The sequence below is a fragment of the Lactuca virosa genome, chromosome 1 (genome assembly GCF_052849685.1).
Source record: "Lactuca virosa cultivar CGN04683 chromosome 1, Lactuca_virosa_CGN04683_v6, whole genome shotgun sequence".
NCBI lineage: Eukaryota > Viridiplantae > Streptophyta > Magnoliopsida > Asterales > Asteraceae > Lactuca > Lactuca virosa.
This window is the reverse complement of record NC_136426.1, coordinates 32395777-32467865: the sequence shown is the minus strand read 5'-3', so window position 1 is coordinate 32467865 and position 72089 is coordinate 32395777. Positions and strand designations below refer to the sequence as shown.

At 38.3% G+C, this 72089-nt stretch overlaps 3 protein-coding genes and 1 pseudogene across 5 annotated transcripts; all 4 read right to left on the bottom strand.

Moving 5' to 3' along the window:
• Positions 1-25599: 25599 nt before the first annotated feature.
• On the bottom strand, positions 25600-26654 carry LOC145164553 (uncharacterized). The gene is made up of 2 exons (XM_079083286.1): positions 26369-26654; positions 25600-26272 (listed from the first exon to the last, which is right to left on the bottom strand). Exons 1-2 carry the CDS (start codon positions 26549-26551, stop codon positions 25706-25708), a joined length of 750 nt encoding a protein of 249 aa, XP_078939412.1. The 5' UTR covers positions 26552-26654; the 3' UTR covers positions 25600-25705.
• Positions 26655-27395: 741 nt separating this feature from the next.
• Positions 27396-30662, bottom strand: LOC145112645 (phosphatidylinositol/phosphatidylcholine transfer protein SFH6-like). Its single transcript, XM_079048786.1, has 11 exons — positions 30549-30662; positions 29571-29868; positions 29132-29498; positions 28974-29051; positions 28772-28873; positions 28643-28692; positions 28419-28518; positions 28185-28340; positions 27712-28110; positions 27545-27619; positions 27396-27434 (listed from the first exon to the last, which is right to left on the bottom strand). The coding sequence occupies exons 1-11, from the start codon at positions 30583-30585 to the stop codon at positions 27396-27398; spliced, it is 1701 nt and encodes a 566-aa protein (XP_078904912.1). The 5' UTR covers positions 30586-30662.
• A 5145-nt stretch (positions 30663-35807) lies between these two features.
• LOC145112636 (phosphatidylinositol/phosphatidylcholine transfer protein SFH1 pseudogene) lies at positions 35808-36353 on the bottom strand (annotated as a pseudogene).
• Positions 36354-42338: 5985 nt separating this feature from the next.
• Positions 42339-45772, bottom strand: LOC145164421 (bifunctional nuclease 1-like). Of its 3 annotated transcripts, none has more exons than XM_079083227.1 (11): positions 45424-45772; positions 44344-44640; positions 44088-44258; positions 43911-43960; positions 43769-43825; positions 43597-43662; positions 43411-43491; positions 43131-43237; positions 42896-42987; positions 42711-42766; positions 42339-42587 (listed from the first exon to the last, which is right to left on the bottom strand). In XM_079083227.1, the coding sequence occupies exons 2-10, from the start codon at positions 44636-44638 to the stop codon at positions 42714-42716; spliced, it is 972 nt and encodes a 323-aa protein (XP_078939353.1). In that variant the 5' UTR covers positions 44639-44640; positions 45424-45772; the 3' UTR covers positions 42339-42587; positions 42711-42713. The 3 variants fall into 3 exon arrangements, with proteins under 3 accessions (XP_078939353.1, XP_078939284.1, XP_078939313.1); XM_079083158.1 differs by having other exon boundaries at positions 43131-43249; positions 45424-45771; XM_079083187.1 differs by having other exon boundaries at positions 43131-43249; positions 45456-45771.
• Positions 45773-72089: the final 26317 nt, after the last annotated feature.

Genomic DNA, 72089 nt, shown 5'->3' with positions numbered 1-72089 from the left:
TCATATGATGAAGATAAACTCAACGAGTTCAGGAGGAACTCGGTGAGTCAGATGAAGATTGTCCCGATGATATGATTGAAGGAGAACTCGTCGAGTTCTTGCTAAACTCGACGAGTAGAGTAGGGTTGGGGGCGGATAAAAGAATAGGGACTCGGCGAGTTTTCGGGACAACTCGGCGAGTCAGGGCAACTGGAATGTTGACATTGACCAGAATATTGATGTTGACCAAGGGTGAGATGGTCATTTCACCCTGAGTTTAGTTATCAGTTTTTTACTATGTGTCATTGTGGGAATTATAGCCGGAGAGTCGCCGGAGCAGCAGCCAGATAATTCTCACTCAGCGTTTCAGCAGCCAGACACACGAGGTGAGTGGATCTTCAGTCGGAACGGGTCTAAGGCACCAAGGCCGACCCGCAGTATGAGTTTATTATTAGTCGAGTGTGGGTGGGGCTCGTATCTCCTAGTTAGTTGAGTGTGGGCGGGGCCCGTATCTCCTAGTAGTTTGGTTGTAATATGATTCATGATTAAAAGATAGATTCAGTATGCTTGTTTCTGTGTGATACTTGTATGTCAGTATAGTAGCTGAGTGTGGGCGGTGCCCGTATCTCATAATAGCTGAGTGTGGGCGGGGTCCGTATCTCAAAGATGACAAGTGTGGGCGGGGGCCGTATCTCGAGTAGCTGAGTGTGGGCGGGGCCCGTATCTCAAAGATAGCAGAGTGTGGGGGGCTGTATCTCTTAGTTAGCGGAGTGTGGGCGGGGCCCGTATCTCCATTAGTGTGGGCGGGGCCCGTATCTCCTAGTTGCATGTTATATGTGTATGGTATGTGGTAGTTTGGGGGAGCTCACTAAGCTTCGTGCTTACGGTTTTCAGTTTTGGTTTCAGGTACTTCCACTAGCAAAGAGAAGGGCTCGGGATGATCGCATGGCACATACCACAGTCTTCAGCCTGGGAGTTTCACTCTGTTATTTTGTTATGAGATTTATATACCAGACAAATTTTTATGATATGTTATGATACATGACCCATGATTTTACTTATGATATTGGATGGTTTATGATTTTTAGAATGATTGAAAAATGAAATTTTTGGGCCGTATTTTGGGGATGTTACAGCTCGTCACTTATAACCTGTAAAATTAAGCAGATTTAGGAACCCAAAGTTGCTTCGGTCCACGTGAGCCTTTTACAGAACAGGGAATAGTAATAGAAAGATCAACCATATAAGTTCTTTTTATTAGAGTGCTTTCATCTTTCCTTTTGATGGTAAAAACCTTGATTTTATTTAAGTCTGATTTAGGATTTTTGTTTTGTATCTTATCGGACTTATTTTTGTAATTCTTAGGGTTAGTTGACGTCTTCTTTGTTTGTGTGTTGTCTTCAGAGACAAGTTTCCCTTTTCCTTTGATGTCCTTAACATCCTTGTTAGGATTCAGCTTTGATTGAGAAGGATGGGATTTAGGACCGAAACTTGCCTTTCGGTTCTTATCGACGTTAGTCTTGGGACCAGAACTAGTCTTTCGGTTCTTGTCGCTGCAAGGATTGGGACCGAAACTAGGCTTTCGGTTCGCTTGTCTGCGGGATTGGCAGAGAGTGCATGGATCAGAATTATCCCTTGATCCAGCTTTCGCCTTGAGATTTGACGCCTTTTCTGTGCGAACATAATTGGAGTTTTGGGAGTTCCAAAATTGCTTCCTTTCATTGAGATTCTTTTGATACCTTTTATTTTGCTGGCGTTTTTGTTCAGCAAGCTGCTTTTGAGACTTGTGTATGTTTGCTCTTGGTTTTGGTCTCTCAGTACAAGTTTCGCTCTTCGATGAAGAGGTTTCGCTTGTAGCCGTCATGGGTTCGCTTGGGACTTCTTTGGTACCACTTGTGCTTGGTACATCAAAGCTTGTAGGCTTGTTGAGTGGTTCTGCCACGTATCTGCCTTTAACCCTCCATGAGGTTCTCTCTGACAAACCGACAGTCTCATCCGTATTGTCGATTGGAGCCGACCAGAAATAATTATCACAGTCGCCTGCATTATCTTCGTTCACTATGGTTGTCAGTTTGGTTGTGTGTTTCTGAGTAACCCCTGTCGTGGTGTATACTTGATTTGGCACTGTTTGTACCTTTTGATAAACCACTTCTTTCGGTTTCAGAATTTTGGATTTATCTTGGGATACACGAGCGAACTCAACCGAATTTTCAGATATAAGGCCTTTGGTAGGTTCGGTTTCACTCTTAACAAATTCTGAACAGTCAACCACATCCTCTACAGAAATTTCACTCATATCACTTTCCTCGTCAAATTTAGAAGAGTTTGCAACATTTATTTTGTTTTCTTAACTTAACTTGGCATTCAATGAGTCAAATTTTTGTATGGTTTCGGTCTTGATTTTCAATTTATCATTTTCATCCAAAAGATTTTTGAGCATGTCCTTATGGTATTTGGACTTGATAAATGACTCGATTTTGTCCAGACCAACCCTGTAAGCGTCAGAGATATTATCTGAGGATACAATAGATTCACAGTTATAACCATCAATATCAACTTCGTCCTCCTTTAACTCTAGGAAGGGCAAAATCATTTTGTGAATCTTTTTGCCAATTTCACAATCTAAATGCAATTGAGTGATATTTGTATATAAACGTTTGGCAATTAAGCAAAAAATGTTTCTTTGTTTCATCAGTTTCAAATTATCACGTTGCAAACAAATAACTTCATCTCTCGTCCTAACTAAATCTAACTCCGTCTTCTCTATCCACAACCTTCGCTCCTCATTCTTGGATGTTACCCTGCTAATTTGATCGGTTAGGTTGGCATTTGTGAGGCGTGTTTGCAATAAACTTCCACTTAAATTAAAAAATTTGAAGTTCAATTCGTTTAATTCCTTTTCATAGTGTGTTACCGGTATTTTAAGTGATTCGAGAATGGATTGTACCTTCTTGATCAACTGATCGTAGTCATTGATCCTCTCGCTCACAGGTTTGGCAGCAAAACACTTATCTTCCTTCAGATTCGCTTCATCATACTCGCCTTCGGTTGAGTAGCCCCTCATATTTGACACTCCAGCGGTCACCATCAGGCATCTCCCAGTGAACTCAGCACTCTTTTCTTTCGCCACAAACGCCTTGCCATGGGTGGGTTTATGTACTTCTTTATCTTCAGATTCTATAGACCAGACCTCTATGCCACCGAACTCGTCTTCCACAACGTTCTCCTGCACAATCAAAGCACTCATTGAACTATTAGAGGCTTTCTTCTTCTTTATCTCCTCCAACTTGCGCATATAGTACGCTTCATCGTCTTCACCCTCTTTCTTCTCTGATAGCTTTCTCAACATGCAATCTTTGGCAAAGTGGTTTTTGCCATGGCAGAAGTTGCATCCATATCCGGAGTCTCCCACCAATTTGCTCTCCTTCTTCTTTTCTTCTTTCTGAGGAGTATTTTTAATCTCCTCTTTGGCCTTTTCTGAGCTATAGCTTCCCTGCCAGTTTCGGTTCTTGGCAATAGGAAACTTTTTGCGAGCAAACCTTTTCGGGTTGGAAACCATCATTGCATATTCTTCGCTTGTCAGATCACATTCTGACAGCTCTGACTCTTCTTCATCTTCTGCCACATTTTTCGCTTTAGAGAGAAGGGCCAAGGATCCCATACCATACACCACTTTCGCTTCCTTTTTTCACAACACTTTCATGAGACTTGAGAATACCTACCATCTTCGCCAGTGAATAGTTTTTAAATTGCTCGTGAGCCTTCACCGTTGATACCACAGCCATCCATTCGGGTCTTAAACCATATATAAATGTGACCGTCTGTTCGATAACTTCTCTTCCAATGCCGTGCTTGATCATCTTGCTCAAAAGATGGTTGAAGCGATCGAAAGTCTAAACGAGTTTTTCATCAGGCTTTTGTTGGAAAGCACCGAACTCAAAGAGCAATAGAGTTTGAGTAGAATGCTCTAGGTCTTCATCAGTGGAATACAGCTCTTTAAGTCTAACCCATATCTCTTTTGTCATCGTGCATGAGCTTACTAAACGAAAAGTATCAGACTGTAAAGCAAATCGAATCATTCTCATGGCTTTAACATTACACAGGAACTTATCTTTTTCATCTTGAGGAATCTTCTCCACATCAGTTACGAGCTTGTTGAACTCCTTTTGAGTCTTAACAGTTGTATTTGTACCAGAATGAACAAAAGGACCCAATGTTATGGCTTCCCAGATAAGATAACCATTGTCTTCGGAACCAACGATGTAGTCCTCAAAGTGATGCGTCCAAACTTCATAATCTTGAGTGTAAAGAATCAGGATTATGGTTGTAGATCCAATGCTGTTGGAGATATTGATCGGATTGGTTTGTGAATCTTCGTGAGACATGATAACCTTCTTCAGATATCTGCTTAGAATCAGACTTGTAAAGATTGAATAGGATAATATCAAGATCTATGAACAACGTCAATAAAGGAATGACGGCTTAACGGATCCAATAAAAGCGGAAACCCTAAGAAAATTCTTCAAACAGAAGAGATGCGTATGATTTACGCAGCCTCCTGATCTGATACCAATTGAAGAGAATAAAGTTCTCTTAGATCGATAGATTCAAACAGATATTAATAAGACAATAACAAGCAATAAGAAACAATGAACACCAACGTGAATCAAACGAATGTCGAATGATTAAAACAACAACCCTTAGAAAAGCTCGATGAAGAACTTCAACTTTAGAGGATGCTAGGGTTACAGTACTTATCAAAAGAAATATTCAAAAACGTAACAAAATGTGATGCATGCATGCACCATAAATACTAAACCCTAATAACAAACACACAGTTGGACAGGCCCAAACCGTGAATGCTAATGGATCGAACTATCTAAGCCCAAAGGTGCAACCCATATACTCAACAGTTAAAAACAACAAAGTTTAGCTTGGGTTTTTGGGACGTTACAAGTTGGTATCAGAGCCCTGGTTTGAGGGATTTGGATGAACATTTGTGGGATTCCACACTCAAATATGGAACTGAGAGTTTTAATAAGAATTTTTGGAAAAGATTCATTTCAATATATGAAAAGAGAAGATGTGATGTGTATAGTCAGCCAGAGCTCGTAAAGTGATTTCCCAAAATATACATATTTGCTTTATATGTTGTGATTGAATTGTTATTATATGTGTTATAGTATGATGTGTATGTTATAAGATAGGCTAAGGATCTAACCAGGGTTGCATACTAGAGTGCTTGCGAGGAGAGATGCATTTATGTGTGTTCTATGTGAGTTGTTGGTGATGCATGTGTAGGCCAAGGATCCTCTGGAATTGTGTGTTAGAATTGCCTAATCTTTATGATGCTCGAATGATATTTGCTTTGTGCTATGTAAAACTTATATTGATGTTAGTTAGATATTAAGCGAATACAATAAGATACATGCCATAAAAATTAAATAGTTTTAGAATGTTTGATTTGGCCTATTGCGCAACTCTTGTTTGATTACAATTGTTGTAGTGCAGGATCTTTCAGTGAAAGGTCTGTTTAATCCTTATTGCATGTAATTGAATTCGTAAGATAGTAGGTTGACATTGCTAGAAGTATCTTTCACAGTTATAGAAGGTTGGGGGTGAGTATTCCTAGTGATCTCGGGGGAGTGCTAGAGTATGCGAGCACTTGTGAATGAGGAAGTCTAACTTGGGAATCTAGGCAGTTTTTTAATTGCTTTCTAAGCTTTTGGGTTGCTTATACACCTGGAAGTGGTAGGGTTTCTAGAAAGCATTCTAGTTCATGCTCATACGTGAGAAGAATCCTAGAGGGAGAGAGTCTAGGATGAGCAGTAGTGCATGTCTATGGTGGCACATGAATATGAGATTGATAGTGGTATGGTGTAGCGACTTAGGGACTTGGAGACACTTCTTGGGACACATACGGATAGATGTGGAAGGTAGTAGGGGCCCATACTACTGAAAGCACAAGATCCGTACGGGGATCAAAAAGGTCGAAAAGGTTTCTATGAAGCTGGTGGAGGGTAGATAGTGTAGTATCGGTTATCATTGTACAGAATGAGACTGATAATTGTTTAGGCTTGAGTGTCTGTGGCAGTTTGGGTCTGGTTGGTGCAAACCTGTGAGGTTTAGATGATTAAGAGACATCGAGGACTTTGCTCGAAGTAGTGCTAGTCTGAGTCGCGAGACTCAAGAAGGAAGTTGTTGTGATGATCAACTCGAGGATTACATACTAAAGCTGAGTGGTCAGCCGATGGAAAGGGATGTTACTTGCTGCATCAGGGTTGTGTTCTCCTACATCCTATGCTCAAGGGACAAGAGAGCGATTATTGGTTCGTCGATGATTAAGATAGGAGATGGTGATCTCCTCATCAGTTCTGCTGAAGGAAGGTCAATTTTGGTTTGCAGTAAATCATCTTTGTGTTGCACCAAAAGGATATTTAAGACTAGGCTGTTCTTGTGGTTCAATGGACATGGTGAAGTCCATGTCGCTGGTGGAATATGTAACGCATATTCTAGGAGAATTGGTGTATTCGGGGAGACATCTATTTGATCATGTTCTGGGCAGAAGAGTTGTGTGGAAGTGTTTAATTTGTCAGAGCTGTGTTTTGAGCATCTGTAAGAGGATTCTTGATGTTTCAAGGGGAGGATGAGGTTGTGGATTAACTCTCCAAGTGTAAGGTTTCATGTGCATAAGTTCAATTCGGAAGGTGCTAAGTCTATCTAATGGTGTTCTGGTCAATTTCGCTAAGTTTAAAGGGAGATGCTGGGAGAAAGGTCTCTGAAGTCTACATCTGAGATTCGGAGATTTCTTGTTCTTAGGATCATCTTGTATTGTGATATGCATCCCAATGGGTCAATTCAGGTATGTTCATGGTTAATCCGGTTTGAGGCTTTAGGGTTGTAGACATGTCGATGATGGTTTGAACCCTCGGTGGGGGAGAACTGGGTATTCTGCTTGGAGAATCATCGGATGGTCCGATTTTTATGGTTTCATCGTGATGGCTCAGAGTAATCTATAGTCCAGGGATGTTAGATTCTCGTTCAGGGTTTATGACTGCATTGGGGAAAGAAGTGGGCTATCATCGAAGTGTTCTTGATCTGGAAGTTTCTCGTTGTGTTCCTCAAGGGTCCACCGGAGTCCTTCATGGACATGGAGAATTTAAGGTTTGGTCAGATCGTGGGTACAGAGTTGAAGTTTTGTATCGATCGGATGCACTCAAGTATGAGAAACAACAAACAAACAAACAAAGTAAAGATTAAACAGAAAACGAAGAACACAAGTAATCATAAAGTTTTCTTTCACCAAGAAAGGGTTGGTTTTCACCAAGAAAATGGGTTGTCACAAAGACGGTCACCAAGACATGACGACACCAAGCCGTTAATATTAGGGTTTCACCCTAATGTTGTATATATACTAATCTAATGTAAAGAATCCCTTGATTAAATGGATTATATCTAATCTACATGTAAACATATCCTTATCACCAAGATATCAGATCTGTTATTTGTTCTATATTTACAGAGTATAACTACCTAATATACAAATATATCTTCCTAATATATAAAATGATATCTTCTTAAGATACAAAGATCACTAAGATCATGGGATCACTCTGATGTTGGCGTTGATGTTGACACTGACGCTGGTGGTCAGCGTGTCATTATAGTTGACTCGTCATATCATAATGTGTGACCTGGCAATCTCCCCCTATCTAATGATGTCAAAACTAATCTTCAATAAATTCTTCATCTTGTGCTCCCCCTGAGAGTAAGAACTTTCTTTCCTCTCCCATTTTGATTATCAGCAGTAGAGGCAGTAAGAGCGGTGGAAATAATTAGTGTATCATGAGTTGCAGTGGAATGATAGATGATAAGGAGATGATAGAATGTTGATATCAGCTCCCCCTTAGATTTATCTTCCCCTCAGATAAGCAACATTTGAGTTTTGCCCCCCTTAGATGTGTAATCTTCTTTCAAAAGTGTAATCTTCTTTCAAGAGTGTCTGTTATGGATGATCAACTAACAATGTAGCTGAACTAGACATTTCTCCCTATTTTTTACAACATCAATAGGTATTGTCTTCTTTTTGATTTTTTGTAAAAAGACAACAAGTAACCTCAAATAAAAAGAACACATCAAATAAAGTCAGAGGATAAGATAGGTGTATCATAGTATTGTGTTTTTGCAATCGTAGATCATTTATACAGAATTGTGAAGTCTCATCAGCATATGGTTTTAAACGCTGAATCATTAACTTCTTTTATTAGAAGAATAAATGGTGAGAGTGGATACGTGTGTGTAATATATCATGGTACATTATATACCCATCGGCACAGAGTTTTCAAGTTCTCATCAATGTCTGGTATTTAACACTGAATCATAAAACTTTTAAGAATAATGATAAGGGCAAGAATGGGTTGGTGCGTGTGATACCCTACGGTACATAGACTAATCATCGACACAAAATTTATAACTTTTATCAGTGTGTGGTATCTCACAGTGAATCATCAAGTTCTTATAAAGAAGACTTGTGGAAAAGAAGTAGGATATCTCAATCACGCTGAGGTGAAATCAGCGTGAATACTTGACAATGATAACCCATCAGCAAGAATTGGTTTAATCTTTGCATCATAGAGTTAGTTGCAGTCTAGAATTAAAGATCCACCATCAATTCGTAATGATACCAGGTCATACCTCAGTCTAGGATGTCAAGGACATGCATAACCCTAGTCATTTTAAGGACCATACAAGTAACTCTTGTGTTGATGACTATGCAATCAGTTTAAGCCATTGGGTTATGCTCGATGTTTCAGCAGAACATGAGACTTGATTCATACGGCAAGCATGCTTCCAGAGACGGAGTCAGGTAAGATAGTTAACTAGTTTACCCAAGCCTTTTGATAATTTTTTTATTTAGACCAGGAAATCTCACTTAGAGAGTTTAGACAATGTTAGACAATCAGCGTGGGGGTGACTCAATGTTATCTCAGCAGATGGTCTTGATGATGAGATACTTAGAGAGATTTAGTTACATACAACAGCATGCTTCTAGGGATGATTATTTGTCAAAAGTTACATACTTGGATCAAGATATGCCACCGTCAAATCATGATAGGTACAATGATCTTTGGAAGGAATGACCATACCTGATGGAGCTTGTAAGAGACAACTCCAGAAATCAACCAGCTCCAGATAACTTCATGACCAACTAGTCAATTTTTCAGCTCAGTTGCCTTTGTCAAACTTGATTGCTCCCCCTAGGCTTGTGATTCATTTATTTGAGACACTTTGTAAGCACATTATATGATTATAAATCATGACATTTCTCGTCATTTTCATTAAAATGGTACAATGAATTTGCAAATCTTGAACCAAATGTGTATTGACATATTAGGTAGACTGTCACCAAGACCCATTTGAAACTATCTAAAAATATCACATGATCAAACATTCATGTTATCTCTCGTTTAACTTCAAATCAGTGTCTGAGACCAAAAAAACTTTGAACACACAAAAAGATACAACTCTTAGGAACTTTAGCAGGGAAATAAGTTCTAATGTTTATAGATAATTTGAACATCATACACAACGTTAAATTTTTCCCCTGGATACAGGAGGGGTAAGGTAATGTCTTAGTGAATCACGGTGACAGTGAAACACATCAGTGACATGAGGGATTAGATATGTATCCTTGATTAGTATAAATAAAGAGACATTTATGATCATGCTAGATTGATTCAAGTTTTAGTCTTGAAAATTTACGCTCACCATCAATCACTTAGTATATCATCAGCACATGAATTCTCCAGATGGTACATGTCAGCTCGTCTTAGGGTTCACCATGAGAATTGGAGTTTCACACATGTCCCTGAAATTAATAGCAAGATAATACGTTGTCTTTGTTGCTCCCCCTCCGTTCATGATCCGTATCTATGCATTCTCTCCCTTATATTTCTATCAAACTGATAGAAAATATACACCAAAAAAAACTTTCCTAGGAAGACCTGCACAACACTTGTTTTTGAATTTTTGGATTTAAAGAGAAACAAAATAAATACAAGAGACAAAATTTAAATAAACTAAATAAAAACAATTAAAAAATAGAAATTAACAAAATTAATAATTAAAAATAGTTTAACTTAAACAAAAACTAACCAGTGGTTTTGAAAAATATGATTATATATATATATATATATATATATATATATATATTGTTTTTAATTTTTTATATTTTTTTATTATTTAAACTATAACTAAAAAAGTAAATATCCGAGATAAAGGTTAAACGAATGAAATAAATTTATGAACTACAAAATATACAAAAGAAAATTTATTTTAAAAGAAAAATAAATAAAACTTTTGAAAAATGATAATAATAATTTTTTTTAAATTACGAAAGTAATTTAAAACACATACCTGCTTTCTTTTATGATCGAGACATTAAGTCCTTATGTGGGAGATTAATATCCAACAAAGCTCATGTAACTTCCTCTTGATCAAGACCAGGGCCGGCCTTATGGGAGTTCAAGAAGTTCCACTGAACAGGGCCCACTCTCAAATTGGGGCCCATAATTTTGTCCTCTACCGTAGGTTCGTTGTTTATGTCCCAAATATTTAGGTTATTGAGTCGCTCAATCTTATGCAGCAAATAGAGCGGCCGTATGAAATATAGAGCGCAAATTTGAGTTGAATTTCATCGTAAAGAGTGAAGACATTTGGTTTCTCTTTGCAATCGTTGTCTGTCTTTTGATTTCTCGATGTGGGCCCTTACATAATCTTCCGACTTAAATCCTCAACTCCAGAACTACTCAAGGTAAAATGATTCATGAAATCTCAGCAAAAAAGTATACATGTTCTACTGTTCGAGCTTCATTTTTCCAGATTTTGCTGAAGCGACAATATCAAGTCGGATTTTATTTTTGATTCTTCAACTTTCCAAGGTTATTGTCTTCTACTTTTACTTTTTTTTCATCCTGATTTTGTTCCGCAGTATTAGAGGTTTTATATTTTAAGTTTGCATTCGAGTTTTCCTCTTACAATGATGTTGGAGAGTTTAGTGATGCTCAAGATTTTCCTTTATGTTCACTTTTAGATTCTTCCTAGTTGTTGCTGAAGAGATTTTAAAGAGGTATATAAATAAATATTATTTAACAAGTTGAACCTGAAGGGTTATATTCATCAATTATGTATTAAGGGTACATCTGTCTTTTGCATTTATCAGTTGCAAGATTGTAAGAGGTAGATAGTTAACTCACCCCCAAACTCCATTTCTTCCCCATTCTTCTCCAACCCTACCCCATTTTCACCTCCATTTTTAAAGATATGAATAGTATTCCCCCATATAGGGCAATACTATTCATATCTCCAAAAATGGAGGTGAAGTTTGGTTGCCAATTTTAGTCCCTCTCATTTTTATTTTATATATTTCTAGTTTATTTTATCTACTAATTATAATTTAAATGCAATATTTAATATTTATAATATCATATTATATACTAATTTATATTAATTAATCATAAATATAGAGTTTAATTAGTAGAGGGGTGTATTTGACAATATATATAAGTTATAAAAATAGAATATTCTAGGAATATACTTTTTGGGGTAAAAAATGGGGTAGAAAATGGAGTAGGGTTGGAGATAAAACACTATTTACTCCATTTTTTATTCTATTTATGGGGGAAAAATGGAGATGAGTTGGAAATGGTCTTAGCTGGTTGCCTCCATATATAATGTAATAGTTTGTACTCTGTTTTTGGTTAATCAAAGCAATTCATTCCAAGTCTATAGATGTAATACAACTTTTAGATTTTTATATCTGTCATTTATTTATTTTAAATTTTGATTTACATTTCATTAATTTCAGATTTTTTATATACTTTTTTCTTTTTTATTCAGATTCTGGTTTATCAAATTTTGCCTTGGTTATCAAGAGAACTAGAGAAGCACGTATATTCTTATGAAGACTTCATTGAAAGGTATGTCTCAAAAGGATGATATTTTTAAGAAGCAAATATATATTGTGTATTTTTTAATGAAAATTTGGTTTTGAAGTATATTTAGACATTAAATGAAAAATAAAATTTTACTTTTTATATTTTTAGAATTTATAAGTTTAAGACCTATTTTTACTAAATTGTACAGGGCCTCCGAAATCCCAGAGCCGACCCTGATAAGACCATGCATTAATTGCATCATCTTAATTTGCAATCCCATGTAACGGTAGAAGACTTTGCAAAGTCCCTATTTTGAACACTTTTTAGAATAGTCGGTTGTACATACATTGAGTGGTCACCATCAGGTAGATCGACACATCAATGAAAGTTCAAACTACTCCCATGTGATCACTCTTTTACACCTATTTCCATGTATACAATACTTTTCCTTTCCCTTTAGACAGGAGACACACATAGCTTGTACCACCATATAGGACTTGAGAAAACTTAAACATGCACTGGCAGCTAGCAATAAATAAAACAATACAATTAAGAACTCCATCTTTTTAAAGAAAACCATGCCAAGTGAGCTTTGTTTGAAATGCATTTCTGCTTAGCTTTCGACGAAAGAGAGAGCCTACACACCATAGCTTTTTCTGTCACCATGGCTGCCTTTTTGGAGCTTGACAGAATTCATAAAGGGTTCAGACTGTCTAACAACATCACGAAGATCATCATCATTAGGAAGAGAGACTGCATTTCCATCTTCATCAGCAAATATGAGAGTAAAGTTAACACCGGCTATTGAAGTTGAAGAGGCTACATATATTTGCCCTTAGAGCAACAGTGTCAAGAGCAAGATTCTTGTCATTTATGGATGCACTGAAGTGCCTAAGAGTTTTATCAAACTTAGCCTCGATCACGATTGACGAAGAAGCCATGTGAGAGACTGAAGTGATAACAACCCTTGAAGGAAGCAGAAACAATGCTTGTGAAGACGAAGATAAAATAGCTTCGATTGATTATTAACAATAAGAAAGAAAACCCAGTTAGACAAAATAGCTTAAATTGATTATTAACAATAAGCCATGTGATTGAAATGTGTAGCCGTGAGCCACAAAGTGAGAAGCGATTTCGATTGCTATGAGGTATTTTGACCATGTGGCTCACAACTTCAATGGATTAGAGGTGATATGTTGAGCAATTCGGTCTCAGATGACATTGAAATTCCAAGTGATGGGTTGGGAGTGGAGAAGGAGCTTAACATTGCAGTTAACTTTAATGCCCCTGAATTTCCTGGTCGATATATTTCCTATTGGAGTATAGCATCACCATCTAGACAGCATATTTGGATCCTAATCCAGGTTGATTCCTCCATAAAACACATGGGTGAAACCCAAATCAATCTCAACCTGCCACCTGTCATGATAAATTAAAACACTTTACATGTTTTCATGGTGTTGTACCATCTATGACCATGTTTGATGACGGTGACCACACACAAATCATTTGACCGTTCCACACTCTCCAACTTCCTCCAAACACGTGATTCTTGTAGAGCAAAATGTTGACCCCAGAACTTGTAGCGAATTTACCAAACTACCCTTCTTTTCACTATGAGACATAAAACTAGTAGAAGTAGCAATACCCACTTGTTAGGACTCATTAGCGTGATTCCAATCAGTGAGAGAGTTCAATCAGCGTAGAAGGTTTTGGCTTTGTGACATAATGTGGGACCCGGTTGAAGAGGTGTAACAAACTGATATTGGCGTGTCTGGCATTCTTCAAGACAAAAGTTCTTTCTATGAAGTACCTATAATGACCTATTTACAAATTACTTTTTCACACAAACGAATCTCATTTCAATTGCACAGATGTTGTACTTTGCTCGCAGATTTTGTTGTGATAGGTCACAAACAACATACTTTGTTACACAACTGTTGATTCTTTGAGAAAAACCACAACATATTAGCAGCGTTTAGACTTTCTATCTATTGAGCGAATCATCTTCACATTCTACCTTTTATCCATCAGATAACACAACCAATTTATCCAATGGACCAAAAAATAAACGTTGACACTTGTACCTATATCGGCTAGACAACCATGCTTCTCGACAATTTAGCATTTAATAATAACAATTTAGAGAAGCCAACGAGTGAGGTGGCCATCAGCGTGAGAGATGTGATCACGGATAAACTTTGACAAATCTTTTGGTGAGACTAAATTGCCCTTGTGAACCTTTTCTTTTGAATCTAACTCATGAGAATATGTACTACAATATCCTCAAAAAAAATCCACCTTGTATCTTTTTGTGCCAAAGTCACGAGAAGGCCCTTGACGGTTAATGGCAGCTGGGACTTGAGACAACAATGCTATTTATGTGACATTGCAGCTTTTATAAGGCATATCCTTTATTTTTTAATCCATGTATGCTTTTGTGTCCTACTTTTTGAAATCTATGAACAAAACAAGGACCAAGGCAAGACATCCTTTCTAACATTCACCAAGATCTGCAATCCTTTGATTTTTCTTGAGAAATACGGACGAGAATGCCCTTGCCTTTCATTCTTTTCACCATTTCCATGCTTTCTCCTTCCTTTTACTATCTCCAACTGGACGTAAGTACCCTTTGCTTGCAGCTTTATGAATTTCTAAATGACCAACTGCAAGGTGACATTGCTGGAGAAAGAGACTAGGACTGAAGTCTTAATCCGAGTAGGACTTTCATGAAGCTGAAGATATCAAGTAAATTTATGGATGAAGAAAGCTTGGAAGATGATGTTGAAAGCATAGGCTTGTGGAAGACGCTGGGAATTTTTAACGCAAAAAGTATGATCTAGCATGAAAGTCCAAACAGAGTATCATCAATAAGAGCCTTAAATTAGCGTGCAAACAATCTACTACACATTCCTTATGCATCAAGAGTCATAGTTCCCAAGAAATTGCAGCGTCAAATTCTTCAGCAGCAGGTCCATTCAGAGAGGGTCTCCAATCTTGTTTTAGAAAAGGACCCACTTGACTTGCCATACAACGTCTTTTTGCAGAATATCATTTCAGGATGCGTCAACATCCCATGCTTGCTTGAGAAGCGTCCAAGAAAGTGACAGAATTGCCCTTGCAACAACTTTTTCTTTTCTGTGATTCCTTCGTTCTAGACATGAAGCTATACTATGCATCAACGTGAAGGCGAAATATGACTCTTCCAGCAAAACAAAAACTCAGCGAGTCCAAAATGCCCTTGTCACTTGTACCATTTATGCATCAGCGTTGTTCAGACCTCCTGCAGCCTTATGAACAAACTAAAAAGCACCATTTTTTTATATATACAAACAAGAAGTGACCTTTTAATTCTCCAAAATCATAAGAATCAGTTAAACCTCTACCACTTTATTTTATTCAAACTGAAATACACAAAGAAATATTAAATAGAAACTCTTTACAAAACTTTTGAACACAAACATCTAGATCATGGACCTTTTTTTGTGTTTGACTCTATAAAAGATTTATTTAAACAAGAATATACATCAGAAAACTTACCTGATTGAGCTCTTCTTCTTCTCCTTTTGATTTTCGAGGTTCTAAGAGAAAGGTTAGAACTTCTGAATCTTTAACAGATCTCAAAACAAAAGTTCTAAGCTTACTTTCGAAAAATTCTGATCTGATTAGCTTCATATGTCTGAACTCTTTTCTTCTTCTTCTGATTTTTCAAATTTATGAAGAAAGCTTGAAGTTCTGAATCTTGAATGTATCAGAAAACCTACTCTGCTACCAATTGAAGGTTTGTATCGATCAGATACACTCAAGTATGAGAAACAACGAACAATCAAACAAAGTAAAGATTAAACAGAAAACGAAGAACACGTAAAATCACAAAGTTTTCTTTCACCAAGAAAATGTTTGTTTTCACCAAGAAAACGAGTTGTCACAAACACGGTAACTAAGACATGACGACACCCTAATGTTGTATATATGGTAATATAATCTAGAGAATCTCTTTATTAAAGGGATTGTATCTAATCTACATATAAACAGATCCTTATCACCAAGATATCGGATCTGTTATCTATTCTATATTTACAGAGTATAACTACCTAATATGAAAAGATATCTTCATAATATACAAAAATGATATCTTCCTAAATTATATCTTCTTAATATACAAAGATCACTAAGATCATGGGATCATGCTGACGCTGGTGATGATGTTGACACTGGCGTTGGCGTTGATGGTCAGCGTGTAATTGTGTTTGACTCATCACATCATAAGTTGTGACCTTACAAGAGTAAGTTGTCGTTAGGTTTGTGTGCTGTCCTCGTAGCAGGAAGCTAGTGGGTAGGGAATTTGTTATAGTCAGTAGTTCCTTTGTGGTAGCTCTATTGACAAGGTTGAAGGATTTTAAACCACTCTAATTGTGTATCGGGTATGGGAAGCCTTGTTAGCCCACGATATGAGTTTGCTATTTTTGGTTGAGTTGGGTAATGGTTGATCGGTCTCAGGGTTCGTTGAAGTTATTCGAAAGTTTCAAGCGGTATAAGTTGACGGTGCATTTGATGCATCAACCCTTAGTCAAATTCGGTAAAGTTTGTATCTTGGCCTCTATGTAGGTGTTCTGTTGGCTTTTTGGTTATGGAATTGCAGTACCTAGTGGGATTGAGATGGCAGCTGGCCTTAGTTATTGGAAGATTGGATATCGGAGCAACGATGTTCAGTTTTTTTCAGGTTTCATTGTGGTTACGTAAAGTTCGGTTTGGCAGGTCGAGTCGGTTGGGTTGGTTTTTGGATTGATTCGACCAGGATTTTTGGCAGCATTTCTGGATATATTTTTTTTAGAGTTCTTCTTTGAGATTGGAAGTTTTATTGGTCTTTTTCTCATTGATGGAATCTGTTCAGCTTATTCAAGGTGTGGGATCTTGTGGTGGTTGTAAGAAGAATGTGTCTAATAGCAGTTGAGCTTCGTCGCATTGTCCGATTCGCTAGTACGTCACCTTTTGGGTAAGGTTACGATTAAGAAGGAACACATTCATCAAGGGAACACTGTGTTTCCTCTGAGAGGGTGTAAAAAATTATGCTTGTAAGTTGGAACAAGAGTTCAATTTGCTATCTAGTGTTGGTTGTGATGGTCATGATTCATTTGGCGATTTGACGGTGGCAGTGGATTGCAGAAGAGTGTGTGTTTCAGGATGGTATGGCTCTTGTATTTCTGGAAAGTGAAGAGTGGGATGTTGACTGGGTTCCTACCGGTCACTTGAATGATGGAAGTATGTCTTTAGACCCGTTGGATGTGGTTAGGAGTCTTCATGCTTGTGTTCGGATGATGTAAAGAAGGGTGAGGAGTCGTGAGCTTCTCATCTCAATGGTTGGATGGCGTCACGATGTTCCGTGAGCCACCGTGGATCACTTTCATGAGTAGGGTCGGCAACTGTGTAGTCGAGACCTGTGTGTTTGTTTGTTATTCCTATGGGCATTTGTGTAGTATAGTGTTGTCACTAGTGCTCAGAAACCGGTAGGTTGAGTCGGGCAGTTGTAGGGTGTTGACTTGCTGGAAAAGTCATGGTGGTATGTTAGCAGCTCATTATTGGGATTCTTATTAGTGGAATCATGTTCGTTTTATGATGAGGTTTCATGTGAGCTCTCTCCCTATATTACCTATGTCATAGTGGTGTGCACGCTAGACTAGCTGAGTCTTAGTAGCTGATGGATGTTGTGAGTATTTTCAGAATTACTGATAACTCCAGGACTGCTGATAGTCCTTGGGTCGCTGATAACCCATAGTTGTTTGGATTGACATAGGGGTAATGGTATGATGGTTAGAGTACCAGGAGACCAGTAATGTGGAAAGTTATAAGTCTCTTGGGAAGTTTTGGTAGATGGTTAGTAGATATAGTTATGGAAGTTCCCGTTTAAGTGCCTTCGCTCTGAGTTGGGTCTTAGCATTTGGAGAGAGAGAGAGGTAGTTATTAGAGTGAGTGTTCCAATGATTGGGTGGGTTGTTGGCATCAGTTGGGTTCTGTATGGTCTATCGAGTTCGATATGGATGCGTTGATTATATGAAATGGTTGGAGTTAGCATATGGATTGTGTTAGTGCATCTAAAATTCAAGTCAGATTTCGAGGACGAAATCCAGTTTAAGTCAGGGAGAATTGTAACACCTAGTTTTTAGATGTCTCTATTATAGGGATAGTGGGTCGTAAATGGATAGAGTAAAGGTCTTGGGATTCAAGAAATAGAGTTTAGACCCTATCGGATGTTGATAATGTTGGGTTAAGTGATTAAAGCCATCGAATTGCACTTCAAAGAAAAAGGGTAAAATGGGAAAAGTTATATATTGGGCTTCTTGCATGGATTATGGTTTTAGTTCGACATGTATTAAGCAAAAAGTAGTCTGGAGCCCCACATGCCCAAAACTCTCTGAAGGTCAAAGAACGCGCCCCAATCAAGGCCACCATCTCAGAACGAAAAGCGCTCAAACGCTCATCCAGAATCTCCAGAATACCCTCCTTGACCGTCCCAAAGATCATAGGAGTCTGCTCAAGAATACCGTAGGTAAGCTCATACGAAATGAACTCTCGCATTTGATCATCCAACTGCCCAGCTCCAGAACCTGAGCCCGAGCCCTCACCAGCACTAGGACTGCCAATCAGTCTGCCTCGTAGAGTCTCCATACTGAAAATAGACCATAAAACCATCATAATACGCATCAAAATATATATTAAGGGATCTCATACTCTACAAGCTTCCTAGTTTCATCGCAGCTCTTCTTGACTCGAGTACGGATCCTCTGCTTCCAGTAGTATGGGCTCATACTACCTTCCACATCTATTCGTACTTTCGTCAAGAATTGCCTTGAATACGCCAAGTCACTTCTTATCCATACAATTAACCTTCATCAAGATAAGGCTCCAGCACTAAATATCTTCCTAGGTTTTCCTAGGGAAAACTCCACACCACACTCAGCCATCAGCTGCAGAAGGAACTCCTGCTAACCTCCTCTAACTAGCTCACGAATACAATTGCATATCACCAAAACTAGATAATTCTTCGAATGAGAGGTCTCATACTACAACGGTTAGACTCAAACAAGAGCTGCGCAATAGACTTAAAACCTAACCTTCTAAAATTATCTAGTCTCAGTAATATGTAACCTAACATATTCGCTTACTAGTTAGCTGAAACTAGTAAGAACTCCTAAAAGCCCAAAGCAAGCAGCATTCGAGCATCAAGTAATCAGAACCAAGCATAACCTAATCAGGCCATCCTATCACTGACTGATTAGTACTAGCATGCAAGTCTACAAGATCATATAATAGGCATACAAAGGCATCTCTCCTAGTATCTATCATGCAAAATACTGAGCAGATCCTTATCCCTAACTAGCATGCGATTCACAGATTCACAGATTAAATCATATCATATAACATGTATGCGTATTTTGGGAAAACTTACTTGAGATCGGTCGATTGCATGCACCACACCCTTTCTTGTATTAGAAAACCCCTTTTTTTAGAAAAAAAAACATTTTCTTTGATAATTTTTACCAAATCCTCAGTTTGAGTTCAGACACGCCCAGGAGTATGTCTGAATCCCTCAAACCAATGCTTTGATACCAACTTGTAACGTCCCAAAAATAAGACCCAAAATTTTCATTTTTAATTTAAATAAAACGGTACTTCAAAATATCGTCATACAACCCAAATAGACCAAAGTATGTCACTACATCATACCATATCAAAGTAAATCTCAAAATGCAGAAAAAGCTGGTGTCTGCTCTGCATTCATCCCGGGCTCTTCCTTTTCGATCCTGAAGTACCTGAAACATAAATTGAAAACCGTAAGCACAAAGCTTAGTGAGTTCCTCAAAATACCACACACCATACATAATAACGCATACTGGGCCCCCGCCCTACATCGGGCCCCGCCCGGCCTCAGGCCCTGCCCGACATCGGGCTCACCAGACATCAAGCCCCGCTCGGTATACAGATCTGTCAGTTACATGCGATGGGCCACGCCCAGCACACTCATCAGGCCCCGCCTGGCTTCGGGCCAAGCCCGGTATACATATAAGCATATAACACATAAACACATGCAATAATCACAAGACAATAGCATAGAATACAGTCATTGGGCCTCGCCCGCCATCGAGCCCCGCTCAGTATACATACCAGCACATACCACATGCAAGTGTCACGCAGACATCTTGCATCTTAACCTAATAATCATGGGTTGGCATAGGTGCCTTCGGCCCGCTAAAACCCAGTGAGGAAACTCACCTCAGACTGCTGAATTTCACAGATAAGTCTTTGGCTGCTTGCCTGCTAAAATCCCCGCCCTATCAACAGAAAATAACATCCAATTAATAGTTGGATCCTGACTCATAGCAAGAGTCCCAGCTAGGGTAAAAGACCATTTTACCCTTTACCTAACTTTAAACCAAGTATGCAAAAGGCCCAAATTCCAAAATGATCACCCAAAGCCCAATTATGGCCCAATCTTCTAAATTGGGCCTAAATCCATTTGTGGGCCTCCACCCAACAGTCCAATAAAATAACATTAGTCCAAACTAGAATTATGATGGCCCAACAAATCCCTAGACTCCTAAAGTCCAACATGGGCCCAATACCGAAAGGCCCAAAAGCTCCGAAGCCCACTGCTGAGTAGGCGGGGCGTACTCAGCTCGTACGCGCAGCGTACCAGCTTGTACGTCCAGCGTACTCCCCAGTTGGCCAGCATTCACCATTAAGCTCTTAATCGGTTAAGACTTCAACCCAACTATCATATCTGACTTCCCTAAGGTGACTTATCACGTAAAGTTGGCAACTTTACGTGCATGCATGGCTTAATGGGGCTCTAGAGCTCAAAAGAGCTTAACAAAGGGTCTTAACACATGCATGAGTCCATAAACACCTCAAAGCTTGCATTTTTATGGACAATGGGACCAAAAGAACCCTAGATCTACCATCCATCTCTTCTGTAGTGGAAAAAGAAGCTCAACAATCATTCCAAGGACCCAAAAAGCATAAAAAGAGCACATAACTAGATCTAGCATCATACATTAGCAATATGGGAGCTTTTACCTCAAAAAGCTAGCAAATGGTGAGATAATCTCGGATCCTCAAGCTCCAAGCACAACTCCAAGTGGCTATGTTCTTCTTCTCCTTCATAAAAGACCTACAAACACACTTTATGGCTCATCCCTTCAACAGATGGCGCAACAAGGTCCCCTTGTTGCTCCATATCACTCCCAAGTGCTCCAAACCTCTTCCAGGTGCTCCAAACCCCCTTTTATATGATTCGTTCTTTTGGCACTTTATCCGTTCCTTTGTCAGATGATTCATTCCTTTCTCAGATGATCCGTTCCTTTGTCACATGCTCCATGAACCCCAAGTGCTCCATTTAGTTCCAAGTGATCTAAATGCTCCATGAGAATGATCCACATGCTCCATGAGAATGCTCCAAATGCTCGAGTCACATTTAACAATATTCAATTTGCTTGGAAAATGAATCCATCATTTATGTCATATTATGCATAAGACTTGATATATGATCATGCTATGAGCATATCATAATATACCAACTGAATACATGGTTAAATCACCGGATGACTATAGAAACATTCTAAGAGTACTTTGGAAGAAATAAGAGAATGTATATGAGACATATAATTTAGAATAAAAATATTCATGTAAAGAGCTACATAAGATTCTGATTCTAAACAATTGTATATAATTATGAATTATAGTTGGATTATGACTTCATTGAGGGATGAAGAGTAAATTTTGTTGGAATGACATCCATCCAAAACAAAATGATACAATATACTACAAAATAAGAGTACACTACTTTAGAAGTTTAGATCTAATATGATTGGATGAATGAGTTCACTGAAATGCTATGTTGATCTCTGCCATTCAAGGATCACATAGAAATCTTTGTGACTTTAAGAGTATACTTAATCGAGCTAAGAGACTCTATGTCATGAAATAACACCAATCATATAGTCCAAGATATTTAACTATACCTAGATTACAGTCAAATATGGAGATGATAGTATTCGCAGAATTCACACAAATTAAGTTTAGTCGAACCCATTAATAAAGTCCTGCTTTTGAGCTAAGTATGAATGGTCACATTTCAGCCATAAGACTTTATTATTCTAGAAATGGGATTTTGATTTAGATTTAGTATTTGGGTATTGGAACATTGTGACAACAATTATTATATAATGTTTTGATATACCGGGATATGATCATAACATCAATACTTGTTATGTTCTATATTAACATGTTTAATCCATGAATAATCTTATTATTCTAAAAGTTCATAGTCGGTTATAATTGTGGGAGCAATTATGAAGTAAGACTAATATGAATTGTAATGTTGACTTTCGTCGGATGAAGGTAGGCAATGAGTTGTAACCAAGTTTCATAGGTACTTGTTAGAGAACTAGTATTGAACTGACCCGCATCAAGATCATCTTATGGATCGTTATCATGAATGATACTTGATTAAAAGGTGCAATCTCTGTATCCTTAACACCTGAGATACATAGTGGGACTTAAGTGTAGGGAGTGTTGTGCTTAGATATGGCCTAACGTTGGTCCTTAACCGGGTAGTTATAAAATCCATTTTCAGGTATGGTATGAACTATGCAAGAGGCTTATGTAGTCAATATAGGAATTGTTCCTATTATGTGTTGAGAGTTAGACATCTAAGGCGCCTTACCAAAAGTTGAACACCATATGAGATTGATTGTGATCCGTATCTCATGTTTAACATGATGTCTGTGACAAAGGGATAACTGATAAACTTACCTTATACAACAATTGTAGCTTAGAGCTTTTTGGGAATTAGGCGTTGATAGAATGGCACAAAGTCGTATGTTGATGGGGGCAGTGAAATGTTGTTAGACGTTCACCACTGTCTATATCAGTCTAATATGAATCTTGCGCAAGTGGGAGATTGAAAGATCGGGTATGCTCAAAAATCATATTAAAGTGATATTGTTATTTAACATATGATACTAATGAGTCACTCCAACAAATATGGAATATATAACAAACCTGCAGCAGTCTTCACATTAGAGAAGAGAGCAGCCACTAGAAAGGCCAGAGAAATTTGTAAGTTTATGTATATGAAATAGAACACAAACTGGATGTTGTAGTCATTCAATGTGAAGAACTTTAACCCTGCAATGAATTGAAGGGCATTAGCTAAGTAAACTAAAATAATTAAAATAAAAAATGCAGTTCAATGTTAACTGATTTGTACCTATAACTGAGCCAAAGACCACGAAACATAACATGTAAACCAAAGATATGGCAAGGAAGTATGTATAAGAAATCATCCAATAAGGACCATCCCCAAGCCCATGCATTTTCATCATGATCCTTAAGTTTTGTTGCTTCTCATACACCAGAGCTGTTAGTACAATCTGCAACAAGAATAGTAATTTATTCTTAAAACCCTATTTACTTGCATTGGACTGAGACTCAGACTAATGTGAATTTGAAATTTGAAATATTAAAAATTTACTTACAGTGAATAGTTGCAAAATGACCCATGTAAAGAATAATGGTCACTTGATATAATTGATTATTTATTAGAGATTGATTTTAATAAATATTCAATAAACTCTTATAATTAAATTGGAAATTATTTATTTCTACGAAATAATAATTTTCATTAGCAAGTAGCATGTTATTTCGTATGGTATGAATTAATAAGTCGTGTACAACATTTTGGACCATAAGAACATTTTGTCTTTTATCAAAAGGTTAAGGTTTATATTTTATAAACTTAGTTTATAAAATATAAAGCTTTTGTCTTCTTTTGGTGAAGTATGACCGAAAATGAGAGAGAAGTGAAGAGAGATGGTCTTTTGATTAGTTTAATCAAAAGTAAAGTCTTTCTTTCAATCATGGGGGACACCATGTCTTAGGGACATGGGTTGTCTTAAAAGCTTAAGACCCTTTATGTAATATATACACTTTATGAGGCTTGCTTTTGGCTAGCTTTTCCATATGTCTAAAACCGTAACATGCTTATGCATGGGTTTCTCTCTTACTTTTGATCATCTTATGAAGATATTACTTTCTTTTATACTCTCTTGAAGTTCATACTTTGGTTATGAACTTCAAGCTTAAGAGTTAAGAGTTTTTGGACTAGCAGGCTTCTTGTTAGTGTCTCTTAAGTTCATCATTCTTCATCAACTTTCAAGCCTCCTAAGAGGATCCAAAGAGCTACAAAGGTTGTCATTTGTTCTTTTTCTTCTTTGTTTGTGTTTGTTTTCTTTCCAAACTTTGCAAGAAGATCTTTGGTGGGTTATAAACTTGTTTTATATTATTCAAATAATCAAGTCTTTTGTTGCCAAATATCATGTTTTGAAACTAGTTTTTGAATAAAAGCCCAACACAATATGGATCCAAAAGCTTGAGTACAACACCACATCTTCATGGATCTGGCTTCACCACTGAGAAGACTAAAATAACACTCAAGAGCTTCAAAACTTGCACACAAGGATTATGGTTTTGAGATGAGGGTTAAGAGGGATGGAGGCTGGAGGTAAGGAAAGGTTTGAGGCCATAAAGTCATTTAAATACGGTCCAAACCCTAAAGATTAGGGTTTGTCCTCTACTTGTGTACGCCCAGCGTACGTGTGGGGTATCGCGACCATCTTTTAAGGGCCTACGTTCGGCGTACCTATCTCATACGCCGTAGGGACCAATTTTACAAACTTTTTAAGGAATCAAATGCTGAAATGAAAATTACCTAGAACACTGGCATTACACCTTTGACTTTGCACATATTGACCCACCCAATAAGTTTACGTGTTGAATCCTACAATTTCATAAAAAGCTTTTAGGTTAGAAATAACTATCGTAATAAAACCTATTTGATATTTAGGAATACACTTTAACATTTTAGGACATGAGTGAAAACGACGACCTGGATTTCTCGATGTCCATGACATTGGGGTAGTACTATCGCGACCATCTTTTAAGGGCCTACGTTCGGCGTACCTATCTCATACGCCATAGGGACCAATTTTACAAACTTTTTAAGGAATCAAATGCTAAAATGAAAATTATCTAGAACACTGTCATTACACCTTTGACTTTGCACATATTGACCCACCCAATAAGTTTACGTGTTGAATCCTACAATTTCATAAAAAGCTTTTAGGTTAGAAATAACTATCGTAATAAAACCTATTTGATATTTAGGAATACACTTTAACATTTTAGGACATGAGAAAACGACGACCTCGATTTCTCGATGTCCATGACATTGGGGTAGTACTATGCATTCATTCAAATAAAATGTTTAAAACCACAAGGACCAAAATCAAATGACGTTTTTACCCATGATGGTGTTAACACATGGATACCAACATTGTTTAACCTCAAAGACCAATTCCACATTAGAAAGTGGGCAAATAGACCATAACCACAAAAATAAAAGTTAATGAACCAGAACCACATCAATCTGCAAACGACAACTAAATTTGCAGTTTAGTCTATAACATATTATGCAAAATGTTCGACTTTTGAAATTTAAATTACATATAATTTGTATTTGTGATTAACAACATCACCTTCCTGACTTTATCTATTGGTAGAGAATAACTTACAAAATTAACTGTCTGTCTAAATTCATGAATTTCGACATAAACACAAACCCAGATTATGTAATTTAGTCTGATTTTTTATTCAATAGGTTTGGAAAAATACCATACACACCCTCAACTACACATTTTTCACAGGCATACACCCTACATAATAACTCAGATCTACTTCTTCGCCTTCCTCGTCGCCGTCGCTGCCTTCCTCGGAGCTGCAACAGGTTTCTTTCCCGGAGTGGATTTCTTCGACGTTTTTGCCACCTTCGCAGACTTTGTAGGCGTTTTTGTTTTAGCCTTAACTGCTTTAGGTTTTGCAGCTGGCTTCGCTGCAACTTTAGTAGCCGGCTTAGGCTTAGCGGCTGTTTTTGCTTTTGATGCCGGCTTAGGCTTTGCAGCTGCTTTCGGCTTTGCTATGGTTTTAGCCTTGACAACCGGCTTAGGCTTGGCGGCGACCTTTTTTTTAGCTGGTGATTTTTTAACAGCTGGCTTAGTTTTGGCGGCTGCCTTGGGCTTAGTAGCAGGCGTCTTCTTCGCCGTAGCAGCTTTAGCCGGTAGCTTGTATGAAGCTTTGACCTTAACGAGCTTACCAGCGGCGACGAATTTCTTCAATTGAGTTAACAAGCTTTTCTTAAAATTCGCTGGAAGATTCTTTTGCTTCCCTTCGATAAACTTTGTGATCGCTTGCTGGCTCGAACCTGTCTTCTCCTTCAATGTAACGATCGCATCCTTGATCATCTGAATCAAGATCGATTAACATTAACATTTAACAATCAGATCGATAAGTTCATATCGTAATCAATAAATTAACCACGAAAACAGATCAATTAATACCTCAAAGTAAGGAGGATGCAGAGAAGGATTTCTAGGTTTACGCTTGGCCAATGCTTTCTTTGGTTTTACTTCAGCTGCTTCACCGGAAGGTTTGTCTTCCGCTGCGACAGTCTCAGCCGCATCGATCACCTCTGTCGCCACAATTGGCTCTTCCGTTGCCACGATTGGTTCTTCTGTCGCCATTGGTCTAGGACTACGATCTGAAAGTTGAGAAATGAATCGAGATCTGTATAGGCAAAAACTAACAGAAGTTAATAGCACTGATGATGACGACGATGAATAAATACATGGTGATTTAAATAACATGGAGCATGGACATATTTTGGTATCTGTGATTTGATTGGTTGAGAGAGATATCACACGGATCGTAATCTTCACATATCGACCGTCGGATCATTTCTAGTCAACGACTGAGAAGTTCCTTGTAACGTTTAGACAAAACAGTGCCAATTTGATGTGTTTCTATGCTCGATTCAATTAGGCACAACTTGGGTTATACTTATCGGATTTTAATGAAACTTTGTTCATTTCGTTAGGAGATTAAGTTAGCTTTCTAGAGAATATCTTTATAAATGTTAAAGTTAAATGGTTCAACATATATTTTGTTTAAAAGCTATAGTGGTTCAAAAAATAATCCGATTTGAACTATTGAGAGGTTTAAGTAATCATAAGTCAATGTCATGACCCATGGTGTGAGCTTAATATCGGATTGCGTTCTATACTCATTAAAGAGTCTATAGAATCAAGAATCGTCAAAATCTGATAAGTTTTGAGTACCCATTTATCAATTTAAATGACAGTAAAGATGAACACATGAAACTTACTTTACAATTAGTAACATAATCAATACTTTTTCTTTCATTGCATGAATCATATATTTACGTTAACAAATACATATATACACAATACACAAATGAATGATGCCTATAAAAACTTCAAAAAGCATCTGGTTCCAAAATCCAAACCTTTACACATACATCAAATCTTTACATATGGAAAATGTGATTGAGATCCATGAGGTGGATTGTTATTTGAAACATGCCATCTTACAAGCAAAGTTTCTTCCCTACATCAAAGACACGTTCATCACTAAATCTTTTAAGAATATAAATGCTCATTTATCAGTATAAAATCATCATGCCCTGTGTAACAAACAAGGGCTGATAGTGAACATACCCGAGACTCAACTCTTTTTTGTCCATTAACATAAGCAAGAAGTTCATCTTGTTTCATTAGAGCTTCATGTAACGCCTATAAAGAATGGAAAACAGTTAGGGGATATATAATCTTACAAAAAACGTGTGGATTTTGGTATTTCAGCTCGTTTTTATAAAAATAGTAACCTGTTTTGTAGAAATTAACTCAATTTCTAAAACATCTACACGACAAACAGCTGCATTGAGTAGTTCCTCTTTATCATTAGGCAACTCCTCTGATTTCAACTGCAAATTGTTAAATTTTCCCTCAAGCTCACAAACTTTTTGCACAAGATATGATAATTCTGCCTCAATATTTGGTCTTCTTAATAAAAGAATAGCGTTCATGGCTAAATTAGATACTGAAACTCCAACTGATCGAACGAAAGTAAAAATGGGTAGAAAGAACATGAGTGAAATCCATATATGAGCATGAAATCTTGATGTAGCCATTTGTGGACCTTGAATTACATCTGGCTCTGGATGAGAAGCTTCTTTTTTTAATCTTTTGTCCACAACTTTATCCACTAGAATATCCTTTTGGTACTGGAATAAAGCATTTATACTAACTTATTAAGATAAATATAGACGAAATAAATTATTATAAAGGTTAGACTTACTTCTTCAGAAACAGGAGCCAATATTGGATCTTCATTGTGTTTTGTACCTTTATGAGCAATCTCTTCAATTTCAGAAGCCGATTCTGCTGTAGATGCTTCGCTACTTAATGTTGAGATTTCTTGGACACAATATTTTGCTTTGCCACTAGTAACCAGCTTCATGCACGTACCATGTTCAAGACATCAGTCTCAGTATCAATATCAGTATCAATAACAACAGTATCAATAAAGCACCTGTAATATGTTGTGGTCTTGCCATGGCCCTTTATCAGACTGTAGACAACCCCCTTGATCTTTACAGTTACAACTTCCACCCAAAAACTCTGGCAACTCACTACAAAACAGTAACAGTAACAGTAACAATAACAATAACAATAACAATAACAATAACAATAACAATAACAATAACAGTAGTAACAGTAACAACTACGTGCACCATTTGCAATATGATAACTCACCTTGCATCAATTACTTCAAGCAAGGTGTTTTTATATTTATGGCCAAGAACCTGAGCATAAAAGAATTACCAAAAATGTAAAAAATGAATACATCCGCATATAGAGATATTTTAAATTATTTGAACTTACATGAATTTTGGATCTAGTTTTGGGATCAAGAAAGTTTTGGATTGCTTTCCATATCATTTTAAATCCAGAACCGGCATTTACAATATACATGCGACCAAGTGTCTGCAAATTTCATTTCCATGAGACAAAATACTAAATCTCAAAAACAACATTTCACATTAAATTAAAAAACATATAAAGAACAAAAAAAAGTAAAACATACCTCAGGGTAGTAGTCATTGTCGATTTGCTGCAACTTCCTGATAACATCTAAAGCAGACCTAGTTAGGTTCTTCAAACCCTGAAACATTATAAAAAATCACAAAATTTAAAAATTTGATAATAAAATAATATTTGAACATGGAGAATTAACGAGCATACCACGCCTTGAACATCTAAAATTGTTGTCCCAGAAGTGATACGTTTATGTGCAGCTAAAGAGCAAGCAGGAAACCTGATGGAAGTAGTCTTCTCAAACCCCTGCACGTGATACTTTACATATCTCTCCAATGTGGTCACTAACATAACCTTATCTGGATCAGCTTTTCCTAATAACTCTATATAAATAGGCCTTCCTTCTTTATCTACACCATGATAGCCTTGAGGATAGTGTTCCAGAACTTCTTTCAGCTCATTGAACTCAAAATCCTCAAAGATATTGTCAATACCAAATGTTTTCCTCCATTGAAGCATGTTAACCCACATATGTTTTGATTTTTCAATATCAAAGTTCCTGGCTTTTAAGAACCTGTAATACATGAGTATATATACAATAAGTCCATAATCGATAGAGATTTGGATTTAGTAATTATTAGTTTACCTCAACATTGTGAAATAATCATCAAATTGTGGAGGAAGCAACTCTTCTGCTACCAGGATTTGTCGAAAATTATTTACTAAATTTACCTCTTCGGGATCACGCACATCTTCAATAGAAATGGAAACTTGGTTATTGTTTTTCTTCCTACTTTTCTTCTTAAGAGAGTGTCGAATTCTACTTGATGCATTCTTTGCTGCCTTCTTTAGTGTTCCCATTTTACTTCTTTTTTCTTCTCCGGAGATTTCAAAGTCTGAGTTTTGTTCATTATATTCATAATAACTAGAGGTTCCTTCCCAGCCTACAACATAAATATTATTGCACTCAAGATCATACTTAATACAAATGCATAACATATTTAGATCTACAATCAAATTTAACATCAAACTTGGCATGATTTCCCTTTGTAGAATAATCATACGTTCATTAGAAAAGGAAATAATTATATGTTTGGTGCAGGGTTTCCATTTATGTAATCATTTCTTGATAGAAGAAAAATCCTCGTATTCAGTAATTGTTTCGAATGAAAAATACTTCATATAGATCCAGGAATCTTGGGAGTTAAAATGTGTAACCAAAGTCTAGTTACTCAATCAGTTTCATATTTCAAAACTACAAATTCAAACCTAGTACTTTTTTCAGATGCAAAATTCGCAGAAAATCAACATCAATAGATTTTATATTTGCATCACTTGTTATAAGATTAACACGATTACTGTTTTTTTTTTTTTCTGAAAAGTGTGATATCCAACCTATAATATGTTGTGGAAAATAATTGGCTACAACTAAAAAGCACAAACCATCTGAATTCTCAGCCAAGCAGTTAAAAATTATTGGCTGAAACACAAATCCATCTGAAGATTAACTGAAATTCAAACCAATAATCTTAACATAACACAGTCAACATGGTATGTATCCATATATGCGTCAGAAATTAACTAGGAACATTTACAAAATCAGAAGATGAAGAGATACACTCACGATGATGAGGAACAAATATTTCGTCTCCGTCAGACATGCCGATAATTTCTCCTGTAACGTCGGTGGAAAAACACACAACGTCGCCGGTGAGAGTGTGAGTTTGGTCCTTGGAGTCTGGACGTTACGTATTCATTAATTTATTTATTGTTTTTTTTTCTACTTTGCGTTTCAAGTTGGCGGGAATTTTCATTAAATAACGTTTTTTACCTTAGATTATTGGAAATAATTATTAACACGAATTAAATAAGTAATAAGGTATAATATATTTGTCTATAACAATTATCTCTAGTCTACATAAAAACCACCAAAATTAATGAATCCACTCTTTACATGGATTTAAGATTATATTTTGATATAAACATATTGGAACACAATCGGGAGAAGACAGAATTATATGGAAGGGGCATATTTAATTCCTTTTAAACACATATGGTTTGTTGGCTACTATTAAAATTACTAATTTTAAGTACTGATGATTTATGACAGAAAATAATAAACTTGAATTATAATTTACGTGCAATTTATAACTATAAGCAACTAAAAATGGCTTGCGTGTTTAATGCATATTAAGTTTCGTGGTCGTGGGGAATGAAATTGCGACTCGTTGGATGATCTTATTGGAATATGCGCATGCGAACAAGCATCTTTAGATTGTCATGATTTGAATCAAAAAGATATTATATATTTAATGTATTAAAGACACTATTGTCATGATTTGTATTAAATCCATTATTATTAGAATTTAGACATACAAATAAAATATGCACTTTGAGGATTGAATTACTCTCGAGATGATAGTTATCGGAGATATTGTATTTATTGTATATTTATCTTATATAGATCTATAGTTATTAAAGATTAGCTTTCAATAATTATCAATTGTATTCTTCTAGTATATATGTATGTTTTATTCGGTATCAATGAAAATTACGGTTTACGCTAGATCATTTGTACTATAGAGTTTCTTATTATCAAAACTTAAAAACTGTTTGTGCCCACATCACCTCTCATCATTATGGCACCAAACGGATGCACTGATACCAAAACCATCATCTCTTCATAGGCCTACACGGTCACGAACATCCTAAACAAAGTACAGGCACAAACAACACAAAGGTAACCTACTAATCGTGGGTAGAGCTCTTCAACCTCCATGCACGAGGATACAAGATTCCCTAACCACATCGATGGTACCCATCCACCCGCCAAGATCGATGACGCATACAAGTCTTGGCACTAGATCAATGTGATGATTCTGCATTGGATCTATGGGTCGACTGTCAGACGAACTACTAGCACACGTTCTTGACACGGATACCACCGTCTATGACACTTGGAAACAAGTCAATGAAATATTTTTAAACAACAAAGGTTCTATAGCAACGACCTTAACCTTGACCTTGTACACATGAAGACTATTGTCAAAATCTAAAATATTTAGCGAACCAACTCATATATATAGATTTTTTTAACCAACAATTTTTATTCAGAAGCTACAAAGAATGAAAGAAAAACAAACAAGGGATTAGAGGAAATTGAAAGAGCAAATTGCCTATGTATTTAATCCAACCAAACACCAAAGAAATTATGTTGTCTGTTTTTTTTGCTAGATTATACGAGATTTTGTTGAACACCTTGTCGTTTATGTCAACATGTTCTTTCTAGCCCTGTTATTCCTGATAACCTTCCAAACATACCCTCGGAGGCATGCATATTTTTTTCATTAGTTTGATCTTAAACTTTTGTTTACCATGTCGATCCAAGTTTAGTTTACTCCAACTCATCGACCTTGCTTTCAAAACCGCCTTTGTTGCTACCAGATACTACATATTGCAAGTTAGTGTATAAAGGTTGTGTGACAAATGGTGGTGACATTGAGCCATCAGCACCTTCGGCCCCAGAAATGGTACTCCTGGAGGAGCATTGACATTCGACATGAGTCCAACTTAAAACCATCACACCAAATTGACCAGTCAACTTTATTCAAGATCTATGTTCTCGATATTGTGATCAGGTTGAATGCGAAACTCGAGCTCACTAACTTCTCAAGTAAAAAAGGGTTCGTTCATATTAAGAATTTCAGCTAAATAACAACACCATCTTCATGTTTATGAACTTCATAATAACATGGTTAGTATCGTGTTGAAGGTATGGTCACGTGATACTAAGTATGTCTCCAAGAAGGGCTTGCGATTATATAAACAAATGATCTAGGGGACCATATAAACATACATTTGTTCCTTTTATCCATCCTTGTCATTCCATGGCCTTCATACAAAGGCGAGGGTCTTCGTCTACAATGATGAGGTTTTTTATCTAGTTTTTATTTATACGTGAACAAGGGTAAAACCGACATCCACCTCTTCCTCTCCTTAACCATTTAAAAAAATCCTTAATTGACCAATAAGAAAGTACTTCAAATAAATGTTATAATAGAAGCTACACACCCACCCTATGTCACCAAATATGTAGCAGTCATTGTTGTTGATATGAAAACAAGTTTGGTTCTCTTGTACACCATAACAGCAAACGCGATCTCCATGTGGTTCTGCTCTAGAATCCGATTAACAAACACATCATCTACTCATTTTCATGTCAAAAAACACAAGCATCATTATTCCTTCATTGCATCAGAAACGAGAAACCCCCATACTAGGTTATATGACACTCTACTTTGAAAAGATATTCAATATTCTCTATATTTACTCATCACCAAATATGGATCCTTCTTCTTCCAAGAAGGGTATCAATCTGGATGCAAAGAATGATCCAAAAATTCTTAACAGAGATCCAACTGATTATCAGTGATGAACCCATCGTGCTACATGATTCCGACTATTGGGAAAATTAGTGGCATGGTTTTGTGAAAGAAAAAAAACTGTAATAATAAAGAACATCTAAATATGGGGTTTTGATGGATGTTGCTATCGTAAAAGCTTTTTTAGTGATAAAATGAACAACAAACATATAAAAAGAATAGGGAGATGACAGGTTGTGATAGGGGGATAGGGCGAGATAGGAGGATAAGGAATGATATACAAGTTGCTTAGCCAACCATCATTTTTTTATAAATGTTGAAGGATAAAGGATTGATGGATGAATTAAAAGTGGTAGAATAAGGGTCTATTTATAGGTTGATATGAGGGTATGAGTTTCATTTTGTGGCAATGTGGGATGAGATAATATGAGGTTTTCGTTTATTTAGGGAACAAGTAAAATGATTTTGGGTTTGGAAAATAACAAAAGTGGCGTGGGATTTATTTGAACTTTGGATAAGGTTAGGAAAGGTGGCGTACGGAACATGTTTTGAGTTTAACTTGGTTGTATAGGAATTAGGATGTTGGTATAGAAATGTGGTGTTTTTGTGTGTGTATGTAATTATTTGGGTGCATGTTTGGTAATTAAAATGGTTACATGGAGGCTTCAAGAAAATAAGATAGTCATTGTTACATATAATTTTTTAGGATTTTACATGGGACAAATTGAGCATCAAAAGGTGACATGGCAATGTGTGTGAGGTTAGGGTTCACATACATGGGTAATTGGTAGTTCATGAACGTGTATGAAATTTCTATGGGGTTTCTCATATATAATCCATGTAGTATTTGCATGGGTTTTTGTAACATTTGGTTTGCGAGTATTCTTTTTGATAAGTTAATCGTTCAAAATTTTGGAAATTTGTGTATGGCCACGACGTAGCGTTGGGTAAGCCACGATGTGGCATCAGCTGAGAAGAACGCGCTTTTGGTGAGATCGTAACATCCCAAAAATACCGACTAAAAAATTCATTTTTAAATAAGTCAAAACCGTTCATTAATTCTTCAAAAAGACGATCAGAGTCAAAGTATTCTCAAAACATTAGAGTAATTCATAAACATTAAGTGCGGAACAAATCTTCAGGGGATGCAGTGCGATCAAGTCGGCCCTTCCTTTTGAAACTAGAAGTACCTGAAACATTTAACATAAATCGTAAGCACAAACCTTAATGAGTTCCCCAAAATACCACATGTCACATACATATAAACGGGCCCCGCCTAAACTGCATAACAGACCCCGCCCACTGCATAACGGGCCCCGCCCAAATAATCAGGCCCCACCCATATAACCATACATATTCGGGAAGAAAACGACGTAACCAAGTAAATACTCGGGCCCCGCCCCTCACTTAGAAGAAATCTAATAACCATAAAAGTTCCATAACAATGTTTGGAGTTCCTCAAACTCCAAGAGCATCCATAAAAAAGGGACCAAAACGACATAACCAAGTAAATAACAAAGAGAGAAGCATAAAGGTAGGGACTTTATGGCTCACCCAAATCCATAAACACGGGATGAGGCTGGATCTAACCTGAAGCAATCACTCCTTGCACTAAGAACCACCTTCTCTATCTTCAAGAGTGCATTAAAAGCTTCAAACCTGGAAGGGAACATAGAGGGGGAAACATAGAGGCTAGGGTTTGCTCCCAAGGAGCTCTCTGGTGAAACAAAGGCTACAAATGACCTAAAACATGGAGGTAGTGCCCTTAAATATGGAGGAAAACCTAATTTTTATGGGCTTGGGTTGCAACGCTCACCATGTCGTGGTGAACTATCCACCACGCCCTGACGGGCCTGAACCAGCAAGCCCAAAATCAAATTAAGCCCAACTTCATATTTAGCCTAAAATCTCAACTCATAGACCAGCAACCTTATTCCTTTAAGATCCAATCTTAGGCCTTTGAGTCCCAAGACCTTTGCTTGACAAAACTACGGTCCAACCACCTACATAAGAATTATCTCGAAATGGAATGTTAAAATTCAAAACCTCATTAAGCACCAAATTAAGACACATGTTAAGATGTCTCTTGGGTGAACTTTAGACATAAATTGCATGACATACAAGGATCCGCGCAGATAATCCAACATACAGCGACACGAAACGGACCCTTAGGTTACTAGACCATATCAAATGTTTGGATCGTGTTTTGAACCCCAAGGCCTTCATCAAACAAGAACAGACAGAGAGGCCCTCAATACAACCCTCGACCTGAGCGTAATAACTAACGCTATCCTTCGTCGTCATCGATGCTTCTAATCTTCCGGCCGGGATAAAAATGTAAAAAATGAGTAGATCCGCATATAGAGATATTATAAAATATTTTAACTTACATGAATTTTGGATCTAGTTTTGGGATCAAGAAAGTTTTGGATTGATTTCCATATCATTTTAAATCCAGAACCGATATTTACTATATACATGCGACCAAGTGTCTGCAAATTTCATTTCCATGAGACAAAATACTAAATCTCAAAGTAACATTTCATAATAAATTAAAAAATATGGAAAGAAAAAAAAGTAAAACATACCTCAGGGTAGTAGTCATTGTCGATTTGGTGCAACTTCCTGATAACATCTAAAGCAGCCCTAGTTAGGTTCTTCAAACCCTGAAACATTACAAAAAGATCACAAAATCAAAAAATATATATATAAATATGATAATAAAAGACTATTTTCACATGAAGAATTAACGAGCATACCACGCCTTGAACATCTAAAATTGTTGTCCCATAAGTGATAAACAGAAACCTGATGGAAGTAGTCCTCTCAAACTCCTGCACGTGATACTTTACATATCTCTCCAATGTTGTCACTAACATAACCTTATCTGGATCAGCTTTTCCTAATAACTCTATATAAATATGCCTTCCTTCTTTATCTACACCATGATAACCTTGAGAATAGTGTTCCAGAACTTCTTTCAGCTCATTGAACTCAAAATCCTCACAGATATTGGCAATACCAAATGCTTTCCTACACTGAAGCATGTTAACCCACATATGTTTTGATTTTTCAATATCAAAGTTCCTGGCTTTTAAGTATTGATGATTTATAAATTTACATGAAGAAATGTTATAACTATAAATGGCTTGCGTGTTTAATGCATAATAAGTTTCGTGTGGGATAAAATTGCGGCTCCTTTGATGATCTTATTGGAATATGCGCATGCGAACAAGCATCTTTAGATTGTCATGATCTGAATCAAAAATATATTATGTATTAATATTAAATTATTAATATATTAAAATTGTACGGTCTCATATTTATTGTCCATTTTGATTTTTTCAAGTTTCTATTATTCAATTTTGACCATAAATATTTTTGTTTATAATATATAATAATTGATGCAAATTATATATAAATATATTGTGTTTTAAATGCCTTTTCATTATTATAAGTTTCATAAAATAATTTATAACACAAATAAAAATATTTTCGATAAAAGTTGATGAATAAAGACGTCAAAAATCAAAAGTAAACGATAAATTTGGGATGGAAAAGTAATTATTACAATTTAGACATTACAAATTATAAGATGCATTTTTGAGGTTTGAATTACTCTTGAGATGATACTTATTAGAGAGTGTATTTATTCTATACTTATCATGTATATTTAGATAGGATTAACTTTCCACAATTATAGAATTTGTGAGTTGTTTTCTCATTTTATATATGTTGTATTCGGTATCAATGAAAGTTGCGATTTTTGCTAAAAAAATTATGGTATCGCTATTAAACCCTATAACCTAGAATGGCATCACTATTAAACCCTATAAACTATACTTTATAACATGTTGGCTTGAAAGCTTGAGTCATGATTGAAGAAACTATTTTCTTTCTGGTTTTTATTTCCATAGCCTCCATATACGTTTATATGCTTGACAACACCGCATGCAAAGTTTTAAAAAGTTCGTCATGACGCGTCATGGCTCGGATGCTTGTACTTGTCGTCACGCTTTAACTAAATGTCGTCTTGAGTCATATATTTATATAAAAATGAGTTATATATATATATATATATATATATATATATATATATATATATATATATATATATATATATATATACAAAATTGTCGCCTTAAGTTACGCCTTATAAACAACAAAGTTCGCCACGACTCTTAAAAGCTTGAGGCTTGACATTGCTGCTGGGGTTGTAAACGAACTGCACGTTCAACGAACTGTTCGTGAACCGTTCGGAGGGAAGTTCGTTTATTTTCGTTTATTTAATAAATGAACGAACATGAACACAAATTCTCGTTCGTTTAGTTAAACGAACGAACATTAACAATGGTCTCGTTCGTTCAATTATGTTCTTGAACGTTCGTTTACGTTATTCGTTTATGTTTGTTTATGTTCGTTCATATAAGTTCCTTTTATCTTCATATATGTTTAATTGTGTTTGATTACATTACTATATTATATGTTCATTTATGTTCATATATTTTTGTTTATCTTTGTTCGTTTATGTTCGTTTGTTTATGTTCGTTTAGCATGTTCACGAACATAAACGAACGAACATGAACAATGTAATTTGTTAAAAGAACGAACATGAACAAGAAAACTCGTTCGTTTAACCGTTCGTGTTCGTTCATTTGTTCGGTTAACTTAAACGAACGAACATGAACAAGCCCCGTTCGTGTTCGTTCGGTTCGTTTACAGCCCTAATTGCTGCCAAAGTCATGCCTTACGTTATTTAGAACATTCACCGCATGTCAGCACGATGTGGCAACACTGCATGACAATACCACTCAACAATATTGCCTGGTAGCACAGCCAAGACCCAATACCCGATTCATTGTCACATCAATGGGTCTTATTAGGAGTGTTCATCGATTGAAATCCAATGGATTTTGATGGAATCGATACCATCCAATTATCCATTGGATGTTGGATTTTGTCAATCAATTCAATTCAATTCGTTAACAACGAACAGATCCAATTAGATATTTGATTGAATCGGTTTTATCAATTAGAATATTTGATTGGTTATCCATTATCCATCAGATCTAATCCATTTATATCCAATAACAATCAAATATAATTATGATAAACAAAACTAAAACCACACACGATTACACTAAATAAGACTAATAAATGACACTTCAACTTCAATGACCAAGTCTCAAAGTTCGACCGTAATACGTCTGAAAAAATAACGTTTAAACTTTAAATTTAATTGGATGGTAATTGGATATTTATTGGATAATATTAAAGTGACATAACATTTAATGGTAATTAGATATTCATTGGACGATAATAGTATATCAAAATGGATGAGCGTTGGATTGGTTTGGTTCAGTTAACCATTGAATTTTCTGAGTGATCCAATAACCGATCCAATCTAATTGGATTTTAATTTTCTAAAACTGATCCAATCTAATTGGATATCCAATATAGTCAATCTGTTTGTAATCAGAGCAGTCAGTTCGAATTAAATCAGTTAATTTCTACACAGCCTTAGGTCTTTTGACTACTTGCACTTAGCATAAAGAACTCAATATTACCAATACATGTAATAAACTTTGGTTTTTGTCCATATTTAGGTAATCATGTGTTTACTTTTTTGACTTGTTCATAATAGGGTAATATCATCGGTAATTACCAGTAATATTATCTTATTTTGAACAGATCAAACAAATTTACTGGTCAAATGTATACCTGTTTAGAAATTTATAATTAGACTTTGTGGCCTGAATCAATGCATTACCTGTTTTTAAACATGGCCTGGTCTCCCCTTTTCAATTCATTGCCTTTTCAATTCATTGCCTCTATCTTGTTCAAACACACAATTAATGTCCTTAATTAAAAGGGTATGTCTTAACGTATACATAAAAAAATATGATTATCTAAATATGGAAAAACCAAAGTTCCTAACATTATGAGTTACATTAAACCAATTTTATATTGTTGGTATAAATGGCTCGTTTTGTGCACAACTATGAATTATTGAAAAGTTCGGTACAAACCATATAAACTTAGGCCCATGTAAAGCGATCTCTTAAATCGAACTTTAGCTAAGTTCCTTTAAAACATATTCAAGACAGAGAAAGAATAAATTAATTCAATTTTCGTGAAGTAGAGAAGGAAAAATTGATACAAGAAGAATCAAGAGAGAAAGCAAATAAAAAAATCTGAGTTATTAATTGAGCACACTGTCAAAGCTAATGGACCAGAGCTAATATACAACTTAAGACAATGTTTAATAGTAATTTGTGTACTCAGTGTTGAAGATCAAAGCTCATACAAAGTACATATATTTTAGGGAAATTGTTAGAAAAGTCCAAATATTTTCGAAAAAGTTATACTTTAGTCCCAAAAAAAATTTGAACATAAAAGTCCCGATTATTTGTAAAAACACGATAATATGTCATTTCCTGTTAAAATAAAAAAAGAACTTTTTTGTTAATTTGAGCAAAAATAAAATAATCGGGACTTTTATGTTAAAAAAAAAAACTTGGGACTAAAGTGTAACTTTTCCAAAAATATTGAGACTTTCCTGACAATTTCCCTATATTTTATTGGTATTAAACATAGGGCATGTTTGGGATTGTTTCTCAAACTCCTTAGGATTTGGGGAGTGGGTGTGGTAGAGAGTGCACTTCCTTGCCACCTCAGCTGGAATACCGTCCCCCCACTGCGGTTTTGGTGCGGTAGAGACCGCAGTGCGGCTTTCCATGGTCGCACCTCTCTCTCTCTCTCTCTCTCTCTCTCTCTCTCTCTCTCTCTCTCCTTGGGTGTGGCACCGCTCTTTGGGTGTGGCAATGAACCACACTTTTGTGGTAAAAAGTGACATGGCGCCTATGTGGCAGTGAAGGGAGTGCGGTTTCTGTGGCACTACTCCCTTGAGTCTTAGGCTGCAGGGAGTGGGCGCGGTTCCAAGCCGCGATTTTGCCACCTCGACCGCGAACACCGCCCTTTGGGTGCGGTTTTGGCCGCAGTGTGGCGAGTTTTGGCCGCGTCTTTTGATTGGATGATGTCTTTTTGACCGTTGAAGGGTCCACTGTGAAGTTTTTTCTTTTTTTTTTCTTTTTTTTTAACTTACCCTATATATACTTACCATTTCTTATAAAATTTTCACAATAATTCCTTATCTTTTTACTATCCTTTCCTCAAAATTTTTTCAAAATGTCTTCTTACAAAATCTTCACATTAATTTTTTTTTTAGGTTTTTTAAAGTTAAGCAGTGTATGACATTTTTATTTTTAATTAATGAAATATTATCTTTTTTTTTAAATAAAGATTTTATCCATTAAAAAAATAATAAAATAAACCCAAGTAATGCAATGTAATGTTTTTTTTAATGAAGTTTTATTTGATTAAATTATTTTTGTAAAAAAAAAAGCAAAAAAACAAAAAGTGTACCACCACTCATTAGGTGTGCCAAAAACCACACTTATGTGGTAAAAAATGATGTGGCGTACATGTGACATTGAAGGGAGTGCGGTTTCGGTGGCACCACTCCCTCCAGCCTTATTAGCTTTTTGAAAAGTAAGGAATTTTTGGTTTTTTGAAAATTCATTTTTTTCGCTTAAAAGTTAGTGTTTCCAAACACCATTTTAATTTATTGGCTTTTTGAAAAGCTAATAAATCTAGTCATTTTAAAAGGCACTCCCAAACCCCCATTATTAGGATATCATGTCTACCACCATGACTAGTAAGTAGGATATCATGGGTCGGTTTTGGACCCAAACCCAACCCAACCCATAAATGGTCGGTTTCTGGTTTTCAGAACTCAATAGGATCGGTTTCTGGTTGGTTTGGTTTCTCGGGTTCTGAGGTCGGTTTGGATGGTTTTTCAGTTTCTTGGGTTCAACCCATACACTCACGGGTTCTGGGTTTAAACCCATGGGTTTTGGATTTTAACCCATGTTCCATAAATGAAACAACAAGTTAAATACTTCAAAAAACACCAAATTTAAGGTAAATACTTCAAAAAACATGAGTCTTACAACAAATAGTTATTACAAATTAAACCAAAGCCCAAAATAGTCTATTACAACAAAAACACAATCAAGTATGGGTCGGTTTCTCGGGTTTGATGGGTTGGTTTTTTGGGGCGGTTTGTCGGTTTTAAGTGTGGGTCGGTCTCTCGGGTTGGATGGGTCGGTTTCTGTGTAAAAACCGAAACCGAACCCGATTTTTTGGTTTTTAAAAAATTCAAACCCTAACCGTCGGTTTTGCTTCGGTTTCGGTTTCGGTTTCGTCAGTTTTAGTCGGTTTCTCGGTTTCTTGGTTTGGGTTTGCTCACCCCTAGTAGTAAGAGACTAGGCTAGTTGGACATAAGGACTCAAAAAAGGTACTCATTTTCATTTCGTTTTGGTATTCTATACCTTAGAAAACACAATACAATTATGAATGTCCACTAACCAAATAAGGGAGTCTTTATTAAGCATTTTAATGGTTTCATTTATGGTGTTACGGTGTTTGTGATTGCTTTTTAATACAACTTTTTAGTTTATTGGCTTTTTAAACAACCAATAAATCAAAAAGAAATATTTAGCAAATTCAAAAACACTTTTCAAGATAGCTTAAAAAACAGATTTAAAAAAAAAAACAAATAAAACTTAAGCTTTTGAAACTGTTTTTGGCTTTTTAACTAAAATTGTTTCAAATAGAAGATTTTAAGCCAAACAATTTTTAAGTCAAATTGACTTATTAGCTTTTCAACCGTAATAGCTTAATCCAAACGTTTTTCTAAAAGCTAACATGTTTTCATTCACAACCAAATTGACTTATTAGCATTTCAACCGTAAAAACACTTTTAATATTCAGAAAACAATCCCAAGACATTTTTGGTGTTTTTTTTAATGGTTTGTTGGTATTTTTCGCAACACAGATATCTACTCAACAGCTTTACCGAACATGTTTTCATTCACAACCAAATTCAACCAGAGCTTCTGAATTATTCAGACCTCTAAATAGCTTATTGTTAAATAATTCAGAGAATGGCTAAAAAAATCCTAAAAAACTAACCGACTAAATTGGTTGGTGTATATTTCATTTCTTAAAATGACATGTCGAAACCATGCAAATATGCATAAATTTGCATCATCAACAAAACATGAACCATAAACGTCCATAAAAGTACATAGCCCTACGACATAACCACATATTTACAATGTTTTTTGATACGTACATATTTTCAACTAAAGAAACCCCGGTAATAATTACTTGAGACACCAACACACAGACCAATTATGTACACAAATAACATCCTCCTGCAACAAATTCACCATCTCAAAACAGTAAAAAAAAAAAATAACCACCAATATTTTACTGGTCTTTAAGTTTTCTTTCTTCTTTTTTAAATAAACTTAAAAAAGATTATTATGTTATGTTACCTGTTATGCCCAGTTCCTCTTGGATCGAAGTTTAGTGAGCTTATCCCTCCATTGTGCTGTAACAAACCATAAAAACATATAAGAGCTTCACCATTAAAATATTAGACTATTATTTTAATAATAATAGTAATAATAATATAGTTTTGTAGTAATATTTTGGTACATTAATTACTTATATAACATACCAGCATCCCTGTAACGTTCCTCGACCGCAGCAATAAGCATATTCCGAATAAGATTAAACTCCTTGGTTTCCACGCAAGGCTGACCACTTGGTCTGTAACCATTGCAATTTATTTATTTTTAGAAATAAAAAATCTATCAGTTAAAAATGGAAACAAATCTACATTGGAACTAAAATTCACATATTTTTGCAAAAAATCCACACTGTTAAAAATGGAAGGATTTGTTGGTAGATACCTATCGAGTTCTTTAAATATCAAACCATCTGAAGAAGATCCATGAAATGAAGGTTTTGCAGATTCAACAATCTTCATCCCATCACTATATGCCAAGAACTTGTTCACCTGAATTGGCACCTGATGAACACGAATGATAATAACAATAAATATATATATATATATATATATATATATATATATATATATATATATATATATTTCCAATAATGATATATATACTTTTTTAAGAGATGAATAAAAGGTAAAATAATGTTTTTACTATTAAGATGTGATGATACCTTGCACCTCACAGCAATATTGATGGCATCTGATGGACGAAGGTCAAAGCTAAGACAATCTGTTTCATTTTCATCATCCACCTGAAAATAACAATAATAAAAATAATCATTATTTTGTTTACAAAAACATATGAGAATTGAATTATATAATCAATTAAATTGTTAGTTATTTGAAAAGTTTCTTGCCTTTGTGAGATATAACCGAGCAAAATATGCCTCGTGTATTCTCTTGGTTACTCGAACAAGCTTCACCTGAAAACAAGTTTTCATCAAACATCATTTGTATTTTATACAGACAACACTTTATTTAATTGGAAAAAGAAAAAAAAAAAAAAAAAAAAAAGAAACAGGGCCTTACTTTATATCCCATTTTATCAACCATTTCCTGCACCACTTGATACATAGTTGGCCTAGCCTGAAACAAAACAAAGCACAACAATTTCAATTACTAGAGAAAAACATGAATGAAAAGTCAACAAAAAAAGTCAAAATCAGCATACAATTTGAACATTGCGGATTGCAGCCATGAGCAATACACTTGGCATCTCCACTACAAGAAAATGAAAATCAATTTGAGAAATGAGAAATGAGAAGGACTTTATATATGTAAAAATCCCAAAAAACTATCTTCCATCACTACAAAATCAAACACTTTTGAGATTAAAGAATCCACATACAAACAATAATTGGAAGTAAAATCCCTGTTCCATCTTCCATCTTCAATACAATTGCAGGATGTGGAGCATAATCAGGCACATGGCCACCTTGAGGATTGTTATGTGCACATCTTAGATGCCTCCCATCCCTCATCTTAATCATAAACCCCTCTGGCCCACTCTTCACCTCAACTGTGTAGGAAACCAAAGCAAAACATAAATTCAAATTACTTTACATGAATAAAACAACATAACATTAACAGATTGTTTATCTTACCAGCTTCAACTACACTGGAATCAACATAATCCGAGTCATTCTCATTGAAACTCTCTGCCATGCTACCATTGCCATTTGAGGATGAACTGAAAGTGCATGTCGTGGTATTGGTCTTTGATCTTGATTGATTATGGATATGAATCCGATGACTGTAAACACCTCTGAATCCCCACATCCCACTTCTAAGACCTTTAGCCTTTGTCAAAGATCCATTAATGGCAGGAATTGCATGAATCCCTCCTTGTTTCCTTTGGACAGAAGGGCAAACAACTGGACCTTGTAGAGAACTCATCATGCCTGTTACCAAAACCCAAACATACAAACAATCATTCAATACACTAATCCGATAAAAAAGGAAATCATTTCTTGATCAGACCCAAGAAACAAAATGGTACAATTGTTGTATTCTGGATATATTTATTTGATCACATGCTATCATAGTACATTATTGGAAAGTAATGATCAATAAGCATTAAATAGTGTAAATAATTCTCATGTGATGTCTATCAGACAACAATCTAGTGTACTATGACAATTGACAACTACCCCGTGTTTAACTTGTTAGAATCTATTTGCTACAGATTTGGGAAATGTTAGGTGGGATGATGATTTCCTTTTCTTAAATTTTTTTGGAAGAACTGTTGACGTATATTTGAGGTCTTCCTCGATTATCACATGGATGACAAAATTGCTCTTAATAATTTTCATTATCAGAACAAATCAATGTGTCATATATTTCCTAGTTTTTGTATGAAATCGCAGGCTTTACTTTAATTCCAATCTCAAACCATGAATCATAAGTTCCCAAGCATAACCTCAAACCAAAAAAACTCAAAATATACGAATTTATTTCTGGAAAACAAACGAAACGCCTAAAAGCTCATGTTTGCTTTGATAGGGATCATTTTACAAGAAGCCGGCATTAATTAATTACCAGAATTCGAACTATTTTACAAGCAATCTGCATAAATCTGTTGAAATAGGGATCATCATCATCACCATCACATATACATGTAAAAATCAAGAAGCCGGCATTAATTAATTACCAAGATCAGATTATAATCAAAAAAGGGCCCTGACCTTAACAGTATGACTAAAAAAAAAAGGAAAACCTTCCGTCACCGATCGAAGCTAGCCACTACACTTCCAAATCCAAACGCCTCCAATCAAAATTGGAACCACAAATCAAACGGATCAAAGTGATTGCACATCAAATAGCCATGGATTATTCGAATACAAACGATTCAGTTCGAGATTCACAAGAAAAACGATAGTTCCAACAAGAGTGAAAGGATTACGAGGAGATGACGCGGACAGGATAAAGAGAAGAAAAGATGGAAGAAGATGAGAGATTCTTCGTCTTTAATGGCGATTGAGGGAGAGAGAGGAGAAAGCGTTGATGGATATTTACGGAAGAGTAGGACTTTTAAGGTGTCTCCTTTTTCTCTTTGTGAATTATTTGTGTTGAAAAGACGAAAATGTCACTATCGAGGGAAAGTTACATTTTAACGCCTTTATTAAATATTGATATCCTACAAGGAACCCTTCATATATTTCCTGGTTTTTTTATTTTGATACAGTACAAATAAACGCGGGAACATTAGGTGGAATAACAGATGCTGTGATTCAAGTACGGAATGTAATCCAATGTAAAAGTTGTCTCTCAAAATTCTTTTCTTTTGTATATTTTGTTCTTTATTTGTACTTCCTACCTTTGTTTTAAACTTTTAATACCAATAAATTAAGAATGATATACATGATTCTCTACTAATAATACATTAAAGTGGCGTAGTCAGGATTTTGTTTTAGGGCATGTCAAATAATTTACAAAATATGAAAGAATGATAAAATTCTTCAAACGATAACAAAATGCATTCTAAACTAAATAATTTATTTAAGTTGCATACGATGTTGTCTTGCATCATTTAAATAATTTAAAATGGAGTTTAATCAACATAAACAACAATGTTTTCCCTTCTACTAAATTTCAGGTTTTGAATGTGATAGGCCATATCACAATCATAATTTTTTTTATTTAACAGAAATATATATTCTACATATCATATATATGTAACCTTAAATTTGTGTGGGTGGGCCAAAGCCCACTCTTGCACTTATATGGCTATGCCCCTGATACACTCTACATCTTCGTGTGTTGAGTGGGAGGTAAAAAACGTACACTCAAACGGTCCATGTGGTGCCCCACATGGCCATCGGTGCCCACCGAGAACACTCTCTCCCACTAGGCAGGTTCTTTCTCCTCTCTTCTATGCCTTGTTCTTATTTCTTCTTCCAACTTCTGTATTATGTGGTGTATATTGTTCTTATCGCTTAAACAAAATGTAGCACCTGGTTCCTGGTATGTATTTTATTTAAGTAATTTTGCATTTTTGGCCTGAGACTCGGCGAGTTGAAGGCCCAACTCGCCGAGTAGAAGCGGGATGAGACGCGGGATTTAAGTGATGGACTCGTCGAGTCGGGTCCCGGACTCGACGAGTAGGCTCTGTCTGGACAAAACCCTAATCTGAGGGTTTGCACCCTATTTAAACAACCTTATACAGCCTCCATCGCCCCTTTATGCTCCCAGAAACCCTCCATAGCAAACCCTAAGTGTTTTGGTGCAAGATCTAAGGCTTTTGAGTGATTTTTGTGGGTTTTGACCTCAAGGAAGGAGGAAGAGCATAGAAGGATCAAGAGGAGACTGAAGGATTCGAGTTTGGTTCATCATTTGCAGTCTTTGAAAGGTATAAAGTCTGTACCTTGCTTGCTTGTTTGTTAGATCCCTTTTTGGGGAAGATTTAGGGCTTTTTAAGCCATATGAGGTAGCCAACCATGATTGCAAACATGGTTGGGGGTCAAGACTTCGGATCTAAGTCTTGGGAGGGGTCACAAGGCAGATTTGGGTTGCTTTTGCACTTAAGGAAGGCCCCATGCAACATAAGAGCCATTTTAGAGCCTTTTAGGCTCAAAAGTCCCATGCATGCACGTAAAGTTCGAAACTTTACGTGCTAGATCGAGCTTAGGGGCTTGGATCTATCTTTTGGTCAAAGGTTGTACATCGGAAATCGAGGATTTAGGGGTGGACGTTATCGACTCGGCGAGTCCGTTCTTGGGACTCGACGAGTCCAAGGCATAAAGTCCCATGTCTGTTGAGGGTCAAAAGAACTCAGTTGGGTGTTAGAAAGGTTGTAGAAGGTCCGGAGGAGTGACCCAATGTATTGGACTTAGCCTTAGACCTGGAGTTCATGGGACTCGACGAGTGCTAGAACAGACTCGGCGAGTCCAAGGCAATCTCCTTATGGTTGAAGATGAACTCGACGAGTTGTTCATACAACTCGGCGAGTCAAGGTTAGAACTTGTTCATCAGATGAAGGTGAACTCGACGAGTTGTTCATACAACTCGGCGAGTCGGATGAAGGTTCATTCGATGTTCATATCGAAGAGGAACTCGTCGAGTCGTTGCTAAACTCGACAAGTAGAGTCGTGGATGAGGACAGTTGAAGAGATAGGGACTCAACGAGTTGGCGGCCCAACTCGGCGAGTCGGGTCAACTGGAAGTTGACTTTGACTTTGACTTGGACTTGGACAGGGGTAAAATTGTCATTTTACCCTAAGAATAGATTTCAGACTCTGATTAAGTGTTTTGTGGGGATTATAGCCGGAGGATTTCCGGAGCAGCAGCAGACAGAGATTTCCCGCACAGATTATCAGCAGCTACTCGTTCGAGGTGAGTTACCTTCCAGTAACGGTGGGTCTACGGCCACAATGCCGGCCCACCAGTAGGAGTTGTATGTTGGATGATTGTATTTGTGATATTCATCTAGGTTTGCTACTATGTGATATGTTATATGCTAGCATGATATGTATATGTGACAGTAGTAGAGTCCGGTTGTTAGGACCGGAGGGTAGGTCAGACACCCCAGATATGTCTGACAGTATGTGATGATATGATTATATGTTGGCATGATATGTTATATGTGATAGTGGTAGTAGGGAGGGAATAGTCCTCAAGTTCGGTTGTCAGGACCGAAGGGTAGGTCGGACACCCCAGACTCGTCTGACAGTATGTTTACGTTATGATATATGTGATAGTAGCAGTAGGGGGTGGAATAGTCCCTAAGGTTCGGTTGATAGGACCGAAGGGTAGGTCAGCACCCCATAATGGCTTGACATGGGTAGGTCAGCACCCCAGAATGGCTTGACAGGGGTAGGTCGGCACCCCAGAATGGCCGTACTGGGTAGGTCGGGCACCCCAGAATTGCCAGGCAATATGAATGCGATATGTCTGTATGGTATGTGGTATGATGGGGGAACTCACTAAGCTTTGTGCTTACAGTTTTAGTTTTGGTTTCAGGTACCTCTTCGTCTAAGGGGAAGGAGTCGGCAGTGTAGCAGCGCATCACACACACACACATGATTTCCGCATGGAGTTTTCTGGGATTGTACTCTGATTGATTTTACTTTGACATTATGATTTCAGACACATTGTTATAGTTTTGTTTGCAAATGATATGGCTTGGGAAATGTTTTGGTAAACTATGTTGAGAATTACTTAATTTTTTTAAAAAAATGGGCTTGGAAATTGGGATGTTACAAGTTGGTATCAGAGCCCTGGTTTGAGGGATTCGGACACACCCTCAGGAGTGTCTGGACTCAAACCGAGGGATTTAAAAGATTTTTACAAAGAAAATGGTTTTCTAAAATCTGAGTCAAAGGGTTTTGAGAAAGAACAAGGTGTGTGATGCGTGCGACCAGCCGAGCTCAAGTAAGTTTTCCCCAAGATACCCATACCTGTTATAATAAGTTATATGATATATGATTCTAAGGACTGCATGCTAGATTAGGGCTAAGGATCTAGGAGGATGCCTTGTATGCCTGATGTATATGATTCTGAGAACTGCATGCTAGAGTAGGGCCAAGGATCTAGGAAGGATTCCTTATATGCCTGTTGTACGAGCTGTATGCTAGGACTGTTTAGTCAGCAGTAGGATAGCCTGATTAGGTTATGCCTGATGCGGTTACTCGATGCACGAATGCTACTTGCTTTGTGCTTAAGGGGTCCCGACTAACTTTAACTAACTGTTGAATCATAAAAAAAAAGTGACCCTCTTGAACTTCAGCTACCGCAGTCGTCCAACACCCGCAGTCAAGTTCCATCATCAGCAACCGCACCCGGAGTCTACCTACCGCAGTCACTTAACTAGATTACTTTACTTGTCTTTATTATAATACTCTCTATTGTCCAGTATGCCTTGCATGGCTACTCTTAGAGATGTAATCTAGTGTACTTAATGAGTCTCTATAAATAGAGCTCATTCTCTTGTATTCTAGACACGGATAACTTACGCATCTATTATGAATACAAATTTCTGAAGTTATCTTTTCTATCTCTCTATCTACGCTTCACTTCTTACTCCCAATTCTTACTAAAACATTACTAATTATAACCTCTCTCCGGAGCAAGTCTTCTATGACTTTATCACTAAGCTTGATCTTCCTTATTAACTCGGTTTGAATGCATTCCTTGTTATGAATCAGCTTAAGTGTATACTTGATATAACAATTGTTGTCATTTCTACTTCTTTACTTTTCCGCAACTAACTATCTAACTATCTAACTCATTAATATTATTGTTGAGCTTTTAGATCCTTCGAGATTAACTATTCCGCAATACTACTTGTTCTAACGTTTGTTCAAGTGTGTCTCAAAGTTTTTCTCTCAACAATTGGTATCAGAGCCATAGTGGTTGCTTTTTGAAAACGGAACTCTGATTTTCAAAGGGCCTTCTATACTACTAAGCTCATTTCTTCAAAAAAAAAACAATTTCAAATGGCACAATCGTTATCTCTGAACGTTTCCAACAGTGTTGGTGGTTCTAACCGAGCCCCAATACTGGTAGCAAATGAATATCATCACTGGTCACAAAGAATGGAAAGATACTTAAGGAGACTTGGTAGAGATGTATGGCGATCCGTAGAAGAAGGACCACATGTCCCAGTCCTTACACCAGTCCAAACCGACGGTGCTACAACCAGACTAGAAGGAGGTTAACCAGTCATGAACCGTCCCACCAAGGATGATCTCGATAAAATGGAAAATGATGCTGTTGCTTTTTATGAAATCTCCTGTGGAGTTGCTCCTGACAACTTTGACATCATCATAACTTGCAAATCGGCAAAAGAGATCTGGGAAGTTCTCAAGAATCTGTACGAAGGCTCAGAACAAGCACAAGACAAGAAGCTTACTACCGCACTCAATGAGTTCAACAACTTCAAAGCTCATACTGGCGAAAGTTTGGAAGACTCCTTCAAAAGGTTCAACCTGATAGTCACCAAGTTATCCAATGCGGGCACCATCCGCAGTAACCATGAAACAAATCTTCAGTTTCTTAATGGTTTGGGAAGACATTGGACTACGGCTAAGATGATAGTCCAGGGCGATAGAAAGATTCACTCTTTGTCACTCTACAAGCTCTATGGAGAGTTGCAAGCGCAAGAATCCACCGTACTCAAAGACTGTGCTGACTTCGGAGGACCATTTGCTCTCATAGCACAAGCTCCACCGCAGTCAACCTACTCTTCCTCGTATGACACTCCACCGCAGTCATACGAAGCTGACTCAGAGTATGACGATGAAGAAGAATTTCAGAAGGCTATTGCTCTGGTTAGCCAATAGTTCAACCGTCTACCACCTCCCTCCTTCCGTAAGAATCAACATTTCAACAAACCTCCATTCAACCATAACTTCAGTCCACAGAATAATCATTCTCGTTATCCAAAAAATTATCATCCACTACCGCAATCTCAAAATACTGAACCAAAGGAGGTACCGCAGTCTACTCCAACCACTGACTCCGGTACTACCTCTGAAGACAAAACTGATGTTGTAATTTGTCACAAATGCAACAAAGAGAATCACTTTGCAAGAGATTGTAAGGCCAATGTAGTAAAAGACAGAGCATTCTACCTTAGAATGGCTCAAGAATTGGAAGATAAGGAAAAGGCAAGGGCATATGTAGCCCATGTCAAAAGAGACCATCAGGTTTGGTCATCCGGAGACGAAGATGAAGCCATCAGCAGTGTCAAAAGAAAAGGGAAAATCTGCATGCTGGCCACTGCGGATGATGATGAGTCTACAAAGCTGGAAAAGAACTACTGCTACATGGCAAAGGATGGAACTCTAAGCATCGTCGAACAGGTAAAACTTATGATCCTAACTCTAAACTATAGCATGCATGACCGTCAACCCTACATAGATGATCTTAATGACACTTGTGTTGCCGTCCTTACAGACTATAACAAAGCCTTAGATGAGAATAACATTGCGTCCCAAGAGATGTTCCATGTGAGAGGACGCCTGGACAACAAAAGACTCAAATTGGCTATGTTAGAAAAAGACTTAGAGTTAGAGAAAGATGCAAGAATGTTAAGTGAAACACAATTAGAGATAGCTTTGAACCAGAGAGATTTAGCTCAGAGTGAAATTGTACGTTTAAATCTTCTAATCGAAAAATTGTTCAATGAAAGTGAAGTTATTGAAAATTTAGTAAATAATGGAACCGTGGACAATACATACAATTGGGGTTGGTCAAATGGATATCCTACCGCAATGGATTCCTCACCCTGGTTCAACAAAGACAGACTGTATGTCCCTCCAGACCGAGAATTTCATTTCCCAGTCAATGACAAGACCTTTCCCGAAGACATCAAAACTCACTTCGGTAGACTCCATAATCTAAGCAATAATTGTGTCATTGAGGAAATCGTGCCTGAGGTTTCGGGTCACACATGTGATCAAATTCCTATCTGTGGCACCATTTACCCAAATTCTCAAACCTCATCCGTAGTTGATGAAGAAATTGTCATTGAGGGCCCCGAAGTCTCAAAAGACTTTCCATCTCTGCCCTCAGACCGCAGTGTCTCACACTGTAGTCAAAAGTCCCATAAAAATCCCACTGAAGTCTCAACTCAGACTTACTCTGCAGTAGTTAAATCGTCACTACCGCAGTCCTCAGTAAGAGGAACTGTGACTCTTCAGGCGATTCATCATGAATTACCTATAGAAAACTTTGAAGTGGGTCAAAGCTCTCAGACCCCAGAATCTTCAAGTTCAGATGACTCAAGTCCACATTTTCAAAATCATTCTAAGGGTGTCAGGAAACCGCAGTTGAACATCAATGACTGCGGTTCACCAAAGTTCTTAGCCAAAAAGGCCTTCACAGAGGAAATTAGATCTCGAGGCACAAATAGACAAACTTTTTCAAAAAATGAGAAACATGTCAGATTTCCAAAGTCCAAAAGTCCAGAAAAATTTGTTTTCTCACACTACTTTCCAAATAACTCTCCCATCAAGAAAACCTACAAAAAGGAATCTCCAGCTTCAAAAGTCATTCCTACTTCATCTGACACAACCCAAAAGGGTGTTCAGTCTTTTCGAAACAATGGTTTTCAGACCTATTCCTCAAATGATCCTAAATGGAAAGGTATTTTACCCACTCCAACAATTCTAAAGTCACGTCAAAATTTCAACAAATGGAAGAGTATTCTGCCAAATCCACCTAAAAGGACTCAAAGATTTACACGTGCGAAATCTTTTCAAAAACTAACTTTTTCAAAAACTAACACCAATTATGTCAGGGATTACCAACCTCGGACCGGTAACAAGTCCAATACATTCTATGGACCGCTGACCAAGCATAGTGTCATATCAAAAGACAAAATCTCTTTTTGTAAATGTTAGTGTAGTTGTCAAAAGGATTCATCCTATGTCAAATCTAGTCGGAGTCAGAAACCTCGTACTTTTTCAAAAACTCACCACACTCCAATTCTATACAAACATTCAGGACTAGGATTAAAAGTTGACAAGAGACCCGTCCCTGCAACCTCGGTCCATGCATCATTCAGTAATTCACCAATTGCCCCAGGCTCCAAACTAGTTTGGATGCCTAAACTAACCATGTAATTCTCAGGCTTTGTGCAAGGAGGAACAAGAAGATGAATGGTTAATTGACAGTGCCTGCTCCTTGCACATGACCGGAAGGTTAGAATACCTTTGGGATTTCAGGCCAATATGCAATGGTGAAAATGTCACATTCGGCAACAATGCGAATGGGATCATCCGAGGTTATGGTGTTCACTACGGGGAATTTCTCCATTCAGAAGGTTGCATATGTAGAAAGCCTTAAACACAATCTCATCAGTGTTGGCCAACTATGTAAGGCAGGACATCGAGTTGAATTTGATGATCAATTTTGCTACGTAATGACAAGTGATAGGAACACGTGTCTGATCAAATCCAGATCCGAAGGTACCATGTATCCTTTGGATGTTTCTCTGATCATTGGCAGACCGCAGTTGTGTTTCCTCTCCAAAGCCGTATCCGAAGTCAGCTGGCTATGGCACCGCAAGCTAGCTCATCTCAACTTCAGGTACATCAACAACTTGGTCACAGGAGAACTAGTCAGAGGTCTCCCTATTCTCAAATTCAACAACGATACTCTCTGTCCGGCTTGTGAATGTGGTAAGCAGTCCAAAGCAAGTCACCCTATGGTAATGGACTCTTCAATTTCTGAACCACTGGAGCTATTGCACATTGATCTCTGCAGTCCATCCACCGTAGCCAGTCTCCACCATAAGAAATACATACTGGTTATTGTAGATGACTTTACACGCTTAACATGGGTCTTCTTCCTCAGACTCAAGTCAGAAACACCGCAGATTCTCATCAATTTCATCAAGGAAATCGAACTTCAGATAAAGCTTCCAGTAAGACGTATCCGCAGTGATAATGGAACCGAGTTTACTAATCATCTTCTCAATAGTTTCTTGGTGTCCAAAGGCATCACTCACAACTTCTCAGCTCCTTATACACCACAACAAAATGGAGTAGTAGAGAGAAGGAACCGCACTCTAGTAGAAGCAGCCAGATCCATGCTCAACTTCACACACCTTCCTCTCTACTTCTAGGCTGAAGCTGTAGCAACCGCTTGCTTTGTGCAAAACCGAAGCATTGTGTGCAAACGCCTCAGTAAGACACCGTATGAGGGCCTCAACAACCGCAAGCCTAATGTTCGCTTCTTTCATATCTTTGGGTGTCGATGTTTCATGATCAACAACCGCGATCAGCTTAACAAGTTTGCACCGAAGTCCGATGAAGGCATCTTCCTTGGTTACTCCACTAACAAGGTTGCTTATCGAGTTCTCATTAGACGCACAAGGTTAATCATTGAAAGCTTCGATGTGAAATTTGATGACTCTCACATCCGCAACGCCCCTCCATCCACTGAAACCACAACAATCATGGAAAGTGATATTCCTGCCTCTTCAGGTCCATTAAATCTTGTTGAAGTCAATTATGACGATCTCTTCGACCCTGTAGAAACAGCCAAGTTATCCGAAGTTCTTGTGTCTGAAGAAGCTCAACAGCAGCACGCTGATGTATCTGGTCGTTCCCTGTCCGAAGTAGCATCTCTCAATACTTCCACCTCTCCGGTTGAGGGGGAAAGCTCTACTCCGGATCAAACAACAACCGTCGAGATTCCAGTACTTGATGCAGCTCAAGTTCCCATCAGCAGAGAAGCATTACCATCAAACGTCTCTTCTGATTCGGATGATGAACACATAGAGAACATTGACACAAGAACAGACCCAAGGATCATCACTCTCCCATCCGCAGTCGAGGGGGAACCTTCTCAGGTTCCAGAGGATCTCCCATCCACAATCCAGGGGGAACCTCTTCCAACTGCTCAAGAAAATTCCATTCTCGTTCCAACAAATCAAGATGATTCAGCAGGGTGTTCTCAAATCCAGGGGGAACTGCCATCTCCAACCGCAGAATCTTCTGATATTGAAGATGTTCCCTCTACCGCAGCTGCTGATCATCTGCAACCGTGTCTACATGTATGGACGAAGGACCACCCACCAGGTCAAATCATTGGCAATCCATCCGCAGGTATCCATACTCGATCTTCCAAGGACTTATCTGATCACTGTCACTACGCAGCGTTTATGTCCTCGGTCGAGCCCCGAACGATCAAAGAAGCATTACTAGAACCTGATTGGATATCCGCAATGCAAGAAGAGCTAGAAGAATTCAAAAGAAACAAAGTGTGGAAGCTCATCCCGAAGCCATGTGGTCACACCATTGTTGGCACTAGATGGGTGTTCAAAAACAAGCTGGATGAATCTGGTGCGGTAGTCAGAAACAAGGCAAGGCTAGTTGCAAAGGGCTACAGTCAACTTGAAGGTGTTGACTATGATGAAACGTATGCTCCGGTGGCACGAATGGAAGCCATCAGAATCTTCTTAGCATACGCAGCCCACAAAAACGTCAAGGTACATCAAATGGACGTTAAGAATGCTTTTCTCAATGGGGAATTAAAAGAAGAGGTTTATCTTCAGCAACCTCCAGGCTTTGAAAGTATTGAATTCCCTGACCACTGCTACAAACTTGAAAAAGCAGTCTACGGTCTGAAGCAAGCTCCAAGAGCATGGTAAAAGACTCTTTCTGAATTTCTTGTCTCGTTCGGATACAAAAGAGGAGTAATTGATCCCACTTTATTTAGAAAAGAAAATGGTGACCACCTTATGCTTATACAAATATATGTGGATGATATCATCTTCGGATCAACTGATCAAGAAATGGTGGATGAATTTGCTAAGCTCATGACCAACAAGTTCAAAATGAGCATGAATAGAGAGATTAACTTCTTTCTAGGACTTCAAGTGAAACAAATTCCGCAAGGGATATTCATTCATCAAGAGAAATACACCACTGAACTGTTAAAGAAATATTCTATGGACAACTGCTCTTCGGCCAAGGTCCCCATGGCCTTCGGTTATAAGATCTCTGCTGACCCCTCAGGCGAATCTGTGGATCACAAGACTTATAGAGGCATCATAGGCTCTTTGATGTACCTCACCGCAAGCAGGCCAGACATTGTCTTTACAACTGGTGTATGTGCAAGGTATCAGGCTGACCCAAAAGTGTCACATATGACCGCAGCCAAACAGATACTACGGTACCTGAAAGGAAGCAAGTCTCTTGGATTATGGTACCCCGCAGACAATGATTTCAGCCTTCAAGCATTCACAGATGCGGATCACGCCGGATGAAATCTAGATCGAAAAAGCACTTCAGGTGGATGTCAATTTTTGGGTGGAAGACTCGTCAGTTGGTCCTCAAGGAAACAAAGTTGTGTGTCTCTGTCTACCGCAGAAGCTGAGTATGTGGCCGCAGCCAGCTGTTGTTCACAAGTCCTATGGATGAAAACTCAACTATTGGACTACGGATACAGAATGTTGCAGATACCAATCTACTGAGACTCTGAAAGTGCTATAGCGATTTCTCATAATCCTATTCAGCACTCCAAGACTAAGCATATTGAACTACGGTATCATTTCATCAAAGACCACATCTTGAAAGGTAACATTGAACTCATCTTTGTCTATTCTCACGAAGAGATTGTTGATGTGTTCACAAAGGCACTAGACTCTACAAAGCTCAACACTTTCTTACAAATGTTAGGAATGATGAATCCAGACCCGCAATTCTTTTTGAATTGATAGTTACAGCAAACCATCCTTGGTCTCCGTTGCGGTTCTAACTGAAAGTTACTTATGATAGATGGTTTTGGTACCGCAGTCTAGGTACCGCAACCATATATCATACTTATTTTTCATGGGTCCTTATTATTTGTTATTACTAACTTTCTTGTACAAGTGCTCTCCTCAGTTTCTTCTACTGCAGTCATCAATATAATATTTGTTCATCCGCAATGACACCTGGTCATCTGCAATGAAGTTTCCATCCGCAATCACTTTGATAATTTCTCAACTGTTTCATCAACCCTTGAATCTTTGTGTGCTATTTAATGATCCTTTATTAAATAAAACATTAAATAACAAAAAAAAAACATTCCCTTGAGAAACTGTCTCATTTTCTTTCTGAATAAACCTTGTGTCAGACCTATTTTTAGGTATGATGACAAAAAGAACGTTTATCCATAATCACATCCTTAATTTGTCTTTTCCACTTACCCAGAACGTCCCATCCGTTACAACTTCCTTTCCCCTCACCCCACGATCACCTGACGCATTGATGCACGTCTGACTTTTCATTAAATGCAATTCCCTTTTTGGTAAAACCTCGAAACCTTTTTTAAATCGTTTTATTTTATGTGGCTGAGATTTAATCTTCGATTCAAAAGATTCCCTCCAAACGACGTTTTTACCTTATCCATTCTTTTTACCTAGGGTAAAAATTTCATCCCTTTATAAACCCTTCTTCTTCCCCAAAATCACTTTACGCTTTCTGAACTCTGAACCTTCCCTCTCAAATACTCCAAGAACTCTGTTTTCCTACTCTTTCTCTCAAGATCCCACAATGGTGAAATCCGGTGCATCCAAGAAACAATCCAAGGCTTCAGGATCAGTGAACCCCACTGGTTCAGATTCTCCAACGATTGCTTCAAGCAACTTTCAAGCAGTGTTTGAAGATCATCCATCTTACAATGCTCCGACCAAACTGATGATCAAATTTCTGAAGAATCACCCTCTGTTTGGCCCCTTTGATGCTTTCACAGATGTTGTCCCAATATCAACCCTTTTCAAATGTGCATTCTCCGCTTATCGCCCAATCGAAAACCCCCAAGAAGTTCATCTTAACCTGGTTAATGATTCTTTGGCCATTCTGTCCAAGGAAAAGTTTCTTTCTGCCATTAACCTCCTTGTTCATCCCTCCATCAAGATTTTCTCTCCACCCATGGCGGACGTTACCTCTTCCCTTTACCAAATGGGCTATCAGAAAAAGATAAAAGGAATTGGTGAATTCAAGAAAAACCAATTGCTTGCGGCCTGGCAATTTGTTTGCCACTTCATCATCCACAGTCTATCCGGCAGAACCGGAGGCACAGACAATATGGGACTCAAGCTTCTAGAGCTAGTGTGGAGCATATTCACAGGACACGACGTAAACTACGGGCATATCTTATGGGACGACTTTCTTCAATACATTCCCAAAGAGAGCCCAAGGGAAAACCCAACCGAGCTCACATTTGCAAGGTTCTAGTCACTATGCATTTCAGACCTTCATGCGGACGCTGGAAGCGACATGGGCAGTGACATCAATTTTTTTGTCACCAAAGATCTCAAAAGGTACAATCCCTCGTCTGATCAATCTATTTTTGGACCAATTAGAAGACTTCCCACTCATATTCTTTCTACTCTGGGTCTTGAGACTGCTGATGTCTCAGACCATATTGAGGCTACGGAAGGTATTGCCCCATACCCTCCTACTCCGCCTCTTCAGAACCCATCCGTAATCATTAACCCTGAAGGTACCGCAGTCCCTTCTTCCACTACTCTCTCCAATCTTTCTCAAAGAAGAAAGCAGTTGGCAACGAAGAAGAAACAAAGAACTCCTAAGAAGGATGCTCCCAAACGAACCGCACCCACAAAGAAACGAAAAACCACATCAACCGCACCCACCCAAGTCAGTGATTCTGATGAGGATGCGCAACCAATTGCCATCCTCAAGAAAAAGAAAACCGATACCTCTAGACATATGCGTGACCGGACCAATACTGAAGCCTCTCAAAAGGCTCCAGTAGTCCTTGGGGTGGCCGCAGACCCATTCGCAACCACTATCATTTTCCAATCAGACTCAGAAAGTGAGTCTGATTCACAACATCGTGAAGACTCCCCCCCCAGTTCACTCCCAAGAGGATGACACTGGTGCACGCCCTAAGGTCTCCAGGGCTTCCCGACCGCATTTATTTTCTCCCGAGGAGTTGCACTCCATTCTTTTGAACGTCACCCAAACACTTCAAACACCTTCCCAACCGCAGGGCACTTCTTCCGCCCATGCCAGAACTGAGCCGAGGCCAAACTTGACCACGGGTCAAGGAGACCAAGGAAGCTCAGGAAATCCTACTCTGCTTACATCCGCAGCAGGTGGTTTAGGCACGGTGAGCACAAACGTGAAAGGATCCGTGAACCCGAAGGACACTTCGGTGCGTTTCCAAGGTTTTGACGGCGATGAATCCAATGACTCATGGTTACGGTACACTCCGGTAACTGAGTCAGAAATCAATAAATACGCTGCTTTCAGGAGGCCATTCCAAGCCCACAAGGAACAACAGATCAAGCAGCAACAGCAAAAAGAGTATGAAATCCAGTCAGTGGCAAAGTATTGGGCAAATGCAATCAGCAATGCCAATACCGTAGCCACTATTCAAAAGGTTCAAGACTGGATGACCGAGATGGCTGAAACGATCCTTAATGCTCAAGCAACAGGTGAAGCTGCAGGTACCTCCAGAGTAACTCCAACTCCTACAACTCCAAATCCAATTCCAACTCCAACAGTCCATGAATCACAAGACGAAGGAACCGCAATCGAAGTCAGTTCTGCTCCCACCTTCAGTCTTGATGATGAAGACATTCAGGAAGTAAACATACCCTCTCCCTCTGATGATGATCTGATGATGTTCGACGAAGAAGAGGAATCCAGTGGCTCTCATCATTCCACTTCAAAACCCAAAGAGAAGAAGAAAAAGAAGAAGAATGTTGTCACAAGGAAAGAATTCCTGAGCTTACAAGCCAAAGTCAATCAAATCCTAGCTGCGGTCAAGCCAACTCAACCGCAACCAGAAGACTCTCCCGGACCGCAGTCACTGATCGAACGTATAGAACGCTTGGAAACAAGGGAGCGCTTGGTTGCTGAGAGAATTTCTCTCAAAGTGGAAATGGGGATCCGGTCCCTTGATAACAACCGCAAAGCAGATCACAAGGATTTTATGGCTGCTGCGGAACGCCTCATCACTGAGGTGACCGCAATCAAAACGGATCTCCAAGCAGCCGTTGCGGATCAAGCCACTCAGTCTCAGAAACTGATAGCTGAGACTCACACTGCGTATGAGTCCACTATCTCAGTTCTTCAAGCAACAATCAATAGACTGCAACGATCCCTGTCCTCCAGCTTCCATGGTCCCGAGATTCTCCAGCTCACCAAGGAAATACACAGGCTACTCTTCAGCTCCTCAATTCCCAATAATCAACAGTTGGCCGAAGCCCTCAAAGCTCAATTTCAAGAGGTTTTTGCCAAGGTTGATGGCCTTAAGAAATGGCTTGAGGAATCCCCTGCGTTAAATTCCTCAAGAGGGGGAAGTGAAGACGAAGTCCATCAAAGTGAAGAAGAAGTCCATCACTCCAATCGATCAATCTCACAACATCAGAGTCCCCCCATCATTACAGACAAAATTCCAACACCGCAACCTACACCGTAGCCTTCACCGCAACCGTCTTATCATACTCCACCTCATAACACTCCACCGCAAGAGAAGGTCACTCCTGAAAAGCCAGAGACTCCCCCTCACTTCAAAAACCTGGCTGAGCACATGTCATCTCCAAGCTCAACTGACTCTCCTGCCACCACCCAAAGGAAACACGATTGGAAGGCAGCTAAACTTGCAGAGCTTATATGGAGAGAATGCAGTTTTGATACTATGATGGACGAATCCTTGATAAACTCTTGGATCAATCCTCACCGCAGACTGCTGGACGAAGATTACAGACCCCACCTCACCTATGCTGAACCCCCTACTGATGGCTACTGGGATGTCCCAATTTCTCCAAATGCCAAATACTTCATAGTATTTGAGCAATTCGACCGCAGCTTTCCTGACCACAAAAGACTGCCAATGGAATTTGAGAGACTTAGTCTTTTTCATGCTAAACATGCCTCTTCCATTGAAAATATATGTTCTAACGATAGACCATCCGCAATCAAGAACTACAAAATCTGGAAGTTCATGAAGGCTGACTACATCCAGTATACCCTCACTAGAAGGGAGCATGACTATATCCGCACCCAGGAAAACTTTCCCTGTATGAATCCGAAAGAAATCTTTCTTATTGCCAAGGTGTTTCAAAACAAGTCAGAAAAGCACCCGAAAATGAAGATTGCGCTTGAAAAGGCCAATACTTTTCTGAAGGAAACGGTCTGTGATTTTGCTAAAATCGATGCGGACATCTACCCCACCATAGCCAAGAAATTTGATCTTCCACCTCTCGAACCTGCACCAATGCCTACCGAAGGCTATCAAGAAAGATCCTTAGGCGCAACCAACTTTCCTGAACTTGGAATCATTTTCAAAAGGAAGATCGAAAATGTCAAATACTTCATTCCTATGACTGCCATGCATCGCCTCACTAAGAAGCAACTTGACATCTGTCGAACCGCAGTTGAAAGATCGAAGCACACTACTGTAGAAGTCAAGTTCGAGATCTTAAGGAGAATCATCTGGCTGGAAAACATCAGGAAGTTTTGGTGGATCCTGATCAAGTTCCTCAAACTTGATAGCTGAATCGAAGTTAAAAAGGTCACTTAGGGGGAAATTGTTGAATCATAAAAAAAAAGTGACCCTCTTGAACTTCAGCTACCGCAACCTCTTCAGCTACCGCAGTCGTCCAACACCCGCAGTCAAGTTCCATCATCAGCAACCGCACCCGGAGTCTACCTACCGTAGTCACTTAACTAGATTACTTTACTTGTCTTTATTATAATACTCTCTATTGTCCAGTATGCATTGCATGGCTACTCTTAAAGATGTAATCTAGTGTACTTAATGAGTCTCTATAAATAGAGCTCATTCTCTTGTATTCTAGACACAGATAACTTACGCATCTATTCTGAATACACATTTCTGAAGTTATATTTTCTATCTCTGTCTATCTACGCTTCACTTCTTACTCCCAATTCTTACTAAAACATTACTAATTATAACCTCTCTCCGGAGCAAGTCTTCTATGACTTTATCACTAAGCTTGATCTTCCTTATTAACTCGGCTTGAATGCATTCCTTGTTATGAATCAGCTTAAGTGTATACTTGATATAACAATTGTTGTCATTTCTACTTCTTTACTTTTCCGCAACTAACTATCTAACTCATTAATATTACTGTTGAGCTTTTAGATCCTTCGAGATTAACTATTCCACAATACTACTTGTTCTAACGTTTGTTCAAGTGTGTCTCAAAGTTTTTCTCTCAACACTAACTAGTGAGCGGATATTTATCAGTACTCGCAAGCTAGTTAGGGAAGGGAAGTAGGGACTCCTAGTGCAGCTGATGGCGGAGAGTAGGTCAGAGAGTGCCCTAGGAAAGCCTGGGATGAGACTAGATGGAAAGGGATATTGGTTAAGGGACCTGGTGAAGTCGAGACAGTCCTTGAGGAAAGTACGGATAGATGTGAAAGGTAGTATGGGCCCGTACTACTGGAAGCAGAGGATCCGTACTCGAATCAAGGAAGGTTGAGACAGAACCGGGAACCTTGGAGAGTGTGTTAGACCTCTCGAGAGTATGTATGATCCTGACATTTATGCGTGTATTTTTCAGCATGGTGACCACGCGACATGGAGCAGGAGGTTCCGGATCAGGATCAGGATCAGGCTCGGGTGCAGGATCCGAGCAGGTTGATGACGGGCTGCGCGAGTTCATCGCATCTGAGATCACGAGAGGCATTCTTGAGTCGACCCCGGTCATTTTCGGGTCGATAAAGGAAGGGATTGTTGAGCTGATGGAGGATCGCCTACGGGCATTCAGGAGTGATATGGCGTCTAGCCAGATGAGTACGCGCACACTGTCCTTTAAGGACTTCCGTGGGAGTGGTGCACCGGATTATCACGGGGTGAAAGACCCCATCGCTGCCAGGAGATGGATCGCAGACATTGAGTCTGCACAGTTGACGAGCTTCTGCCCGGAAGGGTCGAAGGTCCGCTTTGCTGCGGGATGTTTGAGGGATAGAGCTAGAGACTGGTGGGAGTCGATTGGTGACTCATTGGGAGCCCCAGCCATCGAGGCTATGATGTGGTCAGATTTCGCGACCAGATTCAGAGCTGAGTTTGCGCCGGCTGTAGAGCTTCAGCAGCTGGCCAGAGAGTTTTTGGATATGAGGCAAACTACGGAGACTGTGGCGGAGATCACCGCCAAGTTCTGGGAGAGAGCATTGTTGGTACCCCAGTATGCAGGGGATGAGGAGATGCGGAAGACCCGCTACCATGATATGTTGAGGGCTGATATTCGGGAGCATGTCAGCTACTCTGCCTGCCCGACCCTGGAGTCCATGATTGCCAGGGCGCGGGAGAGGGAGCTCGATTTGGAGCATGTGAGGAAGAGGAAAACTGAGTCTGAGCAGGTTACAGGGGTTTAAGGGAAGAAACCCAAGGGATCCGACATTAGATCGAAGGGCCAGCCGTGCCAGAGCCGCTGCAGGAAGTGCGGCAGGCCGCATGAGGGAGCTTGTAGAGCAGGATCGTCAGGTTGCTACAAGTGCGGCAACACGGGGCACTTTGGCATGGATTGTACTGCCCCCGCCCCCACAGTACAGATGACAGACCTGATTTGCTTCCATTGCAATCAGAGGGGCCACAAAAAGGCCAATTGCCCGAGATTGACAGCAGCGTCAGCAGCGGCGCCGGTTTCAGCAACAGCGCGGGTTGCAGATGGCCGGAAGGCCAAGACAGAGGCTCCAGTGGTGCGGAGCCGAGCATTTCAGTTGACAGCTGAGGAGGCACGCGCTGCACCCGATGTAGTGACGGGCATGATTCCTTTCTTATGCTTTTATCTTATGGCGCTGTGATCTTGATATGTTATGTATGTACTCTGTTTAGGATCCTTCCATGTGAACGGTATCCCAGTTCAGTATTGTTTGATTCGGGTGCTACCCGATCGTTTGTCTCTCTTGCGCTTAGCAAGAAGTTTCCTGAGTGGTCGGGCACGTTGGATTGCCCTCTAGAGGTCGAGATTGCGGACGACCGGTCAGTGCGAGCATCAGAGGTCTACCGAGATTGCGTCCTGCGACTGTTTGAGGAGTTTTATCTGGTAGATCTGGTTCCCATACCTTTACGGGGGAACAAGGTTATTATCGGTATGGATTGGCTAAGCCCTAATGGGGCAGTGATTGACTGTGCGCAGCAGTTGGTGCGGATCAGGACCCCAAGTGGGGGAGAGCTGGTGATTCAGGGCGAGAGGCCACAACAAGGACCAACTTTATGTTCAGCAGCGAGAGCTAGGCGTTACCTTCAGCAGGGTTGCGCAGGATTTGTTACCTTTGTGATGGATACCCGGGAGATGGGTAAGGCAACGGTGAGCGATGTGCCCGTGGTACGAGAGTTTGCGGACGTATTCCCCGAGGAGTTGCCTGGGATACCTCCGGAGAGGCAGGTAGAGTTCAGGATTGAACTAGTCCCTGGTGCGGCTCTAATAGCCAAGGCACCGTATCGGTTGGCTCCTCCTGAAATGCAGGAGTTGTCTACACAGCTACAGGAGCTGTTAGACAAGGGGTTCATTAGACCGATCAGTTCACCCTGGGGAGCCCCGATTCTATTTGTGAAGAAGAAAGACGGGTCGCATCGGATGTGTATAGATTATAGGGAGTTGAATAAGGTAACGGTGAAGAACCGTTACCCACTCCCGAGGATTGATGACCTCTTTGACCAACTACAGGGAGCATCTTGGTTCTCCAAGATTGATTTGCGATCAGGGTATCATCAGATGAGGGTCAGAGAGGAGGATGTACAGAAGACTGCGTTCCGGACGCGCTATGGCCACTATGAGTTTGTGGTGATGCCTTTCGGGCTCACCAATGCTCCTGCCGCGTTCATGGACCTCATGAACCGCGTGTGTAGACCGATGTTAGAACGGTCTGTGATAGTGTTTATTGATGATATCTTGGTTTACTCCAAGATGCGAGAGCAGCATGAGGAGAATTTGCGAGAGGTTCTGGAGACTTTGAGAAGGGAGAGCTTGTATGCTAAGTTCTCCAAGTGTGAGTTCTGGTTGCGCGAGGTGCAGTTTCTCGGACACCTTGTCAACCAGAACGGGATATCGGTGGACCCGGCCAAGGTTGAGGCCGTGATGAGGTGGGAAGTCCCGAGGTCTCCATATGAGATTCGGAGCTTTCTGGGATTGGCAGGCTACTATCGGAGATTCATTCAGGACTTCTCCAAGATAGTCGTGCCCCTGACCAGGCTGACGAGGAAAGCCGTGGTCTTTCGCTGGGGGCCTGAGCAGCAGGCCGCATTCGAGACACTGAGACAGAGATTGTGCGAGGCGCCAATCTTAGCCCTGCCAGAGGGCATAGGGGATTTTTGTGACATCCGCCTAAAATGGATTCGGGTCAACCCAACCCAATTGGAAATTTAATAAACCCTACTCAAGATTACTTGACGCTAATAGGATCAAAACCCATACACTACGATATAAATTGACGTTAATAGCAACATAGTATAGTACAACGTTATAACTATAATCAAATTAAATTATGATACCATATTAAAATCAAATCAAAGTATAATGCTCTAATTAAATTAAAAGAATCAAACTTGAATGCTATAATTAAACTTCAAATCAAAGTAGATTGTTATAATCAAATGATAACCTATCTTTTATAAAACTCCATTTTTATAAACTTTACATTAAATTTTATAAAACTCTATTTTTATAAACTTTACTTTAAATTTTATAAAACTCTTATATTAATTATGTAAAAGATGCTTGTGTTAGTGAGAAATTATGAAGACCACCAAAAGCAAAAAGATTATTCTCATGGTCTCCCACTCACACCTCCCATCCACTTTCCTTCCTTTTTCTCCCAACCCATTATTCTCTTCACCACTTAAACGTTCTCTATTCTTTCTCTCACTCTCAATCTCGAAATTCATCCAAGAAATACTCATATTCCAGCCAAGAACAATCTATTATACTCAAATCTTCATCCCTCTTGAAGCATTCATCAAGGTATGTTGTTAAAAGTTTCAAATTTATACAAGAAACAAATTAAATCCACCAAACTATCTAAAACTCATTTTATGCATAAACCTGATTTTTCTCAGAATCCCATCAATAAAATAAGAAGTTCTGGAAATTTTCAGAAAATAACTTATTTTTATTGAATTACTATCATTATTGCAATAAAGTAGGGCAATAATTCACATAAAATACTTTTTGCATTCAATAAATTCTGAGAAAATTCTGGGATGACCAATATATTGATTAAACATAATTTATGAAGTTTCATGCATTTATATTACTGTTTACTATTATTTATGATTTTATTGATTAATTAATAATGAAATATATAAAAAATACTTCTCATAGTCACAAATATCCGAAACTTATACAATGGGCTCTATATCATGTTATAAAACTATGGTTAATTTTACAGAATTTTTGGGAATCATTTATTATTTTTCCCGGATTTTGTTGTTGTTTAATCATTAAAGTATTAAATAAATACTAAAACAGTTCAGAAAAATATAAAATTTTTACAGTAATTAATATTATATGAAATAATGATTTCCTAATAATTTCATAATTTTTCAATATTGTTTACTATTTAAAACCATTTTCCTAAGTATTTAAGCATGTAAAAAATGCATTTTAATGATTATTTCATATAAATAATTGTTAAAATCTGTAAATAATTATAATTGGACAAGTTATTATTTTAATAAGAAATTATTAAAATCTGACCTAAATTGAAAATATAAATTAATTATGCAAAGTAATTAATTCAATTTAAAATTCATTTAACAAATGAATATCTTAATATTCTAATCAAAATGAATTATTGTTAATTCATCTAATATAAGAATATGTGTTTAATTATTTGTATTAATACTCCATTCTCGTTTAGCAGTTCCTAAACCAAAACTATTAATTATATTAGGTTCTACGCCATTTTGACCCGAACCGTCTATCGTACGACACACGCATTTCGTTTTGGGACTAAAGTGAGTAATCTACCCCATATTTTATAATTTTCAATACTTTTGGGGTGTATCATGTGGTTCTAATATGTTCCAACTTCATTTTATTGTTTTATCACAATTGAGACATTGTTGAGACATTTATACGTGAGTCATTAATTGTATAACTATTGTTTGTTTACGCTACATGTACTTGTAGTGCATTACCATTTTTAGTCTAATCTCCATGACTATGCCCGTATTCTTGAGGTACGTTATGGACAATAATAGCGCTATTGGGTTGACCACCCCGCCTTGGGACGCTAAGGTGATTGATCGCACGTGGTTGAGTGTGTTTGATGATTAGATGCTCCATCCTATATATATTTATATATATATACATATGTATATATATAGGGTGAGGACTTATTGTTGTTGTTATCATTTGTTAATCAATTTTTGATTTATAAACCGTTATCTCAAATACAATTGTTTGCCGACTTCAAAAGAAAACAAATTTCAAATTATAAATGTTTCAAATTCACAATTTTCTCTACTAAAATTAGATTACTCACCAACTCTCGTAGTTGACCTGTTTTTACCCATGATGCAGATTTGAAGAATGTAGTTGATGAAAAATAGGTTGTGCCTTAGAAATCCACAAGACTATTTAAATTTGATGTAATAAATGTTGTTCGTATTTGGATTTGTATTTGTATGTTGTGGATCTTGTTTGCGTACTTCGTACTTAATTGAATCTAATCATATTATAACATAGTTGTCATGAGACTTTGAACAATATATCACGCCTTGATCGATTCCGACAAGGATCGGGGTGTGGATCTATCTTTTGGTCAAAGGTTGTACATTGGAAATCGAGGATTTAGGGGTGGACGTTATCGACTCGGCGAGTCCGTTCTTGGGACTCGACGAATCCAAGGCATAAAGTCCCATGTCTGTTGAGGGTCAAAAGAACTCAGTTGGGTGTTAGAAAGGTTGTAGAAGGTCCGGAGGAGTGACCCAATGTATTGGACTTAGCCTTAGACCTGGAGTTCATGGGACTCGACGAGTGCTAGAACAGACTCGGCGAGTCCAAGGCAATCTCCTTATGGTTGAAGATGAACTCGACGAGTTGTTCATACAACTCGGCGAGTCAAGGTCAGAACTTGTTCATCAGATGAAGGTGAACTCGACGAGTTGTTCATACAACTCGGCGAGTCGGATGAAGGTTCATTCGATGTTCATATCGAAGAGGAACTCGTCGAGTCGTTGCTAAACTCGACGAGTAGAGTCGTGGATGAGGACAGTTGAAGAGATAGGGACTCAACGAGTTGGCGGCCCAACTCGGCGAGTCGGGTCAACTGGAAGTTGACTTTGACTTTGACTTGGACTTGGACAGGGGTAAAATTGTCATTTTACCCTAAGAATAGATTTCAGACTCTGATTAAGTGTTTTGTGGGGATTATAGCCGGAGGATTTCCGGAGCAGCAGCAGACAGAGATTTCCCGCACAGATTATCAGCAGCTACTCGTTCGAGGTGAGTTACCTTCCAGTAACGGTGGGTCTACGGCCACAATGCCGGCCCACCAGTAGGAGTTGTATGTTGGATGATTTTATTTGTGATATTCATCTAGGTTTGCTACTATGTGATATGTTATATGCTAGCATGATATGTATATGTGACAGTAGTAGAGTCCGGTTGTTAGGACCGGAGGGTAGGTCAGACACCCCAGATATGTCTGACAGTATGTGATGATATGATTATATGTTGGCATGATATGTTATATGTGATAGTGGTAGTAGGGAGGGAATAGTCCTCAAGTTCGGTTGTCAGGACCGAAGGGTAGGTCGGACACCCCAGACTCGTCTGACAGTATGTTTACGTTATGATATATGTGATAGTAGCAGTAGGGGGTGGAATAGTCCCCGAGGTTCGGTTGATAGGACCGAAAGGTAGGTCATCACCCCAGAATGGCTTGACATGGGTAGGTCAGCACCCCAGAATGGCTTGACACGGGTAGGTCGGCACCCCAGAATGGCCGTACTGGGTAGGTCGGGCACCCCAGAATTGCCCGGCAGTATGAATGTGATATGTCTGTATGGTATGTGGTATGATGGGGGAACTCACTAAGCTTTGTGCTTACAGTTTTAGTTTTGGTTTCAGGTACCTCTTCGTCTAAGGGGAAGGAGCCGGCAGTGTAGCAGCGCATCACACACACACATGATTTCCGCATGGAGTTTTTTGGGATTGTACTCTGATTGATTTTACTTTGACATTATGATTTCAGACACATTGTTATGGTTTTGTTTGCAAATGATATGGCTTGGGAAATGTTTTGGTAAACTATGTTGAGAATTACTTAATTTTAAAAAAAAAAATTGGGCTTGGAAATTGGGATGTTACACAAAATAAAAAATCTATATTACCCCTATAATGGTGTACTCGGGTAGGTACAATAAACAATCACCAACCCGGGTACAACAAGCAACTACCGACCCAAGATTTACCAAACTTAATAGTGACAATTAAACGGAGTGATGCAAGTGCGACCTATAAGCCAACAACACCATATAACAGGTAAGGACCTCTAAGAGGACATACCTCGAGGAAAGCACAAGCGTACATATCTTTATAATAAACAAATAAAGTGATACAAACCAAATAGTTATCTTTACCCAGATCATGCAAGTGACCAGGTAACACCCTATACCGATGCACTTTCAAACGCCTATAAAAGTCGAGCATTGCCAAAGGAAAGAGGTAGAGTTTGCGAACCCATATCAATTTTACATCAACGCCTAATCAACATCTAATTTAGGCATTTGAGAGAAATATTGGGGTTCATTAATCGATATCACTTTCTAACTTAGCATTTTGCTACCTTTTGCAGCATGCGTTCCCGATTGTGCATTAGAAGAGGACATTCTCGATCAACTAATAGGCATCTGGAAGGCTACGTAGCAACATTGGCACCATCCGTCTAACAATACTGAGAGATGCATTCACCAGGGCCGGTCCTAATATATGGTCACATCCAGGATATCTGCATTTCACCGAATATATTGTGATAGTGGTAGTTCAACGAAAAGAATGTATGAACATTGTTTTTCCAAACTAACAGAGGTCATGAGAAAGGAAATGAGAGAACCTAAGTCACACTTAAAAAGCTTCGCAGGGCACTCGGTGTGGCCTCTACGAGTAACATCGTTAAAATTGACATTACAGGACCATCGAACATGCACCACCAATACATAAATGATAGATTTTACAATCATACAATCACCATCACCATACAACATTATTTTCGAAGAAGCGGTATGAAAAAATTTGAAGCAATCGCTTCCACAGTTCACAGTCTGATAAGATTCATGACATCGAAATGATACATAACTATTTACAGCGAACCATTGGTAATACCAACATTAACAATAATAGCAGAAAAAGAATGATCTAATGACGGAAAAGCAACAAAGCAGTAGGGACGAGCCAGAAACAATCATAATAAACAACACATACCCGGATCAAGGAATTCGCATAGGACTTACATTGCCAAACCTATTGCGAGAGGGCCTAGTTAACTTACTAAAAGAATATGTTGTTGTGTTTGCTTGGCAGCCAACCGACATAGTTGGAGTGTCGAGACAAGTGACCGAGCATAAATTAAATGACAAACTAGCAACAAAACCGATCAGAAAGATAAAAGGAGTCAATCCAAATAACGAAACAAAAGCAATATATTATGAAGTAGACAAGTTAGTAAGTGCAGGAATAGTTCGAGAGTCTTTATTCCCATTATGGGTAGCCAACCCGATCATTGTAAAGAAGGGAAAAGGCAGTGGCAAATGTGTGTTGATTTCATCAATTTAAATAAGGCATGCCCAAAGGATTGTTATCCGCTCCCGACGATTGATGAAAAAATAGAATCCTTGGACGGACACAAGTGGAAAAGTTTTTTAGAAGCATATAAAGGATACCACAAAATCCAAATGCACAAAGGGGACGAAGAGAAAATGTTGTTCCACACAGACAGCTGAACGTTTTGTTACACAAAAAATCCTTTTGGGTTAAAAATATCGAAGCAACATACCACATGTTGGCAGACAAATTCTCGAGTCACAGATAGGGATAAATATTTAGGTATATGTGGACATCATGTTCATAAAAAACAGAGATGACAATAACTTCTTGGAGGATATTAAAGAAACGTTTGACAATTTGAGAAGTGTCAGCATGAAATTCAACCCGAAAAAATGCCTTTTCGGGGCGGAAGAGGGCAAGTTCTTGGGACACATGATTAGAAAAGAGGGAATAAAAGCAAATACTAAAAATACTGACGTGTTAATGCAATTGCCATCACCAAGAACAGTCAAGGAGGTGCAAGCGTTGAATGGTAAGCTAGCCGCGTTGGGCCACTTCATAGCAAAATCAGCTGAGAAAACACTTCCTTTCTACAAGACCCTTAAGCGGGTATTAGATAAGAAATATTTTAAATGGACAAAGAAGCGAAAACAACATTAAAGAAACTCAAAATAACGTTGGCAGGGTTATCGGCTTTAGCATCACCAACCCCAAGGGAAATATTGACAATATACATGTCCGCGTCAAAGTCAACAGTAAGTGCAGTATTTATAACAAATAGGGGTGAAAACACAAATACCAATATACTTCGATTAAGACGGTATTTTTTAGCACAACAAATTGAGGTATTAACTAATGTCTAATGCATAAATAAGACAACTACTATTAAAACCAGAAAAAGCAGGATGACTAGCCAAGTGGGCAGTCGAATTGGGAGAGTATGAAATCGACTTCAAACCAAGAACAATCATAAAAGCTCAAGCTCTAGCAGACTTCATAACTGACATAACCAATAGTAAAGAGGTGTCTGTTTTTGAGGAGAACAACAAGCAGGATAAACAGTTTAATCAAGGCAACAATAAGGAATGGATTTTGCATACAGGTGGATCTTTACGCGTCGATGGGGCAGGAGCTGGCCTAAAA

Bases quoted from the DNA above. Each gene is read 5' to 3' on its own strand.
- LOC145164553 (XM_079083286.1), bottom strand. From the start codon at position 26,551: ATGGCGACAGAAGAACCAATCGTGGCAACGGAAGAGCCAATTGTGGCG. The intron at 26,273-26,368 runs GTATTAATTGAT...ATCTTGATTCAG, and splicing joins TGCATCCTCCTTACTTTGAG to ATGATCAAGGATGCGATCGT.
- LOC145112645 (XM_079048786.1), bottom strand. From the start codon at position 30,585: ATGTCTGACGGAGACGAAATATTTGTTCCTCATCATC. The intron at 28,693-28,771 runs GTAAGTTCAAAT...TTTTATGCTCAG, and splicing joins AAACTAGATCCAAAATTCAT to GTTCTTGGCCATAAATATAA. The intron at 27,435-27,544 runs GTATGTTCACTA...TCTTTGATGTAG, and splicing joins AAAAAAGAGTTGAGTCTCGG to GGAAGAAACTTTGCTTGTAA.
- LOC145164421 (XM_079083158.1), bottom strand. From the start codon at position 44,638: ATGATGAGTTCTCTACAAGGTCCAGTTGTTTGCCCTTCTGTCCAAAGG. The intron at 44,259-44,343 runs GTAAGATAAACA...TTTCCTACACAG, and splicing joins TTCCAGTGTAGTTGAAGCTG to TTGAGGTGAAGAGTGGGCCA. The intron at 43,826-43,910 runs GTATGCTGATTT...GTTTTGTTTCAG, and splicing joins CAATCCGCAATGTTCAAATT to GCTAGGCCAACTATGTATCA.